The 63,109-nt window shown below is 47.5% G+C and overlaps 7 protein-coding genes across 7 annotated transcripts; 3 read left to right on the forward strand and 4 right to left on the reverse strand.

Moving 5' to 3' along the window:
* Nucleotides 1–13,869: 13,869 nt before the first annotated feature.
* LOC117837000 (uncharacterized) lies at nt 13,870–16,505 on the forward strand. Its single transcript, XM_034716534.2, has 4 exons — nt 13,870–14,089; nt 14,815–14,978; nt 15,090–15,368; nt 15,647–16,505. Exons 2-4 carry the CDS (start codon nt 14,838–14,840, stop codon nt 16,301–16,303), a joined length of 1,077 nt encoding a protein of 358 aa, XP_034572425.1. The 5' UTR covers nt 13,870–14,089; nt 14,815–14,837; the 3' UTR covers nt 16,304–16,505.
* A 912-nt stretch (nt 16,506–17,417) lies between these two features.
* On the reverse strand, nt 17,418–19,936 carry LOC117837001 (ATP-dependent Clp protease proteolytic subunit 4, chloroplastic). The gene is made up of 2 exons (XM_034716535.2): nt 19,400–19,936; nt 17,418–18,102 (listed from the first exon to the last, which is right to left on the reverse strand). Exons 1-2 carry the CDS (start codon nt 19,783–19,785, stop codon nt 17,619–17,621), a joined length of 870 nt encoding a protein of 289 aa, XP_034572426.1. The 5' UTR covers nt 19,786–19,936; the 3' UTR covers nt 17,418–17,618.
* Nucleotides 19,937–20,063: 127 nt separating this feature from the next.
* Nucleotides 20,064–24,241, forward strand: LOC117836999 (cyclin-dependent kinase E-1). Its single transcript, XM_034716533.2, has 15 exons — nt 20,064–20,413; nt 20,521–20,631; nt 20,739–20,842; nt 20,931–20,973; nt 21,067–21,165; nt 21,460–21,529; nt 21,622–21,716; nt 21,931–21,964; nt 22,043–22,127; nt 22,221–22,298; nt 22,405–22,452; nt 23,227–23,259; nt 23,385–23,493; nt 23,635–23,841; nt 23,921–24,241. Exons 1-15 carry the CDS (start codon nt 20,192–20,194, stop codon nt 23,987–23,989), a joined length of 1,407 nt encoding a protein of 468 aa, XP_034572424.1. The 5' UTR covers nt 20,064–20,191; the 3' UTR covers nt 23,990–24,241.
* A 1,321-nt stretch (nt 24,242–25,562) lies between these two features.
* LOC117838936 (uncharacterized) lies at nt 25,563–27,491 on the forward strand. The gene is made up of 2 exons (XM_034719140.2): nt 25,563–25,785; nt 25,992–27,491. The coding sequence occupies exon 2, from the start codon at nt 26,033–26,035 to the stop codon at nt 27,284–27,286; it is 1,254 nt and encodes a 417-aa protein (XP_034575031.1). The 5' UTR covers nt 25,563–25,785; nt 25,992–26,032; the 3' UTR covers nt 27,287–27,491.
* Nucleotides 27,492–28,493: 1,002 nt separating this feature from the next.
* LOC117838938 (uncharacterized) lies at nt 28,494–29,387 on the reverse strand. The gene has a single exon (XM_034719143.2). It carries the CDS (start codon nt 29,244–29,246, stop codon nt 28,722–28,724), a length of 525 nt encoding a protein of 174 aa, XP_034575034.1. The 5' UTR covers nt 29,247–29,387; the 3' UTR covers nt 28,494–28,721.
* A 230-nt stretch (nt 29,388–29,617) lies between these two features.
* On the reverse strand, nt 29,618–32,771 carry LOC117838937 (ADP-ribosylation factor). Its single transcript, XM_034719142.2, has 6 exons — nt 32,420–32,771; nt 31,673–31,763; nt 31,407–31,522; nt 30,939–30,998; nt 30,785–30,850; nt 29,618–30,249 (listed from the first exon to the last, which is right to left on the reverse strand). Exons 1-6 carry the CDS (start codon nt 32,474–32,476, stop codon nt 30,055–30,057), a joined length of 585 nt encoding a protein of 194 aa, XP_034575033.1. The 5' UTR covers nt 32,477–32,771; the 3' UTR covers nt 29,618–30,054.
* A 377-nt stretch (nt 32,772–33,148) lies between these two features.
* Nucleotides 33,149–41,341, reverse strand: LOC117835570 (uncharacterized). The gene is made up of 10 exons (XM_072290504.1): nt 40,980–41,341; nt 40,545–40,608; nt 40,193–40,410; nt 39,543–40,099; nt 37,520–38,320; nt 36,877–36,963; nt 36,204–36,354; nt 35,250–35,376; nt 34,937–35,154; nt 33,149–34,810 (listed from the first exon to the last, which is right to left on the reverse strand). The coding sequence occupies exons 1-10, from the start codon at nt 41,043–41,045 to the stop codon at nt 33,419–33,421; spliced, it is 3,681 nt and encodes a 1,226-aa protein (XP_072146605.1). The 5' UTR covers nt 41,046–41,341; the 3' UTR covers nt 33,149–33,418.
* Nucleotides 41,342–63,109: the final 21,768 nt, after the last annotated feature.

Genomic DNA, 63,109 nt, shown 5'->3' on the forward strand with positions numbered 1-63,109 from the left:
TGATTATTCTAAAGTTGTCCCTAGTCGGAGTTCATGTGAGGACACACATGAATATTAGACTAGCACATGTATTAGTTGATGACTATGTTTCACAAGTCATGGACATGGAGATGTTGAACTAATAATGTGGACACATATGGAGACATGTGCTAGGACTGACCCAACACGAGAAGTAGTTCTCTCTTTAAACAACATATACGCTTTGTCCTTAGACCTGAGATTGTCGCATGTATTCAAGATGTGGATCGACCTACTTATGGGCTATCAAACGCTACGCCGTAACAGGGTAGTTATAAAGGTAGCTTTCGGGTTTGTCAAGAAGCATGCTATGAGACATGGTCAATCAAGATGGGATTTGCCCCTCTCTGATTGAGAGTGATATCTCTGGGCCCCTCGAGTGATCGGATCCGAAAATGCATGGCCATGCTACGTACGGTTAAGAGTTAACCTACAAAGGGATTCCGAATCACAGGATCAAGAAAGAGCAGTCGGCTTGAAGCTAGACCAAATATCGTGAGGCAAAGGGAATAGCATGTATATTATGTTGTGATGATTCGTCTGATATGATCTTCGTGTGCGTATAGGAGTTGGCACGTCTTGCTAGAGGCCGCTACCGACTATTGGGCCGAGTAGGAGTACTCGGGCCATGTCTATACGTATCCGAACCCATAGGGTCACACACTTAAGGGGCTAGAAGCCCAATTCGGATCTGATCCGAGTTGGATTAGGTTTAGAAGTACTAATGGGTCTCGGACCCAGAGGCCCATCAGGAACCTCTATAAATAGAGGGGTGGGGGCGCCCTAGGGTTTACACCTTTTGGCGAAACACACCTGCCGCGCCTCCCACGCCCTCTCCTGTTGCAACTCGCGGATCTAGCAGTCCGGCTTGCGACGCTTCCTCCCTGCACGTGTGGATACCTTGGAGGTGTTGCGCCTGCAGCACTTGGACGAGCCGCCGACGAGCCACGACGAGCCGCCGACGAGCCGCGGCACGGGAGGCGATCTTGCTGCACGTGGACGAGCTGTTCGGGAGCTGCTGGACGTTGACGTGATCGACTACGTACGACTACGTTGATCGACTACGTGATTGTCTTCACTGCATCGACGCATATCTACATCTTCCGCACCAATAGTGCGTCGAGTGGTAATCCCGTGATCCTTTACGGCAGTTCTTCCTGGTTTTACGCAGTAGAAATTTTGATTTGCGCTAGTGTAGCCTACCTCGTATCCCAACATCATCTAGGTCCCCAAACACCAAAAATGCACATTCACGTCTTCAAACTTGCTAACTAGTTCATGTGAGATCCAAATAACAGTTGGTTGAGTTAAACCGCCTATGTGGTCGCTGACTATGCGTTGACGTGTCTCCTTCTACCCGCTCTGTCTTCCTCACCTCTCATCTCTCATCACTATCTCCTCCAGTCCTCCGCCAGGGAGACCGGGAGCCCGAGCACGAAGGTGTGAATGCATTGATGGAAATTCTAGTTGTCAAGCATTTGCTCCTAGGTGAAAGAAACATATTAACACACACACACACATCAAAATTATAATGGACTATAGAAACAGGTTGACTAGTGAGACAGTGGAAGCGCTTGTCTGTCTCCAAGATTGGATTAGAGGAAATGGTATGTTTAGTTTTTGATGTTTTTGACGTATGTGTTAATATGTTTACTGCATGTCTAATCTGTTTTTAATTATTTCAGATGCTATCACCCATGATGATATAACTGGATGTTCCATTGGAGATGAGGAGGATGAATCGTATGTGTCCATGTAGATCTGAATATTATTTAACAATACTACTAATCATGAATGATCACTAACAATGATCAAATACAATTCTGGTTTAGTAGTTTTGTTTATTGTCTTTATGATGAGTAAACTGGGTATGACTATTTGTGACTACTTTTCATTGGTCTATCTATAAATTGACTGAATCTGTAGCTCTCAATTGCTAAGGTCATCCAGAAGTTTGATTAGCACATCAGTTAATGGAGTGTTGGTTTTCTTAAAAACGGATGCACAATCGACTCTCAGTTTGTTTTACACCAATTCTACTACGCTTGCAAAAGCTTTCACTTTAAAGTGGATATTTTTCACAATTTCACAATGAACAATTGACAATTGAAAATGCATTTCCCATCGAACCTGAGATTGCTTGTCATATTTCTTTGAGTTATTGCTCTTTTGTGTTAGTTTATTAAATTTAGGTGGATGACATTTTGGCTAGATGTACTGCAGCTGTGAACCCAAACCTTGTGTAAAGAAGACAGCAGATGACTGGGAAGGCCTGCAGCAGTGATGAAATAAAGAACCCAAGAAGCTAGCAGGATTGTTGATTTATGAGCAAAAATCAAATCTATTTTGTGGTTAATTTAATTTAATTTATAATTATTAGTGAATAAATACAGATTTGTGACTGAAAATGTTCTTGTCGTGTTCATTTTTATTTTCAGATTTTTTTTCTATTTTTTTGGATTTTTAAGTCCATGGCATGTTCTGTGACTCGCTTTGCTCAGCTTGAAACTGATTTTGGTTGGACGTGCAGCAAGAGGTCATGCGGCCATGCGAGGGGTAGGCAAGCGGACGCCTGCAAGCTGTCGCAAAGTCCACAAAAATTAAGCGGTGCTACACGGGCAGCCGCATGTGCCCGCGACACAATTTGCGGCTTGTGCGGACGCGGGGCGGGCAGCCGCGACCCGCCCCATTTTTACCATATCACATCTTGAATAGAAAACATGTTGAGATTGCCTTCCATGATGTTTATAGAATTAGTGTCATCTATGGTAAGTACAGTGTTGTAAAACAATAGCAACAACAATTAACTAAGAGAAGAGAAGATAGTATAGAATGTAAAAGAATGCATTATATGGAAAAAAAATGAGGTTGTAAATTAAAGGGCAGATTTAGGTAACAAAGAAAAAAATTTAGGTCAGAGACGGGAGCACAATCCATTTGTGGTTTTGCCAAAGCCTCACTGAAATGCCAAACTATATAGCTAAAAAAGATGGATATTTCTTCATCATGTTTCTAAAAATATCCCCCAATTAGTATAAGTACGATCAATAGTCTTTTTTCGATACATAAATTTTTATTAAGTTTATTAGAAATGGAAGATAAGAAAGTTTGGACGATCTGATTTTAGCAATCAATTGCTCATGTTCCTTATCCATGCAAGGATGTGTCGGTAGAGGGTCCAATTCCATCCATGGATCGATCTGATCTGACACCAATATTGTGTGTGTATAGTAGTACGTGACAACAACCAATAATTTAATTAATTAATTGACGTCCTTATTGCTTGTGTGAATACAAGACATGGCACATGCACGTATGCTTAATGAGATAGAGAGATGTTGCATTTCATTCGTCCGGTAAAATAGACATTTTGGTCTTTCAACTTTTTTCCAAAAGTTAAGTTCGTCCTTTTACTTTCGGATTAGCCAACATAGTCCCTCAACTTCCGTCTTTGACCAAACTCGTCCTTATGCTGATGTGATACTCCATAATAACATGAGACTATTGTAAAAAGATATTTTTTCCCTTGATTTCATGTTCCCATCCTCAATTTTTGCATGGTTGCTGCCTTGCTGGTGTGCGGATACTCGTCAATCTACTCTTGCTTGCATGGAGGAGCTGGGGTGGGATCAACATGCTGCTGCTCCTGGCTTGATTGCCGAGAGAAATTGGACGAGAGCAGCGGCAACTGCTACTTGCTTGCCGATTGGGGCTGACGAGAGAGAGAACTACATGCTTGTGCTTTGTATTTTGCTCCATGCTTTCACGGAGAAAGGGAAAGGGAGCTAGATTGTTGTGAAGCTCAGATTGGAGAGAGAAGGAGCATGCAGCTCTGCATGCTCAGTGGTGTTAGAAGCAGATAAAAGGATGAGGCAGCTGGTTGTTGATGCTCTGCTCGAGCAGCAAGAGCTTCTTGTCTTATATTTGGTAGGATAGCTAGTTAGGTCCGCTCGATCTGATGATGGTGTCATGACCACATCCAGCACAAACGGTGACGGTGAAAATTGAGTAGGGAAAGGAGAACAAGGGCAAAAAGGATATTTAGCATTAGTTTAATGATAGTATTGAGTGCTACATCCGCATAAGGGTGAGTTTGCCCTAGAAACAAAAATTGAAAGACTAGTTGACCCATCTAATAGTTCAGGGAAGAAGCTGATCCTCGGTAGAAACAAAAGTTGAGAGACTAGTTAACCCATCTAATAGTTCAGGGACGAAGTTGATCCTTGGTGTAAAGTTGAAGGACCCATTTCGTTGCTAGATCCTTGATTTCCGTTGTAGTCTTCTTAATTTGGGACACTCGCCAAAGTCCGTCGGTTTCGTCATATCTGGTACTCATTTTACCAATTTTTTCCTCCCCAAATAAAATACTTGGCGCTATGTGCTGGGTTCGTCTTGATGCTAAGTACTTGTATCAATCATATAGGGCCGTGCATCTTTACACAGCGTGCGGCACCTTGGTGTGTGTGCGCGCGTTCAAGACAGTGGGCAGCGCCTTCTCCAAAAGAAAAAAAAACTGGTGCTGGTTCAGGGAATGCAGAGTAGTTAGTGATGGAGACACGTACGTGAGATGGATGTCGTGCTCGAGCTCGACACCGAGTCGTGGTGGACGTACGATCCATACATGAGATCGATCGGAACGCCGCGAACATTGAGAGTTGAGACAAAAGCACGTCGTCGGTCGGTGGAGCAAGCGAGCGATGCTTGGGGAGCAACCAAAGTCAACAGCATAGCTAGGTGGGTTCCGCTCTGTGAGAGTGAGCAGCACTCAGAGCCACCGTGAGAGCTGTCTGACTGGCAACTGTGGGCGTGGCTGCGGGCTCCCTCCCGGTAAACTCTCCACTGCAGTCCACGTGGTGGGGACGGAAGGGCACACACTGGCGTTGCCGGGCGCGGGCGGAGCACGCACGTCGCCGTCGCCGCGGCGTCGCGCCACGCACCCCAGCCGCAAGGGCACCGGCAACACGCCGCGCCGAAAAGGGAAGAAGGCGAACGCGTCCGCGAGCACGTGACCTTCGCTTGGAGGGACGCGAGTGTAGCTGCGGCCTTTTGCCCGCCTGCCTGCCTGTCAGGCACTGCTGCTGCACTTGCCCATTGGAGCGGAGCGCTGCTGTGCCTCCTGCTTGGATTTGGAATTTTGGGTCGTGCGATCGGCCGATCTGTCGGTGGCCCCATCCGTCACCGGTCGGTCGGCCCCTCTCTCTCGGCCTCTTCATGCACGAGCATGACGGCATGAGAGCTCGCTCGCTCGCTTCGCTAGTCTCTCCGTCTCCATCGGGCCCGCGTTGAAATGTGTAGGTGAGCTGTCCCCCTCCCTGCTAGCTATCACGGTCGGATCTGGGCTACGTACGCAAACGCAGCGCTGGAGTCTTTCCGTGCCTTTCGACGTTTTATTATTCACGTATGTACGTATTGCTAGGGTCGTCGTACATTCGATTCAAAGTGGCGTGCCAAGGCAAACGCATAGGAGTACGTGCATATGGTACGCACTAGCTAGTCACTACTGTACGTGCATATGCTTGAATTGTATTTTTTGTGTGCCAGCCAAACAAACATCTTCTAACGAGCCAAGCAGTGACCGTGATTTTTGTGGCGTCGTCGCAACTGTACCGTGTCAACTGATCGACGGGAACCAAACAGACCCGCAATCCCTCCATCTAAAAGAGTCTAAGGTGTTGTTTGATCCGGTATGATCTTAGACGTTACATTTTGAATGTAAGTCATTGATTTCATATGAAAATATTTTCAACGAATCCAATGATATCAAGATTGCTGGAAAAATGGGAAAACAGTTCTTATAGCAGGCCTCCAAGATGAAGCCGAGCCCACACAAGCCAGACCACGCCCTGGGCCTAAATTGCTAGCTGTGATGGAAACACGCGGCAACTGCTAATCCTTCAAGGCGTATGCGTGGGCCAGTATTTAAAACTCCATCCGTCCATAATTATTATTCGTTTTGACTTTTCTAGACACAACTTTTACTATGTATCTAGACATAATATATATAATTTGACTTTTCTAGACACAACTTTTACTACGTACCTAGACATAATATATATCTAGGTGCACAACAAAAGCTATGTACTTACAAAAGCCAAAATGAATAGTAATTTAGGACGGAGGGATTAGTTATAAAAAAATTGACTTTTTAGATTATGCTATGTTCTTTGAGTATGTATTTTATTAAAATGGTGATGTATATGCACAAAGCCACAAACTACACGAGGTTTGATCAAAGAACATAAGAACGACCAAGGTAGCAGCCTAGACGCCTAGCAACCGAGAAACTCGTTAATCGTTATTAGAAGGAAACACTCGATAATTCTTTTAGTTTTATAAAAGGATTCGCGGCAGTTAGAACTACTACCATTATCCCAAAACCAGACCGCATATCTCTTCCGACTAGGGATGTAAATAAGTCGAGCTCAAGCGAGTTTATCGCCTCAAAGTTTAAGCTTATTAGAGCGTTGAACTAAGCTCGATCCGAGCCTCAAAACCATCAATTCCTACAGCTAGGCTCAGATTTGACACGTTTGTAATTTGAGCCGATCTCGAGTCAACCTCACGAGTTAGTAAATGAGCCTTGTGGTTTTCATCAGTCATAATATTAGTTATTCAAAGTCTAGAAGTATATGGTAATTAGAATTGAATCACTGTCTTTCTCGTTAACTTTTAGGATTCGTACTGTGCAGTTAGGCTAGGAATTAGAATAAATGTGTAAACACCTCACGGAGTTATAGCTATAGTTTTAGATGAAGCTTTAGCTTGACTCGTTTAGAATTCGAGTCCATCTCGAAACAAATCTAAGACGAGCCAAACCTGAGTAGTTCAGGATTTTCAAACTTTCAACCCTGCTACTTCCCACCAACGCTATAAAAAAAGATTTGTATGAACGTTCCATTTTTTTCCTAAGATGGGCGAAATTACCACGTGTACCTACAAAACGGGACAGGTTACTGTAGCATCCGGCCCACCCCTGATAAGCATTTCCAGGGGCGGGTGACGGCGGGTGATGTCGTCACCCACCCCTGGAAATGGGGGTTATTTCTAGGGGTGGGGTCACCCGCCCCTGGAAATGGTCCCATTTCTAAGGGCAGGTCACGGGGCGATCCGCCCCTGCAAATCCTTTTCCAAGGGCGGGTGACCCACCCTTAAAAATCCTTTCCCATGGACGGGTGATGGCATGACCCGCCCCTAAAAATGGTCGTGTCAAAATAAATTCATAATTTTTTCATATGATCTCGGATGAAACAAACTTTATATCAAAACTTTATAGGTCGACCAGATCTAAAATTTTGTAGTTGACAAGTTTTCAATTTAAGATTGTTTACTGCTTCAAAATGTTATTATACGTTCTCTAGTTTTGAAATCTACAATTTTTGAACTTTCAAATGACTTCGAACATAGATAAGCTCTACATAAAACTTGTAGAGTTCAACGAGACCTAAAATTTAAATTTTAAAGTTGACAAGTTTTCAATTTAAAATTGTTTAGTACTTCAAAATGTTATTATATGTTCTCTAGTTTTGAAATCTACACTTTTTGAATTTTTCAAATGACTTCGAATATAGAGAAGAAAAGATCTATATGAAAGTGCTGACTATCAATGAGATCTAAATATAGATGAGTAAATAAATGAACATATGCGTGAGTATGTGAGTATATGTATATGTGGTCATAAACATACAAGTTTTTCATTTGAGGATCGGAAGGATTAAGTTTAAAGGATGTATTTTTTGAATACAAACTTTTTTATACGATCTTGGATGAATGCAAACTTTATATCAAAGTTTTAGATTTATATCAGATCTAAAACTTTGTAGTTGAGAACCTTTTCATTTGAAATCATTTAGTAGTTCAAAACGCTATTTTAAGCGCTCTAATTTTGAAATCTTGAACTTTAAAATTTTCAAATGACCTCGAATATAAAAAAAAGCTCTACATCAAAGTGGTAGAGCTCGACGAGATCTAAAACTTTGCAACTTTGCAGTTGACAAATTTTTTATTTGAGATCATTTAGTGGTCACAAACATATAAGTTTTCCATTTAATGCTAAGGATGGGAATGATTAAGTTTAAAGGTTGTATTTTTTTTAATATAAACTTTTGCATACGATCTCGGATAAATCCAAACTTTATATTAAAATTGTAGAGCTCGATGAGATTTTAAACTTTGTAGTTGACAACTTTTTTGTTAAAGATCGTTTAGTGGTCCAAAAATATATTATAAGCTCATAGAAGAAACACATTTGCTACGCCATCGATACACAACTCCGAAACCGGGCGTTCCTATTGGCCCCACCCTTCCCTCTCAACCAACCAACCTTATCTCCTCCCCCTCTCTCTCTTCTCTCCCACCTCTCCTCTCTCTCTCCTGGCCCTATCTCCTCTCTCTCTCTTCTCTCCCACCTCTCCTCTCTCCCCTCTCCCACCTCTCCGGCGCGCCCTTGCGGAGGAGCCCCGGCGGCCAGCACAACTACCTCGCCCCGACCCTGTAGAGGAGCCCCAGTGGTCGGCGCGGCTACCTCGGCCCGACCCCGACGACGGAGGTGGCAGGCGCGGCGGCCACCCCGGCCCCGGTGACAGAGGCTGTCAGTGCGGCCATCAGCGGCGTGGGTGGCCGGCTGGCTCCAGCTCCATGACGGCGACAGACGATGCGACCCAAGCGAGGTCGGCCAGTGCGAGCGACTCGACCCCGACACCGAGGCTGTCCGGCACGGGCGGCTCCACCTCCACAGCGGGGACGGCCGGCGCGGGTGGCCCTGACCCCGGCGTTGAATTTTCTTTTTTTCTTTTTTTCTTTTTTTAATAAGTTAGCAGGAGCGGGTGATGGGTGACCCGTCCCTACAAATGGGGTTTTTAGGGGCGGGTGATGGCGTCACCCGCCCTTGGAAACGGCTTTACAGGGACGGGTCTGTTAGCTGCTCCTGCAAATAACTATTTGTAGCTGCGAAAGCTAGGAGCCTGCAAATGTCATTTCAACCCTCTGGAAACCGTTTTTTAAGTAGTACAACTTCCTATCACTGTCTTTGTATTTCACAGCTCTCCTCTCTTGCATAGATACATAGTGCAACAACACAGGTGTTATGTGTACCTTACCATTCGTTAAACACATGGATAAATCTCTCTGGCCATGTTTTCATGTTGCATCCTGTAGTCGTACCCTCTTTTATTTTCTACTAGACGCAGATGTGTTCAGCTAGTGCAAAATGGTCCCGAGGGAATCAATAAAAAGAGTACGCACACTATATTCTAACAACACATCATCTTGTTGTGTGAAGGGAAACCAAGGGAAAACAAGACGACTTGTCAGTCTTATTGTTTCACATTTGGAAAAAGTCTACATCACCTCCTAACATAGAGGACCGACTACATCACCCCCTCAACTACAAAACTGAATTTTTAACCCCCTCACTTTTGTAAAACCATTTAAAAGACCCCTATGCTGGTTTTGCAAGGTGGTTTTACCACTCTAGCATGCTGATGTGGACTCAGATGCTGATGTGGATCGGTAGGAGCCCTCCCCCTCTTTTTCTCCCGCTATCTCCCATGGAGCATGCGCTCGTCTGTGTGTGGCCCTGTGCAAGCCCCCCTTTGGCCCTTCGCAATGCCACCCTCCCCAGGTTCTCCGGCCGCCGCCACCACTACCATGATGCGCATGACGAATCCATCTTGGTAGAGCAGCAGGCTACTCAGCGTGGCCTCTGATTCGTTGGCCAACGCTTGCCACACCTCTAGCACTATCGAGAGATTCTTCAATGTTACATCCGTGGCCTTCTCGCGGCCGACGAGGCTGCCAGACTTGGGCAGTCTGAATGTCTGATGAGCGACGATAGGACACCGAGTTGCCCCTCGCCCTTCGCAGCGCCTCAAGAAGCTTGTCCACGGCTTGGTTCTTCACCTTGGTGTGCCCGATCTGGAGCCTCACGAGCAGCTCCTAGACGTGCACATGCATCAGCTACGTAACGGTCCCCGCGGCAGCCTCCGACGGTGGTGACGGGCTGAAGGAGTCGCACAGCACGCTGGTCTTGACAAGCAGCGCAGAGTCCTGGAGGCGAGCGTGTCGATGGCGCTCTGTGTTTGCAGCTTCCTAGCGGCTCCCAACACTGCCTCGCGCGCGGACTATGAACAACATTAGGGGCTTTGTAACGCCCGTAAAAATCTACCAATTAAATCACTCGTTAAAAATGCATTCTAAATTTTTCCGACCACTGAGCTCCGTCAAATCTTTTCCCTTCCGTCGGACCCGTCATTCTGGCCCCGACTCGTCAACCCTCTTTTTCCATCCCCGTGATTTTCGCCGCGTGCCCGTCAACTCCATCACGCGTGCCGTCAAATCCCGCAATCCCCGCCATCTTTTCCCCTCCCTTTTCTCCCTTCTCTTTCCTTCTTTCTTTTCCCTCCTCTTTCTTTCCCTTTTCCTTTTCCTTCTCTTTCTTCCTTCTCTTCCTTCCTCCTCCTTCTCTCTCCCCTTTCTTTTCCCTGCCGCACCTTTTTCTCTGGCGCCTGGCGCCCCCTCCCCTGCCTGGCACGCGCGCTGAGGCGCTCTGGGCGCGCACGCGCGCTGGGCCGCGCTGCGTCGGGCCGCGCGCCCGCGCCGTGCCGCGCTGCGCCGCCCGCCGTACCGCGCCGCGCCGCGCCACGCCGCCCGTGCCGCGCCCGCTCGCGCCTTGGCGTCTAGTGCTTGGTTGGGTGCGTCGCGTTGTGTCGCCGATCGCCAGTCGCCGCTCCTGTGCCCTCGTCGACCACGCCGCCACGCCGTCCACGAGCTTCACCACCCCGGCACGCCACCGGCCAAAGGTCTGGCCACCATCATTGCCTCGGCCTTCGCCCGCCCGTGCGCCGCCTATAAAAGGGGGGAGCCGAGCCCTGCACCTCCACACCATCACCATGAGCACCTTGCCTACCTCCACCACCGCCACCAGAACGCCGCCGGTGCCCCTTCCTTCCCACCGCGACCGGCCAAGGTGAGGGCCAAAATGGGCCCCCCACACCCTCCTCTTCCTCCCCTGCCGCTCGGCCTCACCGCCGGCGAGCTCGGCCGACCGGCCCACCGTCGGCCATCCCTTCCTCCACCTCCTGTTGTCTCCAGGAAGAAGAAAGGGATAAATCCCTCTCCTCGCGATCCAACCCACCAGTTTCCCTTATTCGCGAACAAGTCCTCCCACCATTCCAAAAATAATTACAGATAGGCCCCTGCTCTCGCGGTTCAGTCCTAAACCTCATTTTAAAGCCCCTAATACTCCTTTAACCCGTCATTTCATGCGCCAAACTCCCTCCAATCGATCCCAAATTCGACCACGGCCTCCTCTCCTATATTTCCGCCGAGGCATATCCAAAGTTCATGAAAATACCCTTCCTACCTATTTTCCGTTCATATTTCCTGTTCGGAGCTCAACGGGTAAAATCTTTTTCCTTTTTATTTATTGTGTGCTCGTTTGTGTGTGCCGTAGATCGCGGAGTACCCGAGGAGGAGCGCGAGGAGGAGTTCGATCGCGAGCCCGAGCCCGAGGACCAGTACCACGAGCAGGAGCTCCCGGAAGGCTTTGAGAACGGCAAGTCCAATCTCACCCTTTGATGCATATTTATTACCCAGTTTTTCAGACACAACCTATTGGCCCGTTTTATAAAATGCATATTATTTTATCGCAAGACATGGTTGGATAGCCACCCCTTGATTGTTATGATTATTCCTTGTTGTCCCATATTTATCTCTAAATATGAGTTGCTCTGTTTAGATGATAAATACTGCTAGAATGCTTAGGAACTCATTATCCAAATTCAATCATGACTACATCTGTTTATTCAGAAATTAAATGTGTGAGTATGTTCAACTGAGGTGTTGGGTTTTCGGGTGTAAAGAGAGGTGGTGGATGAGATGGATGGGTGTTTCTTGTGTGGAATGCCGGATTGTCGAGCTCGTACCTTAGTGGTTGAGCCGAGTGGGAGATATCCATCTTGTCTTGGCTAAGGACCGAGTTGATGTGTCATCCTGCCTAATTCCATCATCGTGCAACCACTCGATCGTTGTATGGGCAACGACTTAGCATAAACCCCACTAGCTAAACTGCTAGACTTCAGGTGTGCTGGTGAGCAACGGGAGCCCTTGGAAAAGGGCTAAGCTCTTGGTTACTTAGGTCCCGGTTTCGGCCCTGTGGATGGGTTGCTAACCCCTTGGGTGCTTCCGTGTTGACTAGTCAGTGTTGGCTAAGGTGGGTAATGGCTTTGTTAGGATCCGTACCGTCACTAAGGTGATCGTGATACGGTACCCTACTTGTGGGAAAAGTGTACAACCTCTGCAGAGTTAAAACCTATCCGGGTAGCCATGTCCACGGCATTGGACGAGTTATGGCTCGGTCACACAACTAGCTTTTGGGGGATGGCGGGTATTTGCGGTGTGCGTGTGTGTGGGATTTTGGAAGTGTCCGGCAGTTGTGCCGTGCGCTACGGCGGACGGGGAGTCCGGTAGCGATAAAACTTGGGTCCTTTGTGTAGGATCAACCCCACTTGTTATATCGTTCATTGTTTTATGAAAATTCTTTACAAATGAAACCCTGCATATGTCAAAAATTTCAGCTTTATTGCAAATAAACCTTAGCTATATCCTTGTTGATTCATATGCATATTCTTGTTGTATTCCCCTCCGTGGATGGGGTTGGACTTGCTGAGTACTTTTGTACTCACCCTTGTATTGTTGCTTCAGAGGAGGATCCGGACTTCGTCGCCGAGGACTTCAAGTAGGAGGTTGCGTCTGCACCCAACGTTGCCTGCGGTGTTGGCCCTTTTGCAGGATGCTTCCACTGACGCATAGTTCCGATTGCAGCCCGGAGTCCGACTGGACTGCAACTTGGATTTGTATTGTTATCGCTTTAGTCTTGCTTTGGGTGTGGCTTGCCCGCCCGCTCCTTCGGGAGTTGTACGGTTTCTGAACTATCTGTTGAATAAATGTGTTATCAGCCTCCTGGGACTGATAATTGAATCACATTTAGTCTCTACGTATGTGGGGACGCTTCAGGCAGCATCTCGCGCAGGCGGACTGCGCCAGTGACAGCGGTGGTCGACGGCCGACGACCTAGCGGTTGGGCGGAGCAATGCGGAAGAGGAAGTGGCGCAAATGGCCGACGGCGGAGGCACGTCTTTGCGCGGGCAAGCGGACAGGTGCTGCTCCAACAGCTCAAGGATGGGCGGACCGAGATGAGCAACCATAGTAGATTAAGGGGGGGAAGGAGAAGGGGAAGAAGAGAATCTGACCTCTACCACTTACAAGTGGGGTCCCCATATCAGCCAGTCCACGTCAGTCTATCGATTCATCTCAGCGTGCTAATGTGGCAAAACCACCCTACAAAACCAGACCGAGGGGTCCTTTAAACGGTTTTGCAAAGTTGAGGGGGTTAAAAATCTGATTTTATAATTGAGGAGGTTATGTACTTGATCATTGATATGTCAGGTGTTACGTAGACTTTTTTTCCTTTCACATTTTCTCACGTGCAAGTCAGGTGCAACTGAAGGAGCACAACATGGTAGCCACGTCGCGCTAATCCTAATCCTAGTTGGTTTACCTTAGTATTACACTAAAAAAAGATAGACTTGGAGCGACTCCGAGTCTAATCTAATTTAGTTTTTGACGCTTAACTTTCAAATCTTTTTGATTGACGAGTAACAAGTTATAGGACGATTGAACGCAAAAACATCGAGCACGATTGAAGGTGGGGTCCCTTGATGGCTTGATCGTGTCAACTCACGCGCGTGGAAAGCGTGCTTGCCGAGCCGCAACGCAGGCGCAGGCCGGGTCAGAGTCAAACAACAACTGCTCCTCCACACGCCAAAGCCAAGGCAACGAGCCACCCACCCACCCCGCAACAACCTTCTCCCGGTCTCGGTCTCGTTCTCTGCTCTTTTCCTCATCTGCGGCCTGCGGGGTGACCCCTCTCTCGCCTCGACCTCCCTTCCCCTCTTCTCGCCTTGTGCCTGTGCTCGCCACACGCGACGAAACCGCCCCCAACCCAGCCGGAGCCGACCCGCCACAGGAACAGGAAGATCTCCGTGCCTGCTCCTCGCTTCGCTTCGAATTGGAGGTGACCTCTCTTTCTTTGTCTTCCTGGATTTCTCGTTTCCGTCGCGCCCCTCCCGTCTGCTAAGATCAGGATCAGGATGTATGCGGAGGACGGGATCGCTTCCTTCCTTTCCTCGTTCTTTCGGGAGAGAGGGAGAGGATTCGATTCAGGACGGATGCTTGCAAGTGCAGCTGATGTAGGATTAAGGAAATTGTTAGGACCCTTAACGAAAGTTCGGTTCATTCCCACAAGTATGGATTCTAATTGCAACTGCAAGACGGATTTCCAACCTAATTGAATGACGATCCTAACCTCTCTCATCAAAATTTCAATAGCAAGCAATCGGCCTGGGAAGTAAATTTGGGTCCTTTACTGCTTTTGCTCGGCGGGTTAGGTCCGCATGTGCCAACTGCTGTTAGGTATAGGTAGGCAGGTCAACAATTGAATCGACATGTGCTATACCAATTTGTTTACTGGAATACAACTACTCCTCAACTGATTCATTCATGTAATAGCACAAAAAAAAGGGGTTTCCCATGCTTTATGCTTGCCAGCTAACTTTGCCTGTGAAGCAACTCAATGTTCATCTTCAGAGTTCATACCATCTTATTCTTATCATACCATTAATCTAGTCTAGGGTTGACTCTACAAATGATGATAGGAGACAATTGGCATTACGATTTATTATGGTTTTGACACGTGTAGTCTCTTTACTCAAACTGCTCTCTCAACATCTCTGCACTCAGGTTGTGTTGCCGGTGGTTTCCATATGGACTCTTTTCAAAGAGCTTTCAATGAACCAACGTGCTTGGAAGAAACTGTCCAGCAAGGGATTGAAAGATGCCCATTCCTGAGGAACATCAACGAGCCTACAAGCTTTTCCTTCTCGTCTGTCAACTTTCCTATTCTTGTATGTCCTTTACTTTCCTCTCCTTTTTGCTTTACCATACTGTCAGTATTTCTGAAGATTGTATATGTCCTGGATGCCATTGCTGAAGTTTATTGTTTGCTGCTTGTGAAGGCAAGAGGAGCCAAGGGACCAATTTTTGAAGATGGACCTAATTTTGACACAGCGTTTCGAGTTTTCCATGGTAGAGATGGGGTTGTCCCACTTTCAGAAGGATCATTTCCACAGATTGAGAAGCCATTGCCCAAGCCTAATCCTGAGTTCAACCCCTTGGCGGCCAAAGCAGCAACCATTAGCCTATCGGCATTTGGAGGCTTCTTCAGCTTTGGTGACTTCTCAAACAAGCGCAATAAGAAAAATTTCAACAAAAAGAACCCCAACAACCTCCCCCAGGTAATTTGTCTTTCTCTTTGACATGATTTTGTTTCCCCAATTAAAATGCTTCCTAATCTTTTATGTCTCAATGTTCCAGTATTGTCTAATGTGGTCCATCTTTTTCATCAACAATGGAAATAATTTATTAGCAGCAGTAGACACACAGTTACATGATTCTCTGAACTGTCCTTTATAGCATAAACACTAAAATGGGCATGGAATAAACTCTTTACCCTGTTCTTTTGTAACGGAGCATTCTGTTCGATTGTCTGATTTTGCTTTCCCTGGAATTTCAGAATAAAGGCCAGTCTAACAATCATGAAGCAGTGAGCAACGAGTGGCTGGAAAATGGCCAATGTCCACTTGCAAAGTCATATAGAGCATTAAGTGGCATTGTACCTCTTGTGGCAAAGATGATGACGCCCCCAGCTGGTATGAAACTGAAGTGCCCGCCTGCGGTGGTTGCTGCCCGAGCAGCAATATCCCGCACAGCCTTTGCAAAGGGGCTTCGCCCTCAGCCCCTGCCAACAAAAGTACTGGTGATCGCACTGCTTGGTATGGCAGCAAATGTTCCTCTCGGCATCTGGAGAGAGCACACGCAGAAGTTTTCAGTGCAGTGGTTTGCTGCGGTACATGCCGCCGTGCCTTTCATAGGGATGCTCAGGAAATCTGTGCTGATGCCAAAGTCTGCCATGGCCCTTACTATAGCTGCCTCAATATTGGGTCAGACAATCGGGTCAAGAGCTGAACGTATCAGATTGAAGAGGGTGGCTGCGGCAAAATCAGCAGGAGAGGGCGATGATACTGCTGACTGCGTCAAAGCACCGATGAGTCTCAAGACCGGAAACCGCAGTGTCGTTCAGTTCTGGGATCCGCTTGCCCTCAGAGTAGAGAGCACCGTGAGCGCAGGTTCCCCATCAGTTCTTGTCCCTGCCGTTGCTGCCTTCAATTGATGGACTGGGTTGGCTTCATTTCGATCATATCAGCATTGCTGATTGTTGTATCCTTTTTCGATGATTGTATTCATTACTGTATCATGAGTTTACGAAAGAATTACTGGTTACGTCAAATTCTTCACTCCATTTTGGAGGGCATATTGCAGTGAATAATTTTGAGAACATTTTCAGAGCTGAGAACCGTTTGCTCTCCTTGAAATCTCTCTGTGCCAATATGTATTCCTAAGCCAAACAGGTTGAAGCATAAATGCTATCATGGTAGGATAAACTATTTAGTAGGCCTGCCACTTGGGAAAACTCGCTCTTGTTTACACCCAAATCCAAATAATTATTATTCGCGTCTTATCCTTTCCAATTCCACCTATATCCAATGAATAATTAACTTTATACTACATATAACCTCAAAAAAAACTTTATACTACATATATATACATGTCCAATTGATTAATTGTACCCTCCTTATACCTTACCCTCCCCATTTCCATCGGATATATAATTTTCTACCCATACCCTCCCCATTTGAAATGGGTGTGGATCTGGGGAGAGGGCATGGATACTCTTACTATTTAGCAGGTCATTTAGTTTATGCTAAACATCGTATTTAAGGACGGATTAACTATTTAGTACTCTCTCCGTCCCAAATTACTATTCATTTTGGTTTTTCTAGATTCATATTTTTTGCTATGGACTTAGCTATATCTAGGTATGTAGCAAAAGTCATGTACTAGACAAGCTAAAACGAATAGTAATTTAGAAGATTTTTCTAGATTCATATTTTTTGCTATGGACTTAGATATATGCTATGTCTAGGTATGTAGCAAAAGTCATGTACCTAGACAAGCTAAAACGAATAGTAATTTGGAACGGAGGGAGTAGTTCATTTAGTTTATGACATCATATTTAAGAACGACGTAGTATTTGCGGCTATGTAATTGTTGTGTTTGGTTAGACTTATCTTCTCGAGGGAAATGCTTGAAACGAAATGAAGAAGCTTCCGTTTGGTTCGTTTATTGCTTGGTCAAAAATTCAAAGGATTGCCTGGTCTCGTCCAACGTGCCATACCAGGAATGGTCAGGACTCGGAATCAGCTAGACCATTCCTACCCTCAATATCACCAGAAACATGCAATGCCATAACACAACCAACAGGCCTAGCTGCCTGCTCAAAATCAACATTCAGACAGTAACATAGGCAGCGAACCAGATCAATAAGCTACAGCTAGTGGTAGGATTTGTTTGACAGCTACAGGTAATCAAAAGAAACTGGTTGCTGAAGAACAAGCTTCAGATTGGCGCAAAATACAACTTTTAAACTAGTATATTTCATCATCCGGGACATCTGGTGTAAGAAACTTCTGCGGAACCTTGTACATCTCTTCGTAGTTGTACTTAGGCTTCACCCTCTCTGGGACCGGCTCAAGTGGGATGATACTGTCTCCATCAATCACACCATCGATGAGTCCATAATCAACAGCCTCAAGAGGACCCATGTAACGGTCTCGGTCAATGTCTTTCTCAACCTGCTCCAGAGTGCGGCCCGTGAAGCCTGATACGAGCCGAATGACGTTCCTCTTGTTAGCCAGTATCTCCTTGGCTTGGACCTCTACATCTAAGGCCTGCCCACTTGCACCTCCCACAGGCTGATGGATCATAATCCTGGTGTTGGGCATGGCAAATCGCTTGCCCTTTGTTCCACCACCAAGGATTATAGAAGCTGTTGATCCAGCTATGCCCAATCCAATAGTGGAGACATCTGCCCTCACAAGCTGCATTACATCATAGATGGCCATTGTTGCACTGAAAGAACAACCAAATTGATGGTTAGAAAATGGCAGGATTTTGTATCAACAGATCTATGACGAGCAAATGTATATACTCTAGCTTATGATTCACATATTGTGTTCCCGTTTTGACTGTGATAGAATAAGCAGTCACCAGCAAGGCATGATACAGAGTCAAATAACTCTTTGGTCAGATCAATCAGCACAGTGAACACAGACGCTGCGGGTATGAATTATTAGTTCCTTACAAGTTCTGTACTCATCATGGCTAGATTTTGGTAATGCATGTGAAGCCTTAGATCAATTGGCTTGGAATTTCAGTCAGCGCATTGCTGCTTCAGGAATTGAGGCAAGCTAAGATGAGGTTGGACAAGATTTTGAATTATGCTTGGAGACGTTAGTAGAAAAATAAAAAGAACGAATAATCTTTGCAGTAACTGAAGAATTCTCCAAAACCTAGAACGAATCATTGTCAGTCGTTGCTGCAAGGATGCAGTGAAAACAGCAGAGAGTCACACAGAGATGAGTTGATGACTGCAGCCATAAGATGAATAGGTCACCCTGATAATGTCAAGGGTTCATGCAAGCTTGGATTAATCAGTCGACAACATGGATCATGATTAGTGTAGAACTGTAGCCTACATACCCCTTTTCTCCTATCCTCATAAATGGAAAGAACTGGAGCGTATATGAAATTAAATACTATCTCTGTCCATAATGTAACTTGTAAGGCATATTTTGGTACGCTAATTCAAAAGTAATTTTTTAACCACAATACCACAATTTCTGTTGCAATATATTACCAATTGTGAAATCAGAATCATCTTAAAACCACTTTGAATTCAAATCTATTGATGCAAATATTGTACACTAAACACACATAATTTCAGATTTTGCAAAGTTTGACATTTCCAAATCAATGTATTGACAGCAGGAGTAGCTGGGACTGCTTTACATCTCTAAAACCCATACAGAATCTCAAGATCGGACTTCATGGAGGATGCTTACACCTTGTCCATTTTCAGTTGTTAAAAGAATTAAAAGTATCATGGTCCAAATGGTCATTGGACTAGGTTGGATAAATCTGACCTCAAGTCTGTACATTGCAATGATAAATTTGAGGATTGAGTTGAAGTTTATACTATATTGCAAGAGTGGTAACAAGTGTAGTCCTTGGGTTGGATTTAGAAGTGAAGCAGGTATACAAGTTAAGAGTAATCAACGATGATGGGTGAATGAATGGAACTATGGAAGAGCATGAGGGTTGAAAACTTGAAATGGAAGCCTGGAAGGGAAGGAAGAGAGGACCGTACCTAAGGGACCCCCCTGACGAGTTGACGAAAAGACGGATGTCGGAGTCCGGGTCGATGGCGTCGAGGAGGAGGAGCTGGCTGACGACGGCGTCCGCGAGGAAGTCCTCGATCTCGTTGCCGAGGAAGACGATGCGCTCCCGGAGGAGGAGACCCATGACGTCGCCGGCGCCTGCCCCACCGCCCGCGCCATCCGACTCCGCCCGCCACACGGGAGCATGCGGCGCCAGTGAGGCGCAAGGCTTGAGCCTGAGGAGGGACCCTTGTTGCGTCGGCTGCGAGGGGGCCCAAGCGCGAGCGCGCGCGCACGGCCGCCTGACGCGCAGAGCAGCCGCCGCCGCCGCCGCGACGGAGAGCGACGCTGTGGCGCTGGCACTCCCGGCCGCCATACCTAACGAATGGGATCGAGCTGGGATGCCCTGGAGGAGCGGCCGGCGGCGGCGTTCCCCGCCAGAGAGTGAAGGGAGCGAGCACAGCAGAGAGACAAGGGGAGAAATGGATAACACAGCACACTCTTCAGTCTTCACCCCCCTCCAGCCAGCACGGGGCAGGAGTGATGGGGAAGAAGACCTTGAATGGGCCTCGTCCTATATGGGCCGAGCCGTCTTTCTCGTTGGGCCAAACTGTATAATCTTGTTGGTCCACATCACACACACTGCTGCGGGCAGATCTGTTAGGATTGTCGCTGGTCCAAACAAGTCGCGGGAAGCAGGCCGAGAGCCACCGCGGCGTCGGAGAAGAGGACGACGGCGAGAGGAATCCCAGCTGCGGCGGCAGGCCGGTGCGGCGTCGGGGATGGGAGACGGGCGCGCGGGCGGCGCCAATCGCCCGGCGTGGCTGCAGCAGTACGAGCTGGTGGGCAAGATCGGCGAGGGGACCTACGGCCTCGTCTTCCTCGCGCGCCTCAAGCCGTCCCACCCGGCGCCCGGCCGGCGCGGGCCCCCCATCGCCATCAAGAAGTTCAAGCAGTCCAAGGAGGGGGACGGAGTATCGCCTACCGCTATCAGGGAGATCATGGTCTGCTCTTCCTTTGCTTTGCTTCTTGCTCTGCGTTTTCTATGCCTTCCCCCTTCCCTGGGTCTGGAGCACCAAACCCTAGCTTAACCCACCTGGTTTTTTGCCAGCTCCTGCGCGAGATTAACCACGAGAATGTCGTCAAGCTCGTCAATGTCCACATTAACCACGCCGACATGTCCCTCTACCTCGCATTCGATTACGCGGAGCATGACCTCTATGTCTGTGACGGTGTATTCAGTTCTCTTTCAATTCGATTCGATTACGCAGAGCTTGACCTCTGTCTACTGTTCTAATTGATTAACCAAACCAACCAACCATACCGCAGGAGATTATAAGGCATCACAGGGAGAAGCTGAACTCGCCCATTAACGCCTACACTGTCAAATCCTTGCTGTGGCAACTGCTCAACGGCCTCAACTATCTTCATAGGTAGCCAGAGTATATGCTGCTACTTTCTCTGAATCGTCCTACAGAAATCTCGGGCTGATCTCAACAATCTTCCCCTTCCCTCCTGCAGCAATTGGATTATCCATCGCGATCTCAAGCCTTCTAACATACTGGTATGGTGCCACCTGCAGATACACAAATATAACTGTGCAATTTGGTGCAGCCTTTTCCTCTTGCTGATAGTGCTTCCATATGTGCCGCAACAGGTCATGGGAGAAGGAGAAGAACATGGAATTATAAAGATTGCTGATTTTGGGCTTGCTAGGATATATCAAGCTCCGTTGAAAGCATTATGTGACAATGGGGTGCGTACCTTCATCTTCATGCCCATTAGCTAGCACGCATGCTGCTTTCCTCTGTTCCTCTTTCCCAGAATACAAGTAAAAGAAAAAACGCTGCAGAGGAATAATTGGCCACTTTCCCAAATTGTTGCCTCTTCTGATAGATTTGAGGCTTAGAAGATGCATACACCCATAAAACATCTCAATTCTCTGCACAATTTTTAATCTATCTGTTCTTATTGTTTTCTCTTGTATTCATGGAAGCATGTGCTTTGTATCAAAATCCACTGTATATATATGGCTAACCAAAGATTTCAGGTTGTTGTGACTATCTGGTATCGTGCTCCTGAGCTGTTACTTGGGGCTAAACACTACACAAGTGCTGTTGGTATCCTTTGCTGGAGAGCAAAACCACAACTCTTTTACCTTTTATTTATCTCCATTTGATTCAATTCAGTTATTTCCTTAAATCATTTCTAGACATGTGGGCAGTTGGTTGCATTTTTGCTGAATTGCTCACCCTGAAACCACTGTTCCAAGGTGTCGAAGCCAAAAATACTCCGAACCCATTCCAAGTATGGGCACTCTCACTCAAGTAATTATTGTTGCTACCTTGTTTCCAGATCATAGACCAAAACTACCTCATATAAATACCAAGTAAAATAACAGTCTTGTGGTGCAGATACTTGCATATTGTTGTCTATGTTCTGCTGCATTACATTGTGTAGAAGTTTTCCTCTGTCATTTGCAACTTATTTATCTCACAGTTGATTTACGCATGTTTTGTAGCTTGATCAACTGGACAAGATTTTTAAGGTCTTAGGTATGGATGCCCCCCTTCTTCCATAATGTTCATTTGGTTTTGTACACTTGTATTTGTTATAATCCAATCCTTCTGCAGGCCACCCTACTGTTGAAAAATGGCCTACCCTTGCCAATCTGCCATGGTGGCAAAACGACCAGCAACATATTCAGGGCCATAAGTAGTATGTTTGACATTTTTTTAGCTGATCTAAGCTACTTAAACTATTGTTTTTTAACCAATAATCAGTTCTTAAGTTAATCATTTTCACTTGCAGTGAGAACCCAGGTCTCCATAACATTGTTCACTTGCCACAGAAGAGTCCTGCATTTGATCTTCTCTCAAAAATGCTTGAGTATGTCACTTGCTCACTGCTATCTAGCTGTTAAAATTCAACATAACAAATATGTTTATGCTTTCTTGTTGTTTTGATTTATCACCATGGTATCCTCCTGTTCTAGGTATGATCCTCGAAAGCGTATAACGGCTGCACAAGCTCTGGAGCACGAGTAAGTAACTAAGTACTTTCACATATCCATTGCTCTTTTTTTCCCCTTGTGGCCTGGTTGTATGTTTTAGCCATTTCCGAATAATTAGCCTTTTACCAATCTATTTGAATAGATTGCCTGAATCTAGCTTGCAACCTTGCAAAAGACAGCACTGCAGTAACACACTGAAACCATCTTGTGGACCATTGTGACCAGTTCTTGTCAAACTCTGAATCATGCATTAGCTTTCATTTATACTCATAGGCTTCAAGTAGTCACTACGCAGTACGCAATGACTTGGCTATACTTCTTTCTGATGTATTGCCTGCAGTTATTTCCATTTTGATATATGGTTTTTATTATTTAATTTCATTTAGTCAGATATTATTATAGTAAAAACTAAAAAGTGAACATCTATAGAATAGATTGCGATATCCCTTTTAACTTTTTGTTTCCTTTTTTAATATTATTTATTTTCTGTCATTAGTACTACTGATCTGTACCTTTTTAGATACAAAGCAACTATTAACCGCTAGGATTGAAGTTTACTTGGACTCGTCAATACCCTTGTACATCTCCTGAATCGCATAATCAAAATGAGATATATTTTTTTTGGGTTCTAATAACTGTTTTTTAAATGTTAGAAGTTTGATAATACATATTTAGCTTAAACAAAGATGAACATTTTTCCTATTCTGAAAAGTTGACGATGCCTCTCAAGTACTAATGCAGCAATGCTGTGGTGTTCGTGACTTCTACACAATTTCTTCTGAATATGCTCATTTCTTTGCTTAGGTACTTTCGGATGGACCCACTACCTGGAAGAAAGTAAGTTATGTGTGACCAGAGTCTTAACTACCTGCAGAATAGTTCTCAGATGTTTACCATAGCATTTCATTTAGAAAGGAAAAAGGTATTTCCCGTACTCCTGACAGAAATTGTTTTCTGGTTAGCGCGCTTTTACCATCCCAGCCAGGAGAGAAAATTGTGCAATATCCTGTTCGTCCAGTCGATACTACAACAGATTTTGAAGGAACAACAAGCCTTCAACCAACTCAGCCGGTAACACTCTTCCTAAGCCCTTGTTTTTCAGATCTGATTAAGGAAACCAACTTCTTGTTAGTTACAAATATTCACCTGCAGCATAGAAATCTTGTCAGAGTTGTCTGCATTATATTCATATGTAGCATTTCTGTATTTCAGCCTTCAGGGAATGCAGCTCAAGGTCAATCCGTATCGAGATCAATGCCACGACAAATGCAGCAGCAACCTATGGTGGGGATGCCAAGAGTGGCAGCTGGAACAAACATGGCTGCCTTCAATGCTGCGTCGCAGGCTGGCATGGCTGGGCTGAATCCTGGTAACATTCCTATGCAGAGAGGGGCAGGTGGTCAATCTCATCCGCACCAGGTAATGTCACCGTTCTCTTTGTCGTTGAAGAAGACTTGTGATTGTGGAAGCACTTACGCTTGATGTGTGCAACAAACAGTTGAGAAGGAAGGCTGACCAAGGGATGATGCAGAACCCTGGGTACCCTCAGCAGAAGAGGCGGTTCTGACACTGACAAGGGACGGCCATCTGGCTACTGACTGATGTGTAACACTGTCTATTGTTGTGTCATGTATATCAGGTGTTTGCAACACGTCGGTTGTGTAATCTTCTTGTTGTAATTTGTTATCAGCATTTGGATGCAAATGCTGGTACTTGTTAAACATTAAATCAATCGAGATTGTAGCCGTCCTAGTGACCTAAGCTGCTTCAATCAGGCTGCTTTGGTTTAATATAAAGGTCCTGCTTGGTTCGTGACCCAGACACCCAGTGTAAGAGTGAACCAGCCGAATCTTGGCCATGCTTGTAACATACAGCCTTCAACTATATTCAAACAAGTCACAATACATCCTTCACCTAGTCGAACTTGATTTTAGGGGCGCGCGCGCGCACAGGCGACAGGCGTGGCCTGTGGGTCCCATCAATCAGCCTCCTCATGTCCTCCACATCAGCAAGATTGAGGATGAACGCTGAAGCTATGGTCTTTCAATGCTGCATGTGGCATGGTCATCCTCGCAGTGCATGTGGTCGGAGCTCAACAACATATGGGGCTGTTCGCTTCAGCTTATAAGCCGGCTGAAAAGCTGAAACGGCTGATTTGTTGTGAGAGGAAAACACTGTTTGGTGGCTGATAAGCCGGCTGAATAAGCTGAAGCGAACAGGTCGATAGCCTGCCATGAGAGAGAGGATGGCCCACTGCCACACCCACATGCGCATCTAAAAGCGGGTTGGATTGCGTGGGGGCAGGGACGCAGAGGAACTCATTTTTTTTTCATTGTTAGGGGGCAGCAGTGGTAATTTTTTTAAAAAAATTTGGTTGAGCTCATAAATTTCTGTGGAGAGTTGTCTAGTATTGACATTGGGGTTAAAAATCAAGCTCATGTGTAAAAATGATTTTATTTTTTCTTTCAAAATGTTATTTGATTTTGTAATTTGGCATGGAATTTGACAATAGTTATGAACAACTAGTTAGGCTTCTTGCGATATAACTACTTGGCTTTGAGTTCTCAGCTCGGCACAAGTATTCGTATTTTTCTGGATTCATTTCATGATTAACGGTACTGTTCTTTCACTAGTTTTGACATGCCCGTCGACTGCAAGCCGCCTATGATAACTAGGTCAATGTCACGATATGTTGGTCTAATCTCTCAAAGGTGCTCGCAAATGTGGTTTGCATATGTGTTTGTAAGAGTGAATGCATGTGCTTAATGCCGTTGTCTTATCCATCCGCCCGCCGCTCGACTCATTGCTGCGCATTCACGCGAACAAGCGCTCCCACGTGGGATGGCCCCACCCGCTCAAATTAAGGGGGATGAACTCATTCCGCATCTTGAAGGAATATTTTTCTATAGAGATAACCACATCCGACGTGTATCTAAATCAAACATCACTAAAGTAAGGTTATCTCGTTCCATCTCACTTCGTCCCACCACTAAACACATGGCTCGTGCTCCAGAAAGGAGAGGAAGGGCTTCGGAGGGTTTGCAAAGGCCGGCCTGGGCTGGTATCGTTGGGCTCAAACTGGAATAAGACGGCCCAACACCGCCCAAGGAGCATGCGTTTTCCGCCTTTATTACGGTTTGCCAGCTAACTTGCCTTGTTTTCCTGCTCGGTCTCGCGGCTCGCGGTCGGTCGCCTCCCCTCATCTTTCCTCCTCCGTGCGGGAAGGAAGGCAAGTTCAGACGGAGGCGGAATCCGACGCCTTCCCCCTCTCGCCGGGCGGCTGCTTCGTCCCTTTTCTTCCTCCTCTTCGCCGTCATCGACCCCCGATCGACGTCGACTCCGACCGTCTCCGACTGTCCCGCGGTTCGTTCCTCCTCGATCCCCTTTCTTTCCATTGCTCCTCGATTCCAATATTAGTGTTCCCAACTCCCGAACCCTAATCCGCCGAATCGCTTCTCCTCCCTCCCCCGTGGAGGATCCGCGTACGGCAGATTGCCCACCCCTGCGTTAAATTTTTTTTTTAAGAAGGTTTGGACGTTTGGTAACGAATCTCGTTTCCTCCTGCCCAGGGCTTCCTCAACGATTCCACCCGACCGATCGATTCGATTCCATGGCCGGCTGGAGCAATTCCACCGGCACCAGCAGCGGCGGCGGCGGCCGAGGAACAGGAGGAAGAGGCTTCCCGAATCGCCAATATGCTAATAATTCCAGTGACATGATCCACGGCGGTTCCAGCAGCGGCGGCAGCAGGCGGAGAGACAGGTGGGGAAGGCCACCCCCGCAGTTTTGCTACCGCCCCGTCGATGCTGCTCATCGCCAATCCCAACCCGTATCTGAACAACAGGCGGCCTCCTCCACTTCCAGTCGTATCGCACAGCGAACGCATTCAACCTCAACCACAGACAAGTCATCCGCATCCGGAACCGCGGCTCCACCCAGCACCAGGGAGCCTGATGACAAGGCTAGCCGCAGCGCCGCCAATTTTGAGTGCAACGTTTGCTTCGACATGGCCGCTGAACCTGTCGTCACCAAGTGTGGCCATCTCTTCTGCTGGGAATGCCTTTATCAGTGGCTCCATGTTCACTCCCACCACCGTGAGTGTCCTGTCTGCAAGGGCCAGGTCGCTGAGGACGCGATCATTCCCATTTATGGGCGTGGTGGCTCTGCAGCCTCTGTGGACAATGCACCGCCAAGGCCCACCGGAGCCAGAGTCGAGAGCTCCAGGCAGCAGCAGCTGCCATCTTTCCCTCCCACCTTGCGTTTCGATGATGATGAAGAAGACCCCTTTGATTTACCAGGCATGATGAACTTTGGTTTTGGAGCTACAGCTACCTCACTCAGAGAAGCTGTCATGAGCTTCATGCCTCCGAGCGCTGAAGACATGGATGACTTTGATGACTACGCCTATGAGTACGACACCGATGACTTTGATGAGGTCTACGCCTACAATTGGCTGGGTTTTCCGGTGTTTGCATCTGCTGGGGCTGAGGCTGGCAATCCCAGCTCACAGGCATATGCCGATATGATCAATATTAGGAACAACATTGTTGGCACTAACGCTGGCATCTATCATCAGCAAGAAGTTGGCTACCCTGGTGCGAACCCTCATAACAGGGGACGACATGGCCGCCGGAATCGCCCGAGGCCATCAGCAGATAACTCGAGCACCAATGGAATGGTGATGGGTGGCAGTGGTGCTTTCTATCACGACAATGGTGCCAGTTCTAATTTTACTGCAGGTGCTTCATCCCGGCCTAACGGTGGCTGGGTTGAGAGAAGAGGAAGAAGCAGCAGGAATTCAAATTCAGTTGGTGGAAGAGGAGGGATGCAGGATAGCAGAAGACAAAGGACAAATTACAATTGATGATAATATTCAGTCGGCCTCAATGTAGAAGTGTTGACATAAACAAACAAAATTTTCAATCCTCCTCTTTTTTTTTGTTTCTCTCCCTTCATCCTTTTGTAGTCCGTGGCTATGTGCAGCCTTACATATTGGACATAGTTTCTCTCTTTTTTACCTGATGGAATGTGTGGTTGACTAGCTGAAATACTCTGCTTGGTTGGTGTTAGGGCCTGTTTGTTTCCTTCATAGTACCCAGCTTAAATAATCAGGAAAGAGGCAAACAAACTGAAGCTTATGGCATTGGACTAGTTAGTACATCTGATACGCTAGACTGAAGCTTATGGCATTGGACTAGTTACCCGTCTTGCTGAGCTGTTGGCTCTGCAGTGCAGGCAAATATTGTAGCAGGCGGCAACGCTGGTACTTTTTGCTCAATTCGATGAGGAAACATGACAATTCAGATACCTTTTTGTCATGATTGGAATAAGAACCAGTTGATTTCTTTTTTGTAGGCATATATTGAGGTCAATTCAAAAGTTTGGAGATGAATAAATGTTGCAAAGTTATCTGGACAGAATCACAAAACCTTGGAATGGTAGGTTTATTTTTATTTTTTTTGAAAAGAATAGGTTTAGTTTTGTCGTCTGATTCTTAAGAAGGTAGGTTTAGTTTTGTTGTCTGATTCTTAGTTCTCTTCTTCTGCCGCAGAAGTACGAATACATTATACTTTTGCAATTGATGATAATATTTGGTCGGTCTCAATGTAGTAGTGTTGACGTAAACAAAGTTTTCAATCCTCTTTTTTTTTCTCTCTCTCCCTTCATCCTTTTGTAGTCCGTGGCTATGTGCAGCCTTGGTAAACATATTGGACATAGTTTCTCTTTTTTACCTGATGGAATGTGTGGTTGACTAGCTGATATACTCTTCTTGGATGGTGTTGGTACATCTGATACATGCACTGCACTGAAGCTTATGGCATTGGACTAGTTACCCGTCTTGTTAAGCTGTTGGCTCTGCAGTGCAGGCAAAAATTGTAGCAGGGGGCAACGCTGGTACTTTCTGCACAATTTGATGAGGAAACTTGACGATTCGGATCTTTTTCTTGTCATGGTTGGAATCAAGAACCAGTTGATTTCTTTTTTGTAGACATATATTGAGGTCAATTCAAAAGTTTGGAGGTGAATAAATGTTACAAAGTTATCTGGAACAGCCGAGCAGGACCGCAAAATATCAGAAGGATAAGTTTAATTTTGGTGTCTGAACTCATAGTTCTCTTCTTTTGCCACACAAAGGATGAGCTAACTGCATATATTTTTACGAAAGATAGGCCGATAGGGTAACTAATAATAAGCCTAATAACTAAGCTGAAACAGAGGAAGCACAAGAGGTGATACTGATAGAAGAATTCAGGATAGCTGCTAGTAGTAATCTAGTTGCAGACTAAGTAACCAGGAGGCTAGTTGTCGTCTCCGTAGGCGAGGAATCGGTAGCGCTCCTCGTAGGGGCCGTCGAAGTAGAGGTCGGCCTCGAACCAGCGCGGGTACCTGACGAGGTCCCCGGCGACGAAGTGCATGTAGTCGTCGCCGTGGACGGCGCCGGCGGGGATCACCTTCACCTCCCCGGACACGATGTACACGAGCTGGTCCACCTGCCAGTCCCACGGCATCCGGCACCGCCCGCCCGTGCGCCACGACGACCACGTCTCCATGACGCGCAGCGCCTCCGCGCGGGCCCGCGCCACCGCGCCGCGCTCCACCCGCACCTTGTACACGTCCTCCAGGGGGCGCCCCAGCAGCGCGCCGCCGCCGCCGCTGAAGACGTCGTATTCTGGTGCCGCTTCTCCGGCCGCTCGAAGCCTTCCTCCTCCTCTTCCTCTGGTAGAGCTGATAGCAAGGCTCGGAGGAGGAGGAGGCCGCCTGTGCGACGCCGGGAGCACGAGATGGAATCCGCCAGTGCTGGCGGCGGTGGCGGCGGGCCTCATCGCGACTTTCTTCTCCTTTCCTCTCCGGCTCTCCCCTTTGGGCTTTGGCTTGGGTTTTGGTTCCTCTGTTTCTCACTCTCTGTGAAGAAGCGAGGTGAGGTGAGGGGGGCGACCGGGCAAGGCAGACCCGCCTTATCCTCTGAGGCTCGACACGCCAACATAGAGGTCCAGTCGGACGCGGTGAGCACTGAACAGTGAACAGCCAGGAATGATGCCTTACATGAACAATCAAGCGACTACAATTTCGGCAGACTGTCTCCTTCATCAGGCCAGACACCAAGTAACTCCTCTCTGCATCTCATTTTGCACAGCCAGCATGTATGAACAACCAAACATGATCAAAATTAAGATACAGTTCAACTTCGGGCAACTTATAAGTGAACTTATTTTGGGACAGCATGGCCGTATGGGATTCCATTTCTTCAGTTTCAAAACCACAAGTCATGTCATCAGTGGTAGTATTTACAATCACTCCCACACACACACGCGATGGATGAAGATGATGATGATGATGTACTCTCGGCTATAGCATACGAGTCAGATAACACCACACCTTTCTCCTTGCAAACGCACATCACCACCACCAACGCCACCAAATTGGGGACCGATGCTACCGCAGCTCTGCCAACCTAGCGTTGCCAGATGCATCACCCAGTCCATACTCCATAGCAGGTATAGCCAGCAGCAATTGGGGAAACACGAAAAATAAGAAAACAAAGAGTGCAGGCGCACAGCCTGAATCGCAAGATGATCCTTCAATGGGCGTATCACGAGGATCAAATAGTCTCTTCATCCTGTTACATGTAGCTCAGGATGATGATGACGATGTTGAGGTTATTCGTCCAGAGGCTCGCATTTCATCCAGCGTTGTTGCTAGCCAGTCCAGCCCTTCATACAGGCCATCTCCTTTCAGAGCACATGTGCCTTGGATGTGCCAGACACGGTTAGTAAGGTCGTACAGCCCAAGACCCTCGCACACCTCCATCGGAGTCATTGCCCCCCTCTGCATCAACACGCGCATCACCAAGGTGAGCAACAGTAGGGCAAACACAAAATATCATTCATATAAAAGAGTCCAATAAATTGAAGGATCGTGAACATAGTATAAACAAGGGCTGATAATACTAGCACACCACGAAGGATGAATATTCATGTCAACAAAATGTGAAACCCATCCTATCTCCAAACTTCATGTTTACGCAAACAAACAGACAAACCCAACATATTGACATCTTCTGCTCGAAATGAAACAACTCATTGCAAATAAATAAATAAATAAAAATGTAGCAGTTATGTTACAGTACAGTCATGAGCATGGCTGCAGACTTTGGCAAGAATGAGAATTTGCAGGAGCACGTATATGACTAAAGTGTATTCATTAACATTATATGTACAGAAAAGAACTAGGCTCAAACAGGGGGGGGGGGGGGGGGGGGGGAACATAATCCAGGACAGGAAAATCAACCAGTGGATAAACCATGCACAAGAATCACAATATTATAAAATAAAGGTTCGAGAGAAAACATTGCTGAACATACCATATCTTGCTTGTTAGCAAACACCAAAAGTACACTGTTAAGCATAAAAGGGTCATTGATTATAGCCTGAAAGAGATAAGATTTTGGTTAGAACAGACATCACAAAGCATATCACGGCATAGAGGTGAATCAACCAATAGTAAATGATATAAACCTGAAATTCTGCTCTGGCTCTCCCAATTCTCTCTCTATCCAGTGAATCAACCACATAAATCTGCAAGTTAAGAAAATAATGGGGAAGGTCTTACATTTCAAGAAAGCAGTGTCTACAAATCAATGCCAAGTATAATAAACCAAGGATGAGCTATAGAACAGCTAAGGACACTGAGCATATTACCCACAACACTATTACTCTTTCTGGTTTCGCTAAGTAACAGTAAGCCGTCAAGAGCAAAGAAAAAAGATGTCCAAGTAAAATGGGCATAAGCTAAGCATCCACAGTGAAGTCAGTTGATCTATTAACAAGTGGTATTGGAGTCACACTCTGAGCTACAAAAACTAAATCAGAAGGGGCACAACTAAGTGGAACAAACAGTACAGAACAAGCACTTCCACGTTGAATTGTTACTTTGAATAGATTTTATGCTGCTACAGTTGAGAAAATGAAATGAGAATAAATGACCAGAGCATCAGTGTTGTTGAAGTAGTGCCTCCACAAGGGCCTCAGTTTCTCCTGGCCACCGACATCCCACACAGTGAACACTACATTCTTGTACTGAACCTTCTCAACATTGAAACCTATAGCATGATAAAGGACACTGTGTCAATAAACAAATGAAGGAATGAATTGAGTAATGCAATAGCTGCTAAGTTGGGGGAAACTATAGTTGGCTAAGGTTGAACACCAAAGGAACAAAACGCACAAGCAGACAGGTAGTAGAATTGTACCGATGGTAGGGACAGTGGAGAGAACTTCGCCAATGTGCAGCTTATAGAGTATGGTGGTTTTCCCAGCTGCATCCAACCCAAGCATCACCACCTGAAAACAACCGAGCGGGCATCCTATCAGAAGTATATTCAGTAAAACAAGGTCATTGGTAACAATCTCAAAGTATACAAAAGAGGAAACTAAAACGTGTAAGCATAATCTTTCAATGTTAGGAAGACATGAGACATGGTTGAAACACGTAGGCCCACTTGAATTGGCGTGGCACTGTACACGCAACGAAAACACCTAGTCAGCGTCCAGTTCGTATGTGTAGTAAGAATTCATCAATATATCACTGGACACAAGTATGATTTGATATGGTGTATGAAAGATTACACACGAGATAGAGATTTGTTGCCGCTATAAATGATCCACTATTAATTCAGTACAAGAATCAAATCTATGGCAGTCAGAGACAGGTAAGATTAGCACAGGACACCAAGGCCGGCCAGCATCGTGACTCGTCATTTCCGCGCGCCGTTGGATGTTAGTGATTGGTTTCCAAAACAGTGCTGGCAGATTGTTGGCGGAACAAATAATTCACTGCCAATCCAGTCCTAACTGAAATCAATGCTACGATACACGGAGATAAGACCGCGACACGACCCGCCACCGCCCTTGTGAACGGATCGGTTCATCGAGGAACCGCGATTCATTGCAGTGTCCTATCGGGAGGGGGAAGGGAGAGAGGAGAGGAGGTAGCGTACCCGCATCTCCTTGTTCCCGAAGAAGGCATCGAAGAGCTTCCGGAACGCCTGCCCCATCTCCTGACCTCGGGCTGGGCGAGCTTTATTCCCGACCGGAGCCTTCTCCTGCGCCCTCGATCGAACCGGATCTGGGAGGCCGCCGCGCGGAGGGAGCAAAGGCGACGAGAAGGCGGGGTTGGTGATGGGGAGCGCGGCCCCCCGGATGGAAGGTTCTAGAAGGTACCGAGGGACGGCGGGCGGGCTAGGTTTTGGGGAGGGATCGGCGGCAAGGACGAGGGCGTTGGGTGGAGACGCCAGGAGGAGGACGGGGGAGGTCTGCTGGCCGCACCTGGCCTGGCCAGAGTGGTCTGGTCCACTGGATCCGATGCGATGCCGGATCGAGCGATCTGGACCGTCCGTTCGTCCGCTTGCGCTGCCTGCCTAACTTCAACTACTTAAACCAGCCTTTTGCTGAGATTAGTTGGATGCCTCCGCATGATTGATGGCTGAAGAAATCGCAGAGCAAATTGGTTGTTGCATTGCAGTTGCCATGTGGGGTCGGATCCTATAGTATTATTGACACGCAGGCAGCCACGGTGGCATAGATTAAAAGTGCAACCTCAGACCGATCACACGCACTACCCCTGTCGATCAAAGAGCACAAACAGCGCAGCTGGCCTACGCTGGAGTAGCATGACACGACAGCAGTGTTATGTTACTTTGCAATGGATCTTCCATGGCGTGCCGTACTTACACTCCCAAAAGATTGAATTAACTATGCTATCTGTCTGGATCACTTGTACAAATGATGATTGTACTAGCTACGTAACAGTGTCACAAACTCACGATTAAGAGTTGTAGGTCTCGTAGAACGGTTAATTGAGGAACATATGCGTGTAACCACTCTAGTGTAGTAGTATATCCTACTCGAATATGATTTCCATCTGACTCACTCACTGTCTCGTTGTCTGTATAGTAAGCGGCCGGCCGGATCGAGTTGTCCTCGGTCGACGTGCCCAATTAATCGCTGCTGCTGCTGGAACCACCAGGCTCGACGGCCGCGGCGGCGACCTGCTTGGGCGTATACCGCGCGGCGAGCACCATGTAGAGCAGCAGGTTGGCGACGCTGATGACCGTCCAGAGCCAGAAGTAGTAGTCGAGGTGGCCGGCGTTGAGGTCCGGCGCCAGCCACCCGGGGCGCCCGGTCACGGCGGCCACCAGCGTCACCACCAGCGAGTTTACGTAGAACCCCAGCGACAGCGCCAAGAACGAGAAGGCGGAGCAGATGCTGCGCATCGCCGCGGGTGCCTCCCCGTAGAAGAACTCCAGCTGCGCGATGCCGCAGAACACGTCGGACCCCGCCACCAGCACGAACTGCGGCACCTGCCACAGGATGCTCATCGGCGCCGACGGCGCCTGCCGGAGCCGGCGGCGCTCGACCAGCGCGGCGGTGCCCAGGGCCAGTACCACAAGGAACCGGCCCACGCCCATCCGCTGCAGCTGCGTGAGCCCGCCGGGGCGACCCGTGGCGCGTCGGGCGAGGGGGATGATGGCGGCGTCGTGGAGCGCCACCCACAGCAGCATGAACACCACCTCCACGGACACCAGCGACGCCGCGGGCACCTTGAAGCGGCCCCCGAGGCGCGCGTCCATGACCATCCCCTGCTGGATGAAGGTGGTGGTCATCTGCCCCAGCGACGCCGCGTACAGCACGCACGTCAACCAGATGGGCAGCATCCGGACCAGGATCTTCACGCCCTCCACCTCGCTCACCGAGCACAGCGACCACTCGCCCTCCTGCTCCCTGTCCTGCTCCTTCACGATCACGGCGGCCTTGTCCAGGCACCGGAGCCCCTTGGTGCTCGACAGACGCTGCCCGCCGTTGGCGGCGGCGTCTTCTTCCTCTTCGTGCAGCGGCACGGCGGCGCCGTCCGCTTGCGCGAGCCTCGCCTTGCGCTTCCTGAAGGCGGCGACGAGCACCCTGACGATGTCCTTGAGCGGGCTCCCCGTGGGCATCTGCACCCGGTACCATGGCGTGCCGGCGACGAAGGCGAGCGCGGCGGCGAGCAGGCAGGCGGTGCCGACGCCGAAGCCGAGCGCCCACGCCACGTTCTGCTGCAGCCACGACACGAGCGTGCCGGCGATGAAGATGCCCAGGTTGATGGCGGCGAAGAACCAGCTGAAGAAGGCCTGCTTCCGCTCGGGGCGCTCCGCGTCGTCGTCGTACTGCTCGGCGCCGAACGGGAGCAGCGCCGACTTGACCCCGCCCGTGCCGATGGAGGTCAGGTACAGCGCCGCGAAGAAGACGGAGAACTGGGTCTTGCTCGCCGGCGCGCACGACTCCCCCATCTGGCACGCCGTCGCCGGCCGCAGCGACGGGACCGCGGCGGACACGGTGAGCAGCACCAGGCCCTGCCGTTCGTTCGTTCGTCGATTAAATTATCACCGCATTCGTCCGGCCATTATTCATGTCGGCATTCAATCCATCACCGGATTGAATTGAACAGAACAGAAAGAGGCGAGGATTGAACCACTGACCACGAGGTAGAAGGAGATGGAGGCGAGGATGGTCCGGTACTTGCCCCAGTAGCTGTCGGCGAGGAAGGCGCCGATGACGGGGACGATGAAGGTGGTGCCGTTCCAGGTGTCGACGTGAGCGGCGTTGAAGGCGGTGCTCCCGTGCAGCACCGTGGCCAGGTACACCACCAGGTTCAGCGCCACGCCGGAGAAGGCGATGCTCTCCAGCAGCTCGAACACTGCATATCCGTGATACAGGAATCGGCAATCAGGAATCAGCAATCGGAGGCCTACGAATCTGAATCTGAATCAGACATCAGGGCTCCTGAATTACCTAGGACGATCGCCGGCGCCTTCCAGTTGAAGCGCCTCCCCGCCGCCGGCCCTGACTCCATGGAAGAAACCTGCTGCTGGTGGTGGTGGTGACCATTGGATCCGCCAGGAGGGGGAGACATGCCGCTCTGCAGGGACAGGACAGGGGATGGCAAAAGACGCGTGTTCAGCGAGCTCCTCCAACGCCGACGGCGGAAACGACACGCACGCGGTGGACGTAGGGGAGTACTACGACGTGTGATCTCACTTGGGTCCCCTGGCCAGGACGATGAGATGGTAATCTACTTGCTCAAGGAGAGGGAGAAGAGAAAGGATAGGGACCATGGATGACCTCAATTTCTTCTCCGTTTAAATACTCTTGGAAACCAACGAGTCAAAGGAAAGAAGGCAGAGGACGAGTGAGGCGTGCGTCATCGCCGCCGCCTTCCGTCGATCCTCGTGAAACATTGCCTTGTGTGACGGTGTGAGCTCATCATATCAGAGAATCTCAGCGGCCGGAGTGCACGCACGCGGAAGAGGAGAAGAGGAGAGGATCGAATTGGAGAAAGAAGGAAAGGAGGAACCGTGGCGGGGAAAGAGGCGGCCGGTAACTGATGAACCTGGCTGTCAGTCAGCTGCTGCTGCGGCTGCGACATGCATGCCGGGCCAACGTCTCTGATCTCTCCATCACACACTCTCTTTCTCATCTGCCAACTACCTACCAGCTAAGCAGGCAGCCCGGCATCATGAACCACGCAGATGGATCGAGCTGTCAATAATGCAACGCAGCAGCTCCAACCGAGTCACCACCCAGTACACGCACGCGACGACCGGACCGGACCGGACCGGACGGGCAAGTAATCATGGACTCCTGGTAAGGAAACTGACCGGCCAAGAACTAACTGGGTGCCGACGGATAATAAACAAAAAAAAGATTGCAAGAAGAGTGAGGAGGGAATGGATAACCGCCGGCTACCTGCATCTCCGGAAGCAGGGGGCCGACTCCTCTCTCGTCCGCACGGCTCCTCCTGCCGCCGCCGCCCATGGGAACGGACGGACTGGTGGTTGTTGAGCCGAGCCGATGCGAGGCGGGGGGAGAGATTGCCAGCGGAGCAGATGGGTGCAATCTCTCACGTCAACGTCGTCTTCCCCCTCCTCTGCTCAGCTGTTCTCCCTTATAAGTGACTCAAGGGGGTCACGAAAGAACTCGTCACCAGAAGAGAAAGCAAAAAAGAAGAGCAAGTGACCATCTATCTGTCGATCTCCTCTGTTGCAAACTTGCAATTGCAAGCAGGGAGTAGGCTAGGTACAGCGCAACCGACGGCAGTTGGAGCTCTTGTCCCTCTCAGATCTCTGAAAAAATGCAAAATGCAGATAGATGAGACGGAATGGGTTGGGCGTGGTTTCATTTGAATACTAGCATTTCCAACTGCAGGGCTCGCGTCCGAATTGAATTATCGCTTTTATATAAGACTGCACCTTTGGTGAAGAGGTCACAAAGATAGTCAGGGGCAGGCACCGAACCTCACGTTGCCTCACATGTCCAGTTGCTGTTGCTTAGCGCCACAACCTCCCCTTGACAGCAACGGCTGCTGGCTCCCATCGGTTCTTGAACAAAGAAACAAAACATCTGAGTTGCTTAAATTAACAATCCTTGTGGGGTTTTATCAATGCCTGCAAATGCTGGTGACAGCCAGGCCCACGGCACGGGCACGGGCACCATCATGTGACTCCCGCTGGACTCATGAGCGCCATTAGTTTATCTGCCAACACCATTAGAGTAAGCTCAGCCATCCAGTGGCCACCAAGTCAATGCTGACCGCAGCTTGCGGACCAGTAGTTAGTGATCGATTGCGGAGCTGCTCGTTGCGGCTGCTCAAGTCAACTGGAACCAACGCTCCACTTGCCTGAGGCGCGATGTAGTAGTGTCTTACTGTCTTTACTATTGGTGATTAGGTTGCAGAAAACAAGCGTCCGGTTCAATCCAACTGCAAGTGTGTGTGCAAACAACAATACTCTCGCGTTGAAGATGAGGCACTGGAGCTCACAGGCTCACTGGATGAATGCAGCGGGCAGCACAAATCTTCCTCTCTCTGTTTTTTTTTCACTGTACTCAAATGAACAATATACTACAACGAATTCTGGCGGCGTTTACAATAGGCAACAGTCTTGGTCCCGAACTAGTGTACACTGTACACCGTAAAATAAAGCAGTACTCAATTACTCATACAGCTAGAGAGACTGAGACAGCTTAACCTTGAGGCCCAGCAGCAGCAAGAGCTCCTACCGAGCTACTGACGGACAACCTTCTTGACAGTATAGCGCTTCGCGAACGCCGTGTACACGACGTAGTTCACCGCGCTGATGCCCGTCCAAAGCCAGAAGTAGTAGTCGAGGTGGCCGTCGTTCAGGTCGGCGGGGAGCCACCCCTTCCCTCCGCCCGCCGTCGTCGCCGCCGCCACGACCGACACCACCAGCGTGTTCACGTAGTAGGCCAGCGACATGGCCAGGAACTGGAACGCCGAGCACAGGCTGCGCATCGACGTGGGGGCCTCCGCGTAGAAGAACTCCAGCTGCGCGATGCCGCAGAACACGTCGGAGCACGACAGGATCACGAACTGGGGGAGCTGCCACCCGATGCTCAGGTTGCCCCCGGCCCGCACGCGGCGCAGCCGCAGCGTCTCCATCAGCGCCGCCGCCGCCAGCGCCGGAACCGCCAGGAACCGCCCCACGCCCATCCGCTGCAGGAGCGTGAGCCCCGCGATGTTGCCGGTGTACCTCCGGGCGATCGGGATGACGACGCTGTCCTGGAACACCACCCAGATCATCATGAAGATGACCGAGGCGGAGTTCATGGAGGCGGCCGGCACGGAGAAGGACCCGATCTTGGTGTTCATGGCGTTCCCTTGCTGGACGAATGTGGTGGCGGTCTGGCACATTGCGGCTGCGTAGAAGACGCAGGTGAACCATATTGGGAGCATCCGGATCAGAATCTTCACTTCCTCCACCTGGGTTACGGTGCATAGTAACCATGGACGATGGCTGTCCTTTATCTCTTGCTCGTCTAAAACGACAGCAGCCTTATCCAAGCACCTGAATGAATGAGTTCAGATACACAAGGTGAACAACGTAATTCTAAACAAAAAAAATGACTTCAATTTACAAAACAGTCTGTACTGTACCAGGGTGCGGAACAAAACATTAATGAGGAAAATGCAGTTAACTGGTCATGAAATGCCCATAGACTTTATCTAACAGAACTTGACAAATAAATGTCCATCACAGTTAGGACATAGAATATAATTCAATCAGATAGGCAAACAGGGCCTGCATCGTAATTCAATTGAGTATGCGGGTATTCTCCCCCTATAGCCTCAGTTATAGGATATTTTGTATTTTTAAGAACATTTAACAGTTTCATAAGATACCTTTTTTTCACAGAATTTAAAAAGCTATTTCCAGTATACGAGTAACAAAGTTTAGGGTATAGGTCCTGATCCAGAATAGTCTTTTTAAAATCTCAAATCACTTAATTCAAAGGTGCATTCAAGAGTTATTTAAAAAAAATATTTCCCAAGGAGTCACTTTTCTATCGTCATACTACCTCTGTCCCTAAATATAAGGGCTTCAATTACAAAACACATTCTGTGCCATGGTGCAGAACAAAACATTAAAGAGGAGAATGAAGTTAACTGGTCATGAGATACTCATAGACTTGAGTTGACAAAGAAATGCCCATCACAGCTAGGACTTAGGAGATAGAATTTATTTCAATCCAATAGGGAAACAGGGGTTGACAAAGAAATGCCCATCACAGTTAGGAGATAGAATTTAATTCAACATTTCAATCCATAGGCAGACAGGGGCTGCATAGTACTTGAATTGAGTTGTGTGGGTATTTCCTCACTATAGCCCCAGTTATAGGGTATTTGTCTTTTTTTAGAACATATAACAGTTTCATAAGGTACCTTTTATTCACGGGATACCAAAGCTATTTGAAGCATACAAGTAACAATAGGCTCTGATCCATATTCCAGAATAGTCTTTTTTTAATCTCAAATCACATAATTCAAAGGTGCATCTAAGAGTTGATTTTTAAAAACTTCTTTTTTTGCCAGGGAGTCGCTTTTCTTTTATCAAATACTAAGTTTCAATCCCACATAATTGCAGAGTTGGTGAACAGATATATTAGACACTTGCTATCTTCATCGTTGCAGGTTACAAAGCACTCAAACTAAATGTAAGCAAAATTTTCCAGCTATGTTATGTTAGCTCTGAATACAGATTCCATATTGAAACAAAGTGGTAAATGTACCTGAATTCATCAGTGTGTTCTAATTTGTTTGGTACTGTGTTGCTTGATTCAGCATCATCCCCTTCAAACAACAGCGAGCTATCATCAGGAACTGCAACTCTTCTCTTCTTAAAGGAGGCAACAAATACCATTACAATACTCTTCAGCGGGCTCCCAGTTGGAAGTTGAACCCTGTAGAATGGTGTTCCAGCGAAAAAGGTGACTGTGGCAATAACAAGGCATACACAGGAGATGCCAAATCCAAGAGACCAAGCAACATTTTGCTGTATCCAGACAACTACAGTGCCCGAGATGAACACTCCGAGGTTGATAGCAATGAAAAACCAACTGAAGAACAATTGTTTGTTTTTACTCTCTTCAAGGTTGGAATCATTGTACTGATCCGCTCCGAAGGGAAGTAGAGCTGACTTGACGCCTCCCGTACCGATTGAAATGAGGTACAACGAAGCAAAGAGCACAAAATACTGAAAGCCTGTTGCTGGAGGGCAAGAACTTCCTTCACATGAGGCAGGCCGTAGGGATGGAATGACAGCAGAGGCGGTAATTACGAGCAACCCCTAATCAAGATACATATAAAATTTTTATAAACATGAGAAGTGGCACATACCACAAGAGAATTAATACTAAACGATGATGGTGCGTGCACTTACAACAACGTAGAATATTATAGAGATGGCTGTGGTCTTGTACTTTCCCCAATAGGTATCAGCAAGAAAGGCTCCAAGGACCGGTGTAAGAAATGTGGCACCGTTCCACGCATCAACATTTGCTGCATTGGAGGCAGTGGTTCCATGGAGAACGGTTCCAAGATAGACAACCAAGTTGAGGGCTATGCCAGAGTAAGCAATGCTCTCCAAGAATTCGAAGGCTGGGGTTGCAAAGAAGCGCTAGTAGTTAGAGAAGTAGTTTGGTAGGAAAACAAGATAGTAAACTGAACTTGACAGGTATGTGAGAGTATGCTCCTCTGCTTAACATATGGTTGTGTTGAGATGAGGGACATACCCAGAATAACGGCAGGAGCCTTCCAGCTGAATGGCTTGTTGTAGTGCTGATTCGCTGGGGAAACCTGCAGGGAGACAAGGAAGGCATATCAGGCTCTGATCACCATCTCGTGGGATTGAAAGGAGGACAGTGAAGCATGGATTGCAGGATTGGTGAAACAATAGCAAGCGCAGTCAGTTAGTATCACGACTAAATACCACCAAGCATGATTATGATTCATTTCATTCGGAGATTGCAAATTCAGAGGCGGTAGGTGAACAAGACATGTATGTATTCCCTTGAAGCAGGAGCAGCGTCCATGTGCAGAAGGAACTAAGGATAAGGAGCACCTATGGGATGGATGGGATCGGGAGATGCCAATTAAGCAGAAGGAACCCGGGGGGCGGGGGGGGGGGGGGGGGGGGGGGGGGGTGGCGGGGAGGGATTCGGGGTTACCTGAGTCTGGTTAGGAGGGTGGTGCTGCAGCAGGGGAGACTGATCATCTCCTCTCTCCGCGTCCATGGCGGCGGCGCCTGAGCTGCTCCTCTCCTCCTCCAACGCAACAAGGGGAGGTTGCTACTCCAGCTCTGGTCCAAGCAAGAGAAGACGAATGGAAGGAGACCAGACGCAGGTTTGAGCCCCAGCTAATTAACTGGCCTCGCCTAGCAGGCATGAGCGTGACCTCAACCACTCTAGTCCATGCCCCGATCGGTCGATTGCCCGCGGACGGCGATGGATCCGAACAAGAAACAGTTTCCCCATGTGGAAGAAGAGGAGAGGATGGGGAGCTGGAGGAGACCGAGACTGACAAGATGGGACCCACGCCCCCGCCGGCTGGCCGCATTCCTTCGTCGTCTTGGCCCCGTCGTGCCTGTCCGTCCGCCTGCGTGTTCTGCCGTCGATTCGCAGCTTCGTTATGACGCCGTCATTGCTGACGCGACTTCTGGTTGCTGTAGCGAGATACAGATACTACCATGAGAGGAGCAGGGAGCTCCACCACCACGCGGTCTGTTCGCTTCAGCTTATTCAGCCGGCTTATCAGCCACTAAATAGTATTTTCCTTTCACAACAAATCAGCCATTTCAACTTTTCCATCGATTTATAAACTGAACGCCCACGATCCACGCACCGAACCCCAGTTCCACGAACCAAACCAATCTCGCTAGTGACTACAGCGAGCAACAAGTAATATACTAATATTCACGTGTGATTTTGTGAATCATCGACGAGCGCAACAACTGGATGGGGAACCCATCAATTGATCTCATTTCTTAATTTTGATCTCGACGACGCGACCCCACCCCACTGCAGGTCTGCAGCCCAACTACACCTCCCTTTCATCTGCACGACTGCACCAAAGCTAGCCAAGAAAAAAAAAGTCCATGTGCCATTATCTGTATCTGGCTATTCGGATCCCGATTAAAAAAAAATCCCCGCGTGGTCACGTGGAACAGCTACGGAGCTACCTCTCCGTCAGTCGGCGCTGTCTTCTGCTTCAACGGTTAGTCAACCGTAAGCTTGATATTTTTCTGGTCAGGATGTTTGTTTCTTTAGTCGCTCCTAAAATTCCTATCCCATCGAATGTTTAGATACTAATTAGAAGTATTAAATATAGGCTAATTACAAAATCAATTGCACCGAAGACTAATTTACGAGACGAATCTATTAAACCTAATTAGTTCATGATTTGACAATGTGATGCTACAGTAAACATGTGCTAATGATGAATTAATTAGGCTTAATAGATTCGTCTCGTGAATTAGCCTCCATCTATGTAATTAGTTTTATAATTAGCTCATGTTTAGTTCTCCTAATTAGCCTCCGAGTATTCGATGTGACATGAATTTTAGTCCGGACTAAAGATCCAAACACTCCATAAGCTCAACAGTGACAAATAGACATAACAGGGGAAAAAGTACGACTTTATTTTTTAAAATCGAAACAACTAAGCATTATATGCTGCGGACATGGTTGATTGAATCAATATAACCTAACATTACTCAAAATAACGAATAAACAATTGCAGGTATGAACAAGGTGGGTATTTTAAAAAAATGGGATGCCTACAATGTCGTAGATACCGATTTGGACAGTCCTAAATATGGGGCTGGACATTAAGACGCATTTGACATGGAGACCATGACGCAGGACGGTGTAGTCTACATGAAAAGATAGGAACTAGTCGAGGATTAGCAAGTACTCATTGTAATAAGAGTCGAACTCCTCTAGTCGTATATTCTTGTAACCAACCGACCTGTAACCCTACCCCCGATAATATAAAGTGAGGCAGGGATTCCCTCCAAAGCAATTTAATCCAACCAACAGACAAGACGTAGGGTATTACACAATCTAGCGACCCGAACCTGTCTAAATCACGTGTCTGTGTTTACCTTCGAGTTCCTGATCTCGACGAGCCCCACTAATCAAAACACTACCTCGGGCACCCCCCTCATCAGGTTGTCGGGTTTAAACAATGACAGCTGGCGCGCCAGGTAGGGGACCTCGCCGAGAATCCACTGGCGAACTGAATGGCACAAGTCATCATCAAACTAATCGTCACGTTCGAAGCAGACGTGACGTTCGTCTTTAGCTCCTGGGTTTGCATTGCAGACGGCGCTGAAAATTTCTACCGTCCCATCGCGTCGACCCTGGAGAAGAAGCAGCAAACCATGAAGCTCCAGCGCTAAGCGCTTGAGAACCTCGTCGAGAGTTTTGGCAAATTTTCAATTTCTAACCTAGTCAGAGGTTGGGGGACGAGTCCGAGTTCAACTTGACTTTTTCTGCCAGTTGGATTGACTTTCACGAGCCGGCACATAAGCCATCGTGCAAGTCAGACTACCACACGAGTCGATTTCCATTTGGACTTTGCAACACGACCACTATTTATCAGGCTGCCCTATCCAGATCACAATCCGATATGGATACGATCGAGGACCTCGACTACTACTCGGATCCAGACGAGGAGACTTCTTTATTAGGTCCGCAGCAGAGCCTAGTAATCACATCAACTCCCCAAGATAGATTCGTCTACTGACCCAACATGAAACCACCCGCTTTTGCCAAAGACGACGATTCGCACCTCATCGCCTACCTCGACACCCTCCCGTACCAGGAGGGAGCTCCTCTGTTGCCCATTTACCAAGAAGGCGACACCACGAAGGTCATCACTTCAAGCTCAGGAAGCCACTGTCCAGAATGAGAACTCTTCGCCGTCATTACTGGACAAGAGGATGAAAAAGAAGAGCAACGGGATAGAAACCCGCGACATGAGCGTCACCCGGATGACATCTCGCAGGATGAACTCACCGCCAACGTTGTCGGAGAAGAGACCGAAGCTCAAAGAACTCGACGACGAGCAAGAAACACCACAAGAGTAGAGCGCCGCCGCCGTCTTGCAGTGGACCTACCAATCCAGAACATGGATAACGCCTTTGAAACCATTCAAACGCGTCACCATCGTACTCCCCTGGCTACCGTCACGTCTATTGATCTTATCACCAGCGCGATGCCTCAGAATAAGTACACAAGACAGTTGGCTGAACTGGTGGAACTCGCATACGAACAACTCGATCGACAGAATCCAATACAGTCAGTCCAATGCTCCCCATCCCAGCGAAGTCAACATGGCAGCAGCCATAGAGGCCCTCCGTCCAGACCAAGTCAACTTGAAGGTGCTAGACCAAGCCAAGCTAGAGCTGAAGGTAGTCGGGCAGGACCCTTAGGAGGCCGTGGCCACCGTGTGGCTGACCCATAGCCTGAACACCCAGTAGAAGACCTCCGCAACAAGATCAACGCTAGCTGCGATGATCGTACCATTATTGATGGACGACGTCGCGAGCGCGAGTAAGAAGTCAAACATCCAGGAGATGATACTGATGGGTTTCCCACCTTCTCAAGACGTGTGAGGAGAGCAACTCAACCAGGACCCAGTCCAATGGCTCCAGTGCTACTCGCTATCAGTACAAGCAGCTGGGGGAAACAACGACACCAAAGTCATCTACTTCCCTATCTGCATGAAGGTGGCGCCACTCACATGGATCAAATCATTGGATATGAAGTCCATCGACTCGTGGAAGGACCTCAAGGTAGTGTTCACCAACAACTACGCAAGGGCAATGCAGCGTCCTGGCAACAGGATCGACTTATCTCAAGTTAAACAACAAGAAGGTGAGACCCTGCGGAGCTACTTATGTCGCTTCTTCGATAAGAAGGCCACAATTATGGATGTCACAGAGCGCGATGTTATAGATTGCTTCCAGAATGGCCTCCACAACCGCCGGATGTTCCAAGACTTTGGCAGAAGATGCCCCGCTGATGTCAAATCTCTAAAGATCATGGTACAGATGTGGGCAGATGAAAAAAATAGGAAGATCGAAAAGTTTGAGTCCAATTGCAACAAGGGCCAGAACAACAACAATCAGAACAATGGCCAACGCAACGACAAGAACCGCAACGATCGCCCTAACAATGATAACCGAAATAACTACTCGAGAGGTCACAACCGCAAGCGAAAGCCAGACAATACTGTCATGGCAATTTCGCAGCCGTCTAGGAAAGGTGGTAGCAAGAATCAAGATAGGCCCTCGTTCAACAAGCTCCTGAAGAAAAAATGCCCATGGCACCTATAGCACAAACACTCTGCGATAGATTGTTTCAGTCTACGAAGAGTCATGAAGGATGTGCCATATCCATCTAGCACTAAAGATAAGGGCAAGTCAAGGAAGACGAAGGTGATTATGACAATAGCAAGTTCCAGAACCCACCCAACACCGTCAACGTCATCTTCTGCGGAACCCCGGGTACTGCTACTAAGCGGTCCCAGAATCTCACTCTTCGAGAGATAATGCCCATTGAACCTACAACGCCAACGTTCCTGAAATGGTCCGAGGTGCCAATTATCTTCTCCAGGAAGGACCAATGGACTAGTTTTCTTAGACCCAGGTCGGTATCCCCTCGTCTTAGACCCAGTTGTTGCTAGCTCTAGACTTACTAAAATACTCATCGACAGTAGGAGCGGTCTCAACATACTATTCACCAAGACACTAAAGAAGATGGGCCTCGACATCACTGATATGCTCACCCCAACGAACTCTCTGTTCTATGGGATCGTCCGAGGCAACGTGGTTGTACCCCTCGGACAGGTGGTTTTGCCAGTTACCTTTGGGACCAAAGAACACTACCGGATAGAATACATCTAGTTCGAGTTAGCAGACTTCGAAATATTATACCACGCCATCCTCGGAAGACCAGCATTGGCTAAATTCATGACCATCCTGCACTACGTGTACTTATTACTCAGTATGCTGGGACCCAAGGGAGTACTCTCCCTGCGCAGAGACTTGAAGAGGTCATATGACTGCGACACAGAAGCCGTGAAGCTAGCAGCAACTACCCAAGTACCAAAGTTGATGATGCAAGTCTTCACCGCATCCAAGAATCTACCCCTGTCAAAGCTCGAGATTCCAGAAAAGAAGTCGGGGGCAACCAAGGTCAAGCTGGCAAGTGAAATAGACATCAAAGCTATTGACCTTGAGACTGGTGATAGCTCCAAAACAACCCTGATTGGCACAGGGTTAGATTCTAAATAGGAAAACGCGCTCGTCAGCTTCCTCCAGGCCAACTGAGACATGTTTGCGTGGAAACTAGCGGACATGCCGGGGGTGCCTAGTGAGTTGATTGAGCACTCACTCACCGTGAATTCAAAAGCTACACCAAAAAGGCAACGCTTACGATGATTCACCCAAGATAGAAGGGAAACCATGAAGAAAGAGCTGGCCAAACTACTCGCGACGGGCTTCATAAAAGAAGTCTATCATCCAGAGTGGCTCACCAATGCCGTTCTGGTGCGAAAGAAAAACAACAATGAGTGGAGGATGTGTGTCAACTACACAGACCTCAACAAGCACTGTCCAAAGGATCCCTTTGTGTCAGTGTTTTATACCCGGCAACCTACCGAGGGGTGAACCGAGGTAGTAGATTGGTTGGTGGGGAATCGCTGGACCTGGAACTCAAAGGTAAAAGCGTGGACACAAGACTCGAATTTATACAAGTTTGGGCCGCTAAAGTAGCGTAATACCTTACATCCTATTTGGAGTGTTGTATATTGTGACCTGCACTTGGATGTTGTTTGATGTTGAGAATTTGGTCCTCTGTTGTGGTTCTATGAGGTCTTCGCCTACCGATCTGGGGACCCCCGCCCTCCTTTATATACTCCAGGAGGCGGAATTACTAGTCGGTTATAAGTTAGGAGTCCTAGTAGGATTATAGAGCAATCCTAGTAGGAGTCCATCTTCTTCCTTCCTTGCGGGTACTAGGGATCTATCCCCGATAAGCCCCCGAGTGCTTCATAGTCGAATGCAGCAGTCTTTGAGTACTTGTCAGATCCTCGCCGAGTAGTTTAGTGCTTCTCGAATACTTTGTCTGGCTGAATCTTCAAAGTTCCTCAAAGCTGCCATGAGGCTATGGTGTGCTCAAGTCCTTGATCGTCTTGATTTTGTAATCTTCATCTTTGGAATGTGATATGGAGCACGGTGGAAGTCGCACTCCATATGTCGTAGCTCCCAAACCTTAGCTTGAATCCAAGAATCAGGCTGAGGGTCAATAAAATATTGAATCTTGTTTCTTCCTCTTGAAAAAAATCAACTGTTGGGTGTAGGTTATCAGCCCTCGAGCCTTGGAATGATTAAATGATCAATCTAAGGGTAGTCTTTACGCAGGTCATCATCCGAGTTGTATTGCGATGTTCAGCCCCCGAGCTTATGAGCCAGGTGAGTTGTAGGAGCCACGTCAAGTAGTTATTGGCTCTTAGCCCCCGAGCTTGGAAGTTAGCTAAGCCACTGGAGATATTCCAAGTAGTAATTGGCGCTTAGTCCCCAAGCTTGGGAGCGAGCGAAGCCATTATAGGTACACTGAGCGTCCTGGAGAGTCATCGCCGAAGCTTGACCTACAAAAAGAGATGCATACATTATGTAGCATATTTGTAGAATATTGAAGCTACTGAAATTTATTCAGTGATGAATGTATTGTAAATGTTGTGTGTCATGCTCTTGTTTGGGCCATATTTTTCCCGAGTAGTTAGCCTACTACATTTAGGCTCCCAGTTTCTATTTAGCCATTGCTACTGCGTGTGAGATTTTTTATCTCGTGTACGCGTACTAGCACTGCTACTATGGAGCTCGCATCCTAGCGTTTAGGCATGACAGAAGATCCGAGACTTTCATGAATTGAGGTGTGTTCTGCTCGAGGATATTGGCGACCGCTAAGATAAGACATTTAAAATAATTAGTCGAGATTGCGACAAAAAGACTACGCGATTGCGCTTAAAGTAGTTGTTGAGACTTTTCTGCCTTTTGGCGAGAAGAGCGCGTGTTGCCGTGTATAGAATTTTTGCCTCCTCAGGGTGTAGCCGCTGCGAGTTTCCAGCACTCAGTGCACCAAACTTCGTGGCAGAGCCTCCTAATTCAGTGTACGAAGCCTGTGGCGAAGCTTCCGGAACTCAGTGCACCAAATCCGTGGCGATAGCCTCCGTAATTCGGTGTACCCAGCCCATGGCTGTCGGTCAACATGCCCCAAGAATAGTCGGTGAAGTGTAGCTCTAGAGGGTAATTACCGTCGAGAGGCTTACACAAATAAGTACTCGGCATGTTGCCTTGCATGCGGAAAACAAGCCGAAAAAATTATATGAAATAATTAAAAAAGTGACTTAGCTTCATTCGTGGACGATTGTCGACGAAGCTGTGTCGATTGTTGATGAAGCCAACTAGTCGGAGTCGATTCTGACTAGTTGTTGATCATGTGAAACCCGCCCTCGACTAGTTTTCTAGTCGAGACGAGTAGTTGAACTAGACCTTCCTCGACTGGTTTTCTAGTCGAGACGAGTAGTCGAAGTAGTCGTCGGCGACTTGATGCGACCAGATGTCGGGGTAGCAGTGGTCGCGTACATCTTTTGTGTACATCAGGCTATGATTTTGAGGTCTTGTGGTAGCCTTGCATGTGCGTGTAGCACAAATCTATGAAAATTGCTTTTCACGGAGAGTAGTCGGAGCTGATTATTTGCCTCAATCCGCGCGTGACTATAAAGGATCTTTTTTATCTTGGGAATCATGGCGTGGGTCCCTCGGTCTACCTAATCTCCCAACTCCATTCGGATTTTCCTCTGCCTTGATCGATGAGCTGTATGCAGCAGCCTGCGGGGAAACCGACTCGGTCTTCGATTGGAACGCGGAGTGCATCGATTCTGTCTCGGCGTAGATTTATCTGCTTGGAACTTCAACTCGGTGCTGGCTTTTTGTTGAGTAGATTAATCTTGATGATGAGGTCCTTCAAGCTCGCCCGATAATCTCGATGATTGCCTCTACGTGGCGTGCCAGATGTCGGTGTTTTATACCCGGCAACCTACCGAGGGGTGCCTCGAGGTAGTAGTTTGGTTGGTGGGGGATCGCCAGACCTGGAACTTAAAGATAAAAGTGAGGACACAAGACACAGATTTATACAGGTTTGGACTGCCAGAGTAGCGTAATACCCTACGTCCTATTTGGGGGTGTTGTATATTGCGCCCTGTGCTTGGGTGTTGTTTGGTGTTGAGGATTTGGTCCTCTGTTGTGGTTCTATGAGGTCTTCGCCTGCCGATCTAGGGACCCCTGCCCTCCTTTATATACTCTAGGGGTGGGATTACTAGTCGGTTACAAGGTAGGAGTCCTAGTAGGATTATATGGTATGAGTCCTAGTAGGATTACAGAGGAATCCTAGTAGGAGTCCGTCTTCTTCCTTCCTTGCGGGTACTGGGGCTCCCTAGGATCGATCAAGTCATCGACTTCACAGCTGGATGCACCCTCCTCTGTTTCCTCGATTGCTACTCGGGGTATCCTCAGATAGCTCTCAAGGAGGAAGATTAGATCAAGACCGCATTCATCACACCATACGTAGCTTTCTGCTACAAAGCAATATCTTTCGGGTTGAAGAACACAGGCGCTATTTATCAACGAGAAATCTAGGTGTGCTTTAAGAAGCAGCTATACTGCAACGTGGAGGCGTATGTGGATGACGTGGTAGTAAAGACCAAAAATCCTGACTACTTGATTGCGGATCTAGAAATTTTTTTTGCAAATTTGCAAGAGTTCTGGTGGAAGCTCAACCCAACAAATTGCATCTTCGGCGTGCCCTCTGGGAAACTACTTGGGTTCATCATTAGTCACCGAGGCATTGAAGCTGTTGACACCAAAACTTGGTGCAGTAACCAGCAAGCTTGTGTTGACACCGGATTTTGACCAATCCTATAAATTCAGAGTACGAGATAATCGGAGTCACGTACAACAATAAGAAGCAAGCATGCATGCACATGGGCACGGAGTCCAAATCGGCTTCATTGGATTGATCGGCAAGGAGAGGCAAGGATAATATAAAGGAAAGGCCAGCACGTATGGATAAAAATGATTAGAATATACAACATGGATTCTGGTGCACTTTGCATGCCATGCGTGGGAGGCTTCTAGAATAATTATGCATGCCGATCTGTGCATGTACGGGAGGTTGTACGGGAGTTTGTTTCATAGAATAAAATATTTTAGAGATAGAGTTGGGTTAGTTAGAGATAGAGTTTTTTATTAGAAAAGATTGTGTACGTGACTTGCCTTGTGCGTGGTTAGATGCCAATTATGTAACGTCCGCCCTATAAATATAAAGGGACGTGGCCATTGTAAAGAATCATCACACGATCAATATACAACATATTTACCTTACCTTTTCGGCTTCACGCCATTGCATTAGGAGTAGGAGTAATGTAGCTTCTCGACGAGTTCCTTCTAGCAAGCTGGGCTGCATCGACCTCGATCTCCGGCGAGCTGCAAGTTCCGTCACCAGGTGTTCTAGGCTTTAACCACCGGGCGTATCGCTGTGGTTTCGTCTAGTTTCATCTACCAGTTATCGAGTATCTTGGATCTTTGACTTACGGCGCATCGCTTCTGTCTCGATCTACGGTATTCACCAGTTATCCCGCCTTGATTAAGCTTGCATCGGCTGATATTTATCTGTTCTATCGTCTTGCCGTTTACGACATATTAATTATTATTAATTCTGTCGGAATAGACGATAGATCTATTTTTAATAGCCTGTTGCATCTTGATCTTGGCCATCCTTCGAGTGTTGTTGGGAGTAAGTTCCGTTGTGATTGGATCATCGGCTAGCGGGGTTCAGATTAATGTCCTGCTAAATATTTCTAGACTGCAACTACCGGGCGCATCGCTGTGGTTTCACCTAGAGATATTGGTGGTGATGTTAGTTTAGATCTCATCGGCTTGTGGCTCTAGCTATGGCGGGGCAACAACTCAACAACATCCTGTTTTCTATCGGCCGTCTGGCCGATATTTATTGTAAATTATATTAAATCGGCTGGATGGCCGATGAATCACTCACATTCATCAAGGTACTGGAATCGGCTTCACAGCCGATATATTTGTCATGATTTATTTTGTTGCACCATTATCGCTACTGTGCCAAGATTATATCGGCCTGATCGGCCGGTTGCCTCGGACTTCACAATAACTATCATCTCCTTGTCAGTTGAATGGTCAAACTGACTGGCACGCCCGCGCACACCACGCGCGCCGATTTGGATTCTGCACTGGAGTTAAGCAGATCTCCCAGGTCCTCATGTGCTGATGCAGGGTCCACCACCGCCAGGATTTTGCGTCAACACATTTTGGCACGCCCGGTGGGACACGGTTATAAGGCTCACATTTTTATTCAATAAAAAAGCATCTTCAGCAGCTGTATCAAGTTCATCGGCATCGGCATGTTGGAGTTAATTCAAATCAATATAATATTCCAACCAGAAGAGCTGATGCCAAAGGAAACAAAGCATCGGCCCGATGGAATATAATCGGCAAGCATAATGGCCGATGGAATTATTTTTTAGCCAATGAAACTTTTTTTTTCAGCCGATAGAAGTATTTTCAGCTGATGCAACATTTTTTTTAACCGATTGGAAAAGCTCCAGCGGGTGGGCAAGAGAGAAATAAAAAAAAATGCATCGGCAGTTGTATCGGCTGATTGGAAGAATTAAAAGGGATCGGCGGATTGGAAATTGCATCGGCTGATGGAAAATGGGATCGGCCGATTGGAGTTGTATCAGCTGATTAAAAAAAAAAAAACAACGGCCGATCGTAGAGAAAGATATCGGCCGATTAGCAGTTGGAATTAAAAAAAAAACAAAGGGAAAGGCCGATTACTACTTTTGTTGGTAATCGGTCTAGCAAATTGAAGCCTAGAATATAAATGGTTCGGCCAGGATGAATAGTGGCAAGCATTAAACCGAAGAGCCAGCCGGGGCTAGTTGTGTACACACTGACGATAGAAAAATATATGAGATCTATTGAGTCATCAGGGACAGCCAATGACTAAATTTGCAAGAATCTCAGCCGATTGTGTAGTACAATCAGTCATCGGCTATGCCTCAACTCATGGGAAACTTCCAGCACCCTCAGATTGGAATGTACTGGCAGCAGAACGCTGGAGTTCAACTCCAGCCAATAGGAGGCCACGCACCCCCAGCTTTTGGAGTTCAGCCGATTGCCCAGTTGCCAAATCGGCAGGCAGGGGTTTAGCATCATGACGGACATCAGCAGGTTGATTGGGTAAATTAGATAGCCGATGTGATTCAGAATCATTTCGATTTGAAACCCAGGGAGCAGGGAGCAGGAGTACATGCATCGGCAGCCATGAAGGATATATATATATATAAAGGGGATAGCCAATGGAGGAGTCTGACCTGAAATCAGATCGGCCACGGAAGGGGTATGAAGTTCTCCATTCGTTGTACACTAGGCGACCATGACGAAAGAAAGAGAAAAAGAAAGGAGCAGTCGGCCGATTGGGAAAAGAATTGATAAAAAAGGAGGAGGCGGTCGGCCGATGGGCAAAGGAACGAGTGAAAGCAGGGCAAAAGAAAAGAAAGAAAGAAAGAAAGAAATAAGAGAAGCATCGGCCGATTGATTAGAAAAAAAAAAAAAAAAAAGAAAGCATCGGCCATATTGGTGCGTTGACAAAAGAGAGGGGCATCGGCCATTCGTGCATCTCCTTATTGATAAAAAAAATCGGCTGATTGAAAATTGGATCGGCCGATCAAAAGTTGTATCGGCCGATTAAAAAAAATTATATATATATATATATACATCGGCCGATTGAAATAAAGAAAGTATCGGCTGGCTGGTTCAAAAGATGCATCGGCTGACTGGTTCAAAAGATGCATCGGCCGATTGAGATAAGGGAAGCATCGGCTAATTAAATACATCGGCCGATTGGGATATATATATATATATATATATATATATATATATATATATATATATATATATATAAGGGTATCGGCTAATTGAAAAAATTGCATCAGCTGATTGAAAATTGGATAGGCCGATTGAAAGTTGTACGGCTAATTAAAAAAAAAATGCATCGGCCACCGGCCGATTGACTGCTTGGCAAAAAGCATCAGCTGATTGCTTCGGCCGATTGATTGCTTGGCCAATAAAAAAAAATTTGGCTGATTGGTTCAAGCAAGATAGTATCGGCTGCTTATAAAATATATTGGATATTAATTTCGAAGCATGAAATATTCATACTTCGAAACTGGGGGGCCTGTGTTGACAACAAAAGCTTGCTGGTTACTGCACCAAGTTTTGGTGTCAACAGACTAAATTGTTGTTTCTACTGCTGGCAATGCCGATGGTGTTCTTTATATTTGAAGAGGAGTCAACGTGACTTTGGATATTGCAATCAGACGTCATTAGCTCTGAAGACAAGTATCAGACTTCTATAATTAGTTTCGGAACATGAAGCATTCATACTCCGAAACTGGGGGGCCTGTGTTGACACCGGATTTTGACCAATCCTATAAATTCAGAGTACGAGATAATCGGAGTCACGTACAACAATAAGAAGCAAGCATGCATGCACATGGGCACGGAGTCCAAATCGGCTTCATTGGATTGATCGGCAAGGAGAGGCAAGGATAATATAAAGGAAAGGCCAGCACGTATGGATAAAAATGATTAGAATATACAACATGGATTCTGGTGCACTTTGCATGCCATGCGTGGGAGGCTTCTAGAATAATTATGCATGCCGATCTGTGCATGTACGGGAGGTTGTACGGGAGTTTGTTTCATAGAATAAAATATTTTAGAGATAGAGTTGGGTTAGTTAGAGATAGAGTTTTTTATTAGAAAAGATTGTGTACGTGACTTGCCTTGTGCGTGGTTAGATGCCAATTATGTAACGTCCGCCCTATAAATATAAAGGGACGTGGCCATTGTAAAGAATCATCACACGATCAATATACAACATATTTACCTTACCTTTTCGGCTTCACGCCATTGCATTAGGAGTAGGAGTAATGTAGCTTCTCGACGAGTTCCTTCTAGCAAGCTGGGCTGCATCGACCTCGATCTCCGGCGAGCTGCAAGTTCCGTCACCAGGTGTTCTAGGCTTTAACCACCGGGCGTATCGCTGTGGTTTCGTCTAGTTTCATCTACCAGTTATCGAGTATCTTGGATCTTTGACTTACGGCGCATCGCTTCTGTCTCGATCTACGGTATTCACCAGTTATCCCGCCTTGATTAAGCTTGCATCGGCTGATATTTATCTGTTCTATCGTCTTGCCGTTTACGACATATTAATTATTATTAATTCTGTCGGAATAGACGATAGATCTATTTTTAATAGCCTGTTGCATCTTGATCTTGGCCATCCTTCGAGTGTTGTTGGGAGTAAGTTCCGTTGTGATTGGATCATCGGCTAGCGGGGTTCAGATTAATGTCCTGCTAAATATTTCTAGACTGCAACTACCGGGCGCATCGCTGTGGTTTCACCTAGAGATATTGGTGGTGATGTTAGTTTAGATCTCATCGGCTTGTGGCTCTAGCTATGGCGGGGCAACAACTCAACAACATCCTGTTTTCTATCGGCCGTCTGGCCGATATTTATTGTAAATTATATTAAATCGGCTGGATGGCCGATGAATCACTCACATTCATCAAGGTACTGGAATCGGCTTCACAGCCGATATATTTGTCATGATTTATTTTGTTGCACCATTATCGCTACTGTGCCAAGATTATATCGGCCTGATCGGCCGGTTGCCTCGGACTTCACAATAACTATCATCTCCTTGTCAGTTGAATGGTCAAACTGACTGGCACGCCCGCGCACACCACGCGCGCCGATTTGGATTCTGCACTGGAGTTAAGCAGATCTCCCAGGTCCTCATGTGCTGATGCAGGGTCCACCACCGCCAGGATTTTGCGTCAACAGAAGCTAACCCCGAGAAGATCTCCGCCATCACCGACATGCATGCTCCATCAGGTATCGAGGATGTCCAGATGCTGACTCGATGCATGGTGGCTTTTAACAGATTCATCTCAAGGCTTGGAGAACGGGGCCTACCCTTCTTCAAACTACTCAAGCGGCAAGACAAGTTTCAGTGGACCGAGGAGGCAAATCAAGCCCTACAACAATTAAAGGGCTTCCTATCAAAGCCACCGGTCCTCATGGCACCAAACCCAAATGAAGACTTGCTGCTCTACATCACCGCAACTACTCACGTTGTCAGCACGGCGATTGTGGTTGAAAGACTAAAATCAGACCATGTATTCAAAGTACAGAGGCCCGTCTACTTCGTAAGCGAGGTGTTGTCAGATTTACCCACCGGCCTTGAAGCTTCTATATGTGATACTTCTCACCTCGCGCATGTTACAACATTAGTTCCAGGAGCACGAGATCTCTGTTGTGACCAACTTGTAGCATTGTCCCTGGAATTCAAATCAAGAACTGCAATGAAGTTCCGGGCCCTAGTCGATTTCATGGCAGAGTGGTGGGAGAATCAACTACCAACGCCAGCAGAGCATTCAGAGCACCGGGTCATGTATTTCGATGGATCACTCAAGCTCGAGGGCACTAGTGCAGGCGTACTCTTGATATCTCAGAAGGGTGAACAACTCAAGTACGTCCTACAAATCTTCTGGGAAGTGTCCAACAACAAAGCTGAATACGAGGTGCTTCTGCACGGGCTCCACCTAACAATATCTCTAAGAATAAAGTGATTGGTAGTCTACGGTGACTCACTGATGGTGATCAATCAAGTCAACGATGAGTGGGAGCGCCATAAGGAAAATATGGATGTGTATTGCCTAGAAGTACACAAGCTAGAGAACAAATTCCCTAGTTTGGAGTTCCACCATGTAGATCACGACAACAACGTTGCCGCGGACGTCCTATCCAAGCTTGGATCTACTCGTGTGTCAGCCATACATCTATGGGCCCACCGGGAGGCTTGGAAAGTCCTACATACGGGGTTGTACACTAAGACGTGTCAAACATGGAGACTACGATGCAGGACAGCGTGGTCTACATGAAGGACAAGGACTAGTCGACGATTAAGAAACTACTCGTAACAATTAGAGTAGGACTCCCTGGTCGAATCCGACTAGTATTCTTGTACAACAACCGACATGTAACCCTGCTCCCGACAATATAAGGTGAGGTAGGGACTCCTTCCAAATGATCATCAATCAATACAAACCAACCAACACACAGGACGTAGGGTATTACGCGACATTAGCGGCCTGAACCTGTCTAAATCATGTGTTCAAGTTCACCTTCGAGTTCCTGGTCTTCAGCGAGCCCCACGCACAAAACACTACCTTAGGTACCCCCTCGGTAGGTTGCCGGGTCTAAACACTGACAGCTGGCGTGTCAGATAGGGGATCTCGCCAAAGCTCCATCGCCGAACTCCAGTCATCATCAAACCCACCGTCGCGTTCGAAGAAGGCGCGACGTTTGTCTTTGGCTCCTGGGTCTGTGTCGCGGATGGCACTGGAAAATTCCACCACCACATCGCGCCGGCCCCGGAGGAGAAGCAATACGACATCAACCTCCATCGCCAAGCTTTGGAGGATTTTTTTGAAAAATTCAACAAAATTTTTGACCTGGATCCGGACGAGGAGATTCCGTTATCAGGTCCGTAGCAGAACCTGGTAATCACATCTACTCCACAAGGCAGATTCATCTACTGGCTTGACATGAAACCATCTGCTCTAGCCAAGGACGACGAGTCACACCTTGTCGTGTACCTTGACAACCTCCCATGCCAGGAGGAAATACCTCTGTCTCCTATCTACGAAGAAGACGGCCCTACAGGGACCATCACGTCAAGCTCGGTCAGTTTTTCCCTAGAGCGGGAACTACTCGCCATTGTCACTCCCCAAAGAGACAACAACGATGGAACAGAACAACCAGAACGGAACTCGTGACGTGAGTGTCACCCTGACAACGTGTCGACGGATGAGCTCACTGCCAACGTAGAAGGAGAAGAGACAGAAGATCAAAGGGTACGCCGGCGAGCAAGAAACACAAAGCGAGCAGATCGTCAACACCGCCTTGCAAACGACCTACCCATCATGAACTTGGATCACACATTCAAAGCAGTTTCAACACGTCAACATAACACTCCTCTCGCCACTATCGCCACCATTGACCTGCTCACTCGAGCAATGGCGCAAGAAAAGTACACCAGACAACATGATCGATTCGTGGAGCACGCATACAAACTACTCGATTGACAGAATCCGATCAGCTCGGTCCGAAGAACCTCCTCCCATCATGGTAGCAGTGGCAAACATCCCAGTCGCCACGAAGCCACCAGAAACGAGGTTCACAGAATTGAGCAACCCAAGGCAAGTCAACATAGGGCAAAAGGTAGTCAGGCGGGACCCTCGGGAGGCCTTGGCCACCGTTGGCCCTACTTGGAATCTGAGCAACCTTGCGACCTTCGCCAACAGATCACCTAGAATCGCGACGCTCGTAACATTATCAAAGGGTGCCGCCGTGAACGTGATCAAAAAGTTGACTACTTGGGAGAAGACACCAATGGGTTCCCTACCTTTTCAAGATGAGTACGTAAGACGGTTCTACCTGACAAGTTTAAACTTTCGGGTATCAACAAATATGATGGCAAGCAGGATCCAGTCCAATGGTTGAGGTGCTACTCACTAGCAGTCCAAGCAGTGGGAGGAAATGATGACATCAAGGTCATCTACTTCCCCATCTGCATGGAGGCAGGCCATTCATTTGGCTCGAGTCTCTAGAAGGGAACTCCATTGACACGTGGAGTCAGCTGAAGGTGATGTTCACAAACAACTTCGCGAAAGTAATGCAACGTCCCAGCAACAGGATTGACTTGTCGCAAGTCAAACAACAACAAGGCGAGACCCTTCGCAGTTACCTACACCGTTTCTTTGACAAGAAAGCCACCGTCGTGGACATCACGGAAAAGGACACCATAGAGTTCTTCTAGAACGGTCTCTATGACCGGCGGATGTTCCAAGATTTTAACAGAAGATACCCGGAGGATATCAAGTCTCTCAAGACCATGATCCAAGCCTGGGCAGATGAAGAAGACAAGAAGATTGAGCGGTATGAATCTAGTCGTAATAGAGGCCAGAGCAGCAACAACCAAAGCAACAGCAAAAGTAACAGCAAGAATCTCAACGATCGTCCCAACGACAACCGAGGCAACTCTTCGGGTGATCAAAACCGTAAGAGGAAGCCAAACAATACTGTCGCGGCAATTTTCCAGTGCTCAAAGAAGAGCGATGGAAAGCAAGAGAGGACTCCGTTTAAGGAGCTTCTAAAGAAGCAGTGCCCACGGTACCCAAAATCCAAACATTCTACGATGGACTGCATAAGTCTTCGTAGAGTCATGGAAGATCTTCTGGAATCTTCCGAAACTAAAGATAAGGGAAAAGCCACAAAAGACAAAGATGAGGATAGCAATGGGAAATTCCAGAACCCGTCCAACTCCGTCAACGTCATATTCGGCGGCACACCGGGTACTGCCACTAAGCGGTCCAAGAAATTAACCCTCCAGGAGATAATGTTCATTGAACCAGCAACACCTACGTTCCTCAAATGATTCGAGGTGCCAATCACCTTCTCAAGGAAGGATCAGTGGACTAGTTTCTCCGACCCAAGATGCTATCCTCTCGTCGTGGATCCAGGTGTCGCAGGCTCTCGCTTCACAAAAGTACTAAGACTTTGAGGAAGATGGGCCTCGATGTAATAGATATGCTCACCCCGACGAACTCTCCGTTCTACGGGATTGTCCTGGGTAACGCGGCTGTACCCCTGAGTCAGGTGGCTTTGTCAGTTGCTTTCGGGACCAAGCATCATTATCGGACCTAGTACATTCGGTTTCAAGTGGCTGATTTCAAAACTTCATATCACGCTATCCTCGAAAGACCTGCACTGGCCAAGTTCATGGCCATCCTGCATTATATGTACCTAGTACTCAAAATGCGACACAGAAGCCATCCTGCGCGAAGACTTGAAGAGATCATACGACTGCGACATAGAAGCCGTGGAATTGGCAGCGACTACTCAGGTGCCAAATTCAAAGATGCAAGTTTTCACTGCTTCCAAGAAACTATCCCTGACAGAACTCGAGATTCTAGAGAAGAAGCCGCGGGCAACCAAGGTCAAGTCGGCGGGAGAGGTTGATACCAAAACTATTGACCTTGAGATAGGCGACAGCTCCAAGACAAACCTGATTGGCTCAGGGCTGGATCCCAAATAGGAAGACACGCTTGTCAGCTTCCTCCGGGCCAATGCAGACATCTTCGCATGGAAGCTATCTGATATGCCGGGGGTGCCTAGGAAGTTGATCGAGCACTCGCTAAACGTGTATCCCAAAGCTACGCCCAAGCGATAATGACTACGTCGGTTCGCCCAAGACAGAAGAGAAGCCATAAAAAAGAGTTGGCCAAACTACTCACAGTTGGCTTCATAAAAGAAATCTATCATCTAGAGTGGCTGGCCAACCCCATCTTGGTGCGAAAGAAGAACCACAACTAGTGGAGGATGTGTGTCGACTACATGGACCTCAACAAACACTGTCTAAAGGATCCCTTCGGGCTCCCTAGGCTTGATCAAGTCATCGACTCAACGGCTAGGTGCGCTCTACTTTGCTTTCTTGATTGCTACTTGGGGTATCACCAAATAGCTCTAAAGGAAAAAGATCAGATCAAGATCGCGTTTATCACCCCATACGTAGCTTTTTGCTACACTACAATGTACTTCGGGTTGAAGAACGCAAGCGCCACATATCAACAAGCCATCCAAGAGTAGTTCAAGAACCAGCTACACCATAATGTAGGGGTGTACATGGATGATGTGGTAATAAAGACCAGAAATCCCGACGACTTCATTGTGGATCTGGAAGAAACCTTTGCAAGCTTGCGAGCATACCGATATAAACTGAACCCAACAAAATGCGTGTTCGGTGTACCCTCTAGAAAACTACTCGGGTTCATCATCAGCCATCGAGGAATTGATGCTAATCCTAAGAAGATTGCTGTCATCACCAACTTGCATGCTCCATCGTGCAATAAGGATGTCCAGAAGCTGACTGGATGTATGGCGGCCCTTAACAGATTTATCTCAAGAGTTGGAGAACGGAGACTATCCTTCTTCAAACTACTGAGGCAGCAAGACAAGTTCTAGTGGACCGAGGAGGCAAACTAGTCCTTCAATAGCTGAAGGACTTCTTATCAAAGCCACCGGTCCTCAGGGCACCTACTCCCAATGAAGAGTTGCTGCTCTATATCGCAACAACTACTAATGTCATCAGCACGGTGATCGTGGTCGAAAGACTAGAACCAGGCCATGTATAAGCCTGTCTACTTCGTTAGCGAGGTGTTGTCAGACTCCAAAACAAGGTACTCGCCAGTACAGAAGCTGCTATATGCAATACTACTCACCTCGCTGAAGCTACGACAATACTTCTAGGAACACAACATCTCTGTTATCACAGAGTTCCCCTTAGGAGACATACTCCACAACAGACATGGAACAGGAAGAATCTCCAAGTGGGTACTAGAACTCAAAGCCTTGTCCCTGGAATTCAAACTAAGGTTTGCCATCAAGTCACAAGCACTAGTCGATTTCATGGCAGAATGGCGGGAAAGTCAAGTACCGCACCGACAAAATGACTAGAGCATTGGGTCATGTACTTTGATGGATCACTCAAGCTTGAGGGCGCCGACGCAGGAGTACTCTTAATCTCTCCCAAGGGTGAACAACTCAAGTATGTCTTGCAATTCTTCTGGGGGGTCTCCAACAACAAAGCAGAATATGAGGCGCTACTGCATGGGCTCCGCCTGGCAGTCTGGCTGGGAATCAAACGGCTGTTGGTCTATGACGACTTACTAGTAGTCATCAACCAAGTCAACGACGAGTGGGATGGCCACAAGGACAACATGGATGCGTACTATCTTGAAGTACGCAAGCTGGAGAACAAGTTCTCTGGCCGGGAATTCCATCATGTGGCTCGTGACAACAGCGTAGCCGCAGACATCTTGTCCAAGCTTAGATCTACTCGTGCTCAAGTTCCAGCTGGGGTCTTCGTCCATGAACTATATAAGCCATCCATAGTGGAGCCGGCACCTTGAAAAACCACCGATCGAGGCAATAATGAGTTGGATCGGGAGGTTATGATGACCAACATAGATTGGCGAGTACCCTTCATCGACTACCTCAAGGAGCACAAGTTGCCTCTCGACAAGACAGAAGCAGAGCAAGTCTCCCGACACAGCAAGAACTATGTTCTAGTCAAGGATAAGCTCTACAGATGAGGCGCATCATCAGGAGTACTCATGAAGTGCATCTCATGTGAAGATGGTAAAGACATACTGGAGGAGATTTATAAGGGTATCTGCAGGAACCACGCATCATCCAGAATGATCGTGGGCAAAGCTTTCATAGTAGACTTTTATTGGCCTACATCTATCAAAGACGCTGAAGAACTATTCCGCCGGTGCCAAAGATGTCAATTCTTTACCAAGTAGCAGCACGTCCCATCGTACAAGCTGATCACCATACCGCATTCCTGGCCCTTTGCATGTTGGGGGCTAGACATGATCGGCCCTCTACCTACGGCGCCCGGAGGCTTCAACCGAGTACTCGTGGTGATCGACAAGTTCACTAAGTGGATGAAGTAAATCTAGTGACCTATCCCAGGGCAGGCAGGGTACTCGACTTCCGCGATGAGGTCGTCCATTGCTACAGCTTCCCCAATTGCATCATAATAGACCTGGGCTCGAACTTCCACAATCACGAGTTTTGGGAGTACTGCGAGAACAACATGATTGACGTCCGATACATTTCTATCACTCATCCGCGGGCCAACGGTCAGGTTGAGCGCACCAACATGATGGTACTGGAAGCTCTCAACAAGAGAATACACAACATTGGCAACGTCAAAGGAGGCAAGTGGCTCACGGAGCTACCCAACATCCTCTGGGGGCTTCGAACATAGCCCTGCAAGTCTACAGAGTACTCACCCTACTTATTGTTCTATGGATCAGAAGCCGTCCTCCCCATCGACGTCACATGGAAATCTCCAGTAGTCAAGCAGTACGAGGAGGGTGCGGTCGAAGAAACAAGGTGTCTGAACTTAGACAGCCTTGAAGAATCTCGTTGTGCAGCACTCGTCCATTCAGCAAGATACCTTGAAGGAATTCACTGCTATCATGATCGCAACATCAAAGAACGTTCATTCAACATAGGCGACATGGTCCTCAAGCGTATTTTAGACATCAAGGGGCTACACAAGCTAAACTCGCCTTGGGAGGGTCCTTTCATCGTCTCCAAGGTCACTGGACCTGGGTTGTATAGGCTCCAAACTCCCACTGGTGAAGAAGTCGACAACTCATGAAACATCGAACACTTGTGTTAATTCTACCCATAATATACATATTCATATAAATTGGCCATCAGCCTCAATTGTATAATTACAAGTCAATAAAGCAGAGTTATTTTTTGTCGCAAAAGACTAGTCTATGCTCACTCGCAACTTGTATTCACAAGTTTGCACACATATCTTTCGGGTTATTTAACTCGTTGGATAGTAGAAACTTGCACAGACACAAGCCTGCACACACAAACTCGAGCTAATCAACTCCTTGGATAATTCTATCCACTGACGGCCTTCGTAAAAAGAAGTCATCAAACAACTTGGGAGTTACCCGCACTACCTGAGTCTTTACCTAGACAAGTTTGTCTAGCCGCGGCTTGTAATAACAAGTTTGCCAGTCCCAAGTTTCGGAGCACAGCACCCAAACAACCCAGAGAGGTTGCAAAGGTCGGCTCCAGTTCATGAAGTCCTGTAGAGTCCACTCGTCTGAAGAGTCTGACTACCCAGATACACGAGTACTGGCACTCTGCAAAAAGGAACCATAGCCTAAAGGTACTCTACATAGTGTATTTGAAGAGGCTCTTAGGAGTAGCCTTATGCGCAGACACTCATAACTACTAGATGAGCAAACATCAGGGTAGTTCATGAGATGCACTAAACCAAAAAGAATTCAAACAAGTCAACAAACAAATAAAAATTGTGACAAGACTTCAAATAATTTGCATTAACATAACTTGTTTTATTACAGATAATTTTTTTGCAGATTACTCAAGGTCTATCTGACCGGCTACTTCTTGAGCAATAGAAGCCATCTCCTCGAAGTACTGCTGGAACTGCTCATCAAAGAAGT

The sequence above is a fragment of the Setaria viridis genome, chromosome 9 (genome assembly GCF_005286985.2).
Source record: "Setaria viridis chromosome 9, Setaria_viridis_v4.0, whole genome shotgun sequence".
In the NCBI taxonomy this organism is placed as follows: Eukaryota; Viridiplantae; Streptophyta; class Magnoliopsida; order Poales; family Poaceae; genus Setaria; species Setaria viridis.

Excerpts from the sequence above, each read along its gene's own strand:
- LOC117837000 (XM_034716534.2), top strand. The coding sequence starts at position 14,838 with ATGGACTCTTTTCAAAGAGCTTTCAATGAACCAACGTGCTTGGAAGAA. Across the intron at positions 14,979-15,089 it reads CTGTCAACTTTCCTATTCTT|GCAAGAGGAGCCAAGGGACC; the intron begins GTATGTCCTTTA and ends CTGCTTGTGAAG. Across the intron at positions 15,369-15,646 it reads ACCCCAACAACCTCCCCCAG|AATAAAGGCCAGTCTAACAA; the intron begins GTAATTTGTCTT and ends CTGGAATTTCAG.
- LOC117837001 (XM_034716535.2), bottom strand. The coding sequence starts at position 19,785 with ATGGCGGCCGGGAGTGCCAGCGCCACAGCGTCGCTCTCCGTCGCGGCG. Across the intron at positions 18,103-19,399 it reads TCGTCAGGGGGGTCCCTTAG|TGCAACAATGGCCATCTATG; the intron begins GTACGGTCCTCT and ends TTGTTCTTTCAG.
- LOC117836999 (XM_034716533.2), top strand. The coding sequence starts at position 20,192 with ATGGGAGACGGGCGCGCGGGCGGCGCCAATCGCCCGGCGTGGCTGCAG. Across the intron at positions 21,717-21,930 it reads ATACTCCGAACCCATTCCAA|CTTGATCAACTGGACAAGAT; the intron begins GTATGGGCACTC and ends CATGTTTTGTAG. Across the intron at positions 22,128-22,220 it reads CATATTCAGGGCCATAAGTA|TGAGAACCCAGGTCTCCATA; the intron begins GTATGTTTGACA and ends TTTCACTTGCAG.
- LOC117838936 (XM_034719140.2), top strand. The coding sequence starts at position 26,033 with ATGGCCGGCTGGAGCAATTCCACCGGCACCAGCAGCGGCGGCGGCGGC.
- LOC117838938 (XM_034719143.2), bottom strand. The coding sequence starts at position 29,246 with ATGAGGCCCGCCGCCACCGCCGCCAGCACTGGCGGATTCCATCTCGTG.
- LOC117838937 (XM_034719142.2), bottom strand. The coding sequence starts at position 32,476 with ATGGGGCAGGCGTTCCGGAAGCTCTTCGATGCCTTCTTCGGGAACAAG. Across the intron at positions 31,523-31,672 it reads CTCCACTGTCCCTACCATCG|GTTTCAATGTTGAGAAGGTT; the intron begins GTACAATTCTAC and ends ATCATGCTATAG. Across the intron at positions 30,999-31,406 it reads TCAACAACACTGATGCTCTG|ATTTATGTGGTTGATTCACT; the intron begins GTCATTTATTCT and ends CTTAACTTGCAG.
- LOC117835570 (XM_072290504.1), bottom strand. The coding sequence starts at position 41,045 with ATGGACGCGGAGAGAGGAGATGATCAGTCTCCCCTGCTGCAGCACCAC. Across the intron at positions 35,377-36,203 it reads CCCTGCTTCCGGAGATGCAG|AGCGGCATGTCTCCCCCTCC; the intron begins GTAGCCGGCGGT and ends CTGTCCCTGCAG. Across the intron at positions 35,155-35,249 it reads GGCGCCGGCGATCGTCCTAG|TGTTCGAGCTGCTGGAGAGC; the intron begins GTAATTCAGGAG and ends ACGGATATGCAG.